At 29.3% G+C, this 72,089-nt stretch overlaps 5 protein-coding genes across 5 annotated transcripts; 2 read left to right on the top strand and 3 right to left on the bottom strand.

The window, feature by feature from the left end:
- Positions 1-714: 714 nt before the first annotated feature.
- LOC119667162 lies at positions 715-1,098 on the top strand. Its single transcript, XM_038076451.1, has one exon. The coding sequence runs from the start codon at positions 715-717 to the stop codon at positions 1,096-1,098; it is 384 nt and encodes a 127-aa protein (XP_037932379.1).
- A 30,096-nt stretch (positions 1,099-31,194) lies between these two features.
- LOC119667161 (integumentary mucin C.1-like) lies at positions 31,195-31,692 on the bottom strand. The gene has a single exon (XM_038076450.1). The coding sequence runs from the start codon at positions 31,690-31,692 to the stop codon at positions 31,195-31,197; it is 498 nt and encodes a 165-aa protein (XP_037932378.1).
- A 1,363-nt stretch (positions 31,693-33,055) lies between these two features.
- Positions 33,056-33,571, bottom strand: LOC119667160 (circumsporozoite protein-like). The gene has a single exon (XM_038076449.1). It carries the CDS (start codon positions 33,569-33,571, stop codon positions 33,056-33,058), a length of 516 nt encoding a protein of 171 aa, XP_037932377.1.
- A 3,746-nt stretch (positions 33,572-37,317) lies between these two features.
- LOC119667159 (salivary glue protein Sgs-3-like) lies at positions 37,318-37,776 on the bottom strand. Its single transcript, XM_038076448.1, has one exon. It carries the CDS (start codon positions 37,774-37,776, stop codon positions 37,318-37,320), a length of 459 nt encoding a protein of 152 aa, XP_037932376.1.
- Positions 37,777-38,691: 915 nt separating this feature from the next.
- On the top strand, positions 38,692-40,462 carry LOC119667158 (cAMP-specific 3',5'-cyclic phosphodiesterase-like). The gene is made up of 3 exons (XM_038076446.1): positions 38,692-38,832; positions 39,014-40,407; positions 40,459-40,462. The coding sequence occupies exons 1-3, from the start codon at positions 38,692-38,694 to the stop codon at positions 40,460-40,462; spliced, it is 1,539 nt and encodes a 512-aa protein (XP_037932374.1).
- The last annotated feature ends 31,627 nt before the right edge of the window (positions 40,463-72,089 follow it).

Raw genomic sequence — 72,089 nt, 5'->3', positions numbered from 1 at the left:
TTTTAGGCTTAATGTATCAGTAAACAAGTGGCATATCATATCATATCATATCATATTTGTTTCCCACATTACGTGAAATGCAAAGTGTCTTCACAGTCTATATAATATTACTATTTCTATTCTTTGCTCACAATTTTGTTAGCTATTAGCTGAGACCTTTTCGGGCTAATCTTTTGGCATGATTGCTCTTAGCTGCTCTGTAATTTATTGATTAGTAAGTTTTGAAGTAAATAAAAAAATTGTTATCATACTTTAATTTTTATTTATTCATTTTGAAAATTTATTTGAGTCAACAGATAATTATTTAAAAAATATTTGAACAATTGTTTTCAGCTTTACTGCGTCTATTATATTGTATTAAAGTCTTTTTTTTTTGTATACTTGTTTTTGGGAAGATATTAGAAGTCATATAAGTAAAAAGACTTAAAATTAAATGCCAGCATATATAAAATGTGTTATATATAAAAGTAAAGAAGACAATGTGTTCTGTATTTTATTTCTACTTAAAAATCTGTGGATCTGCTATTTACTTTTTCAGTATGTTCAAAAATATGTGCAAAAAATATTAGAAATATAAGTAAACAATTTAAGAAAATATTTATTAACTTCATTAATTTAGTTTTTATATAAATATCAGTTTAATTAGAAAACCTTTCAGTAGGTGACAAAGAATACAAAAATTCTTGCAAACGGATGGAGCAGTTGTTGTAAATCATGGCTTTCAGACTTTTGAAAATATATCTAATTATAACTCTTATTGTGGCATATGTTGCAGCACAAAGTACTGTAGGCAATGATGGTAATGTCAGCAACGGCTCAGATGGCGGTGTTGTTAGTACAGGCGTAAGTGGAGTTAGTCCTGGAAATAGTGGCAGCGGTAGCTCTGATGGAAGTTCTGGTAATGTTGGTGATATTAGTGGAAGCGGTGCAGGTGATGGAGGGGAAATAATTCCGATTTCCGCAACAGTTAGAACTACTAGACGAACAACAAAAAGAACCACGCGTAAACCTTCAAGAAGAACAACTCGAAGATCTGGTAGGAAACCGAATAGAAGAAAACCAAATCGTAGGCCAAGAAGACCAAATGGAGGCAAATAAGTTTACTGCCATAAGAAGAGAAAAATTGTCACTCCTGGTTAAGGTACATGAACATTTGGTCACATCAATATGATTTTGTACATTGGTTTCAGATAAATGATATGAGATAAAATTAATAAATGATTAAATAAAACAGAAAAACAATATCGTTATATATTGTTACTTGTAACAGAAGTATTCGTAATAAATTAAAAATGTTAATTAAAAATGTTATTAAGGAAACTAAAAGTGCTCTTATTTACATATCCCCAACTAGTTAAGGTACTATCTGATATAATGAATTGATTATACATACATACTGATTGTATGTACAACTGAATCACTATACAATTCATATAGAGAGGAGTTAAGCACTAATAAAGCGAAAATGATTTTTTTTTTTATATTATTATACAGTGCATTATGACAATATTATAGCAAGTAATAGCTTAAAGCAGCATAAAAGTTATGTTATACTTAAATTTTGTACTATTCATATATGAAACCTATTTATTACATTTGTTGTTACTTATTTTGCACACTCATAATATGTACTTTTATTATGTACTTTGGCATAATATACCTTCATGACCACAATAAATACTACCCTCCCATGTATTTTAAAGCTTTAATATTTGACATCTTTACTTCGAAAACTGTCATTACATCATTAGTAGCACATAAAGCGTTATATAATAAAAATATATGTTTATATACTACACTTCCGAAAGTCCACTACAACAAGTATTTGAAGTTAATAGTATTATATACTGACATGTCCGTATTTTTATTAATATTTGTGTGCTCGTAACTTGCCTGCTTTATGTGGTTATCTTATCCCTTTATGATTATACGAGATTAGCTTTCCTTTATGCTGTCATGATTTGCTGGGCACATATCATATCCTGTAGTGGCATGCATACTGGATCTGTGTTATGTCAACATTTATTTATGAGTGCTATAATCCAATTTTTAGCTATTTCCTTTTGTTCTCTTATTTGCAGATAATCTGTATTTGTCTATATCATAAATAAGCAAAAACAACAAATGGATGCGAATTTGTATATTAGTTTGCTTCGTGTGCAGGATACCATGAAATTTTTGTTGTCAGTCATTTGTCTTGTGGTATTCTTTTGTATGGTGATCATTAAACATTATCGTTACACAAACAGACAACAGGACAATCGGACAACTTAACAAATGAGATTATGTTGACTTATAAGGAGCAACTTTGGAACAACATATGGCACAGTTATTCGCTGCGAACAATTGTATTTTGGGTCGATGTAGCTTTCTACATCCACACATAAATTCTATCATTTTTAGTTTTTATTTTTTTTTATTATTACAAAGTTTCCCACTTTATCTCTCCTACGGTCTTCTAAGATTAATTGTTTTCTGAACTGTCTGTTGGCATTCAATTTTACATAAAATAGCGATTTAATACCATGCAAAGGTTATTGAGTTTGCATCCCTAAATTGTTGCTAAGTGCATAGCAATTTGTATCTATTGTATAAAATTATTGTTAAACAAATTGAAATTGCACAAACTGAATTAGTGTTAGGGTTGAGATATGTGTAGTTTGTACATTATGTTGAGTGATTTGAAATCGTGTTCGGTATTGACTCTGCAAACACAATAACTTATTTATTTCCCTAACAACGAATTGTATACAAATAAATTGTAGAAATATACATATTTTCATTATAGAAAAATTATAAGTTTATTTATTTATAAGATTACAGAAACTTAAAATAATAAAACAATGTAACCAATACTTTGTACTATGCTTGTATCGTTTAATATAAGAATTATTCACAGGAATATCATGAGCTGAAATGCATTCTGTGCGCTGTAATATATTTCAGTTTATATTATAGCACCTCTGGTCATATCATCCGCTTAATCTATATCTAAAAGTTTCTTGAATGGATTCCGTCATTGTCTGTCATTGGTAGACTTCACGTTAGTTTGTTAAGCGAAGCGTAATCTATAAATAGGAGTGGTAAACTGACTCAAATGACACCCCTTAAAAGTAGTCATGTTTTCGAAACGTATTACGAATCTTTGTATATAGCTCTATATTTTATTATTTTTATAAAATTGAATTTTTTCATAGATCATTCCATATTGTTAAGTGCACACTTGAAATTCACTAGAAGGAAAAACAGTAGCTGTCATTCTGACATCTGCTTTACTATAATCATCATTAAAGTAGTCATATGGTCGTTAAAGGTCTACTGTGCAATTAAATCGTCTTGTTCACAACGTATTAATGACTTAATTGTTGATTTTTTAACAATGGTCTTCACAATTTTGTAATGAATACAAACACTAATAATTATCAATGGTCAAAACTTTATTCAACTTTGATACAAGCCAAAATCGGAAACGTTTCCAACACTGTGGCGATCCAGTAGGCTATGGATTTATTGAAATTGAAAAGCAAAATTCAAAATCAAATATATTGTTTCTTTCAAAGTTTGTTTTTTGTAATGTTTGTCAACAATATTTACCTTTATTAATATCTTGTTAAATTTATTTGTGTTTTGTCAAATTCTCAAAATACATTTTAACACATTTATTCCAGGTTATGATTTGCATGATTTTTAATTTAATTTCATTAAATTATTTGGTGTATATATAAAAAGTCGCCCAACTTTATTACATTATACTCCAAATAATTTTAATTAGAGTACATTATGCAGTGCCAATAATTAACAATTTTGTACTGTTAACTTGTAATTTTGACTTTTGAAAAATGTCCGAAAAAAGGTCGACATTTTTTCTGTGTTGAAGATACTTACTCTTCAACAAATTATTCTTTTATAATTTAACTTTTTTAAATCACGTCGGGGGTCCCTTTTGGCTCCCTTTTGGAAATCTGTATTGAGCTCACTAGTAGGTTACTTGATACAAAAGCATATCCAGCGCGCTACATTTCTTCTCTGCCTAGAAGAATAAGTAACTTTTTGACAGATTCCTTCTGACTACTCAGCTTTGACATGGACTGGAGAGTAAACACTTGAACAGCAGCTTCTTGTTTAATCTATAGACTATATATAATTTAAAATACATATTTTTACCATGAAACATCAACCATAGTTTTAACGCTTTACTTTATTTTTTATATTATATAATGTGGGACGTTGTAAATAGTACCCAGCAAGTGGCCCCACTGAAATGAAAGATTAGCAGAAGTAGACTACGAAACGACTTGGGTTCTTTTTCGTCCTTCGATTTTCAGATGTAGTTATTGAGTTGAAGCTAGAGAGGCTTCCATTCAAATAACTTCATATCTAGTTATTGCAAGCAGCTCATTTAGCTTGACGTTGCCTTTCAAGTCCTTATCAACATAATGGTGTCCCAAGACAGTCATTCTCCTGATTGCCAGTGCTGGACCATATATTCACGATGTATCTTTTTTTCCTAGGATTAGTCTGCAAGTATCTTCTTCAACAAGAGTTATCTTTTTGAGGTAATACTTTAAGTTTCTATGTCCAATAATCAATGAGCTCAGCCAGCTTAAGATGTTTCGCAAATAGCTAAGTACTTTTATAGCTTCTCAGGTCAACATTACGGCATCATGAGTTTAGTCTGTCCACTTATCGAAATAAGCTGCAATTATGTTGTAGCTCAAAGTTATTCTGAACTCTGGGCCGCAAAGGTTATGGCTTGATCCCTGCTTTGCTAGTTCATCTGCCTTTTCGTTTTGCTCAATACTTATATGTCCTTTAACCCACATTTCCATTAGCACAATCCATGAGCTTCGTGACACATTCTTGTACAAAGCTATTATTTTTTATAAAATAATATTTAATCGTCCCTATTATAGTCCCTACTATTTTAATCAATTGTGCTGTTCCTAAGGCCCGATTTCTAAACACTCTTAATCAAAAAACATAGATTGATTGAAAAATTATTCGCAACACTTCAAATACATTGTTGACAGAAAAGTAACGAGTGCAATCAAAACTCTTGTTTTGAATTAACTGGAAAGGCTTCATTTGTTGACAGCACGACTTGCCTGCCGCACAATTGCAATGGCGTCACAATTGCCAACGAAATTGCATGACTTTTCAATGAGTCACACAGGATAAAAAGTTTCCGTTGCGTTTTTCCGCAATACCAATTTCAGATTTCATGTGAGATTTCGCTTTCAAAACTATAAGTTTATTTAGTGCCTCCGACGACGACGATGACGACGTCGTTTATTTCGAATTTATTTATTTTTTGAGATATTTTTAGTTTTGTATATTGTGTTGCAGCTTTTGTGCAAAATTTTTATTTGTTGATTTTTCACTTCAGAGAACAAAAAGTTCGCACTTGGAAAGTATGAAGATAAATATAAAGTTTTCTTCAATGTTATTATAAGGAAATGAAATTAAATATTTTTTCATAATTGTGTTAACTTAATTTGTTTGTGGAAGATTTTGTGTCTTTCTTAATTATTTGCAACTCATAATTTTGTTAAATATTTCATCCTAAATGTATTGATGCAAATGTTTTTAATTGCATTATTTGAACACAAAATTCTGAAATAACTTTATTAGCTCAGTGATTTATAAGTTAATTGAACAAAGTAAAATTATTCTATATAAAGAAGATATAACACATTTCATGCTAGATAATATTTAGTTATTTTATGTGTGAAAAAAAAAAAACATTTTCCAAAAGTTTAGATACAAAAGCAAACGATTCTTCAAATAAAATGAATGCTTATGTACATAGGAAATCATCACCTGGCTATACTTTATACAATTGCATTTACTAAATAGGAATACTGATTGGCTGCATATAATTAGCATTTGATTTTCAATTCACTCATGTACAATGGAATTTAATTAAAATGCACAATAATGCGAAACTGGCGCGGTAATAACCAATTTTCTGATTACAAAAGTGAGTGCATGATTGATTTGCTCAGTTCTGTATTGAATTTTTCAAGCATTTTTATTCATGAATACCGACATCAATCAATAAAATATAATGCATATTTATATGTCTTTGAACTGAAATGTGAATTTAAATAAAAATCTCACCCACCAAACTTTAAACTTTATAAGAACTTTATAAGTGCTTTTTAAACCCGTAACCATTTTTAATAAAAATCAAAAAAATTATATACGACAACCAGAGAGAACCACAAGTTAATAACTCATACGAAATAACTTAATGACTGCAAAAAATTAAATGAAATTTTCTTAAACGAGTAAAGTCCCACATTCCAATTTAATTAAAAATATGTGTTGAATTCACTTTTTCCTTGCCACTCACCAAAGTTTATGTCAAGTTAATAAAATGACAATGTTATGCTGTAAGGCGCGTATCCTTGAAAGGATAACAGTGACATGTGCAAAACTCTATTAAATGTAGACAAGCACTTTAATATCGCTGTCCCCACAAACTCCAAACTGTCTTAAAGAACTGTTGTTGGCACCGCTGTTGAGCTTGCTTCTCCCTAAATAAGCACCATACAAGATCCCATAACTGTGAAATTTTGCTTGCCATATTTCCAGCTTTAAATTCGAAGTTTCCATTATGTAGATGTTTGTGCATCTCTATGGTTTGCATGGATATTTATTCTATTTTCTGATGTTATTGTTGTTGTGTGAAAATTTTCTGCGTGTTGACAGTTTAGTATTTTCATTTGTTCTACCCTTTGTCTTCTGTGTGCATATGTCAACTTGTTTGTATATACCCTCACATATCGCGACTCTGCTGTATATATAGAGAAATTTATGTTCCAGTCTGCGAGTCATAACTAAGAGCACAGATTAAATCCATTTTTAAATTAAGGCTTATGTATGCAACTGTGATTGTACATATTCGTATATAGTGTAAAGGGAAGACAGTATAATTGTCACATGAGTTCTGGCATTAGAATTCTACTCGTACTACAAATTTCTACTCTGGGTACTATTTACTATGCGATTCCAGCTGCGCTTAAAACCAACAAATGTAGATATATCAAAAATGGAAGTACTGCATATATAGACATGTATGAGCATATACCATTTATATTTATTTATGTAATATTTGCTTCAATTTGTTAGCAGAATTGCATGTACTGATATCCTTGTTGTTGCTGTGAAATGAAACGAGATAAAGTACAAATGTGAAGATAATTTACGAAACATAATTATGTCATTGTGGTTCATATCAGATTAAATAGCATAAGGTTAAATTTTTGGCAACTTATATTTGTTGTATATTAGCAATTTCACCTAAAATTGTAGAACTTCAGATTCAATATAAATCCAAAGAAGTTCAATACAGGCTTTTAATACAAAATTGTTGAATTTTATTTATAATTTTCAAGATATTTGAAATGAGGAATTGTTTTCGCCATTTTTTTTTTAAAACTTGTTAGGTGTATCTAATTAGCAATATGATGAACAAAATCCCGGAATATATTGAGGAAAACCATTACAGGGAAAAACATATGCGTTTTCTCTGACGGTAAATTATTATTCACAGCACTAAGCTCATCACAAAAACTTGTGACTTCAAAATTTGTGTGGGAATGCTTTCTCCTTCTTAAAGATTCTGCTAAAAGGAACAGGGTTCCACAGCGGTTTTAAGGGAGACAAGAAAACCGATGAACTACCCCGAAAAGGAGTGGCCTCATACTTGGTGGAGCCAAGACCATTTAGTGGTCTTTCATGAAGCTTCATTAAACTTAAAAGTAACGACTGACTGGGAAGAATAGCTTAGACTTAGATTGAGATAATGTTGCTGCCTGCAGACAAGCTAAAGAGTTCATGCCAAATCGTTTAAAAGCCAGAACTAGCACTTTTATATCATTTTGAGTTTGTTTTTTTATTCCTGCAATGCTTTAGGTTTCAAATTAGTGAGTATTTTCTAATATTTTGTAGTTGATTTCATATTTTGTAGGCAAGATATTTATATTATTTAACGAATTTATGGTAAAATTTACTATTTGGAGTAATTTTTTCTACTACGCTCTACGCTGTGTGGCAATATACCTAGCTTTGTTCTTCAAATATCGGGCTTTAAGGTTGCAAATTTACCAACTTATATTTTTTTAGATAATTACAAAAAATAACTTTCCACTGTAATGTTTTGAAATAAAAAGTACAACGGAAATAATGAAATCACTTCATTTCTGTAGCAATTCATTGCATATTTCCGTTTCGCACTAATTTTATTAGTTATTAATTTTACTGAAGGCAAAACTATGTTAAGTGAGTTCGCAAATTGCGATTACGTTTCGTAACTTCTAAGTAAATGAAATTTCTCCAAATTATTTTCAACTTGTATAGCAAAGAACATTGCACAACAACAACCATTTGAAATGGTTATGAAAGATTGATAAAGTGACGTCAAAATTTTACTGAGTTTTTGCTTCATTAAAATTTAACAAGCAATTTAATTGCATGTGAATGAACAATTTCCTCAGAGCACGGCTACGTCTACGTCTGTCGTAATAGAACTCAAGCATTTTATCGATTAATTAAATTCAAGTAAAATTGAATATTCTAATTAAAAACAATAAACCAATTTAACACAAAATTCATGCATAATTGAAATAACCGAGTGAATATATTTTAAGTTTCATTTTTAAGAAAATTTTATGAATTTTAGTAAAATCGGAAAGTTGATTTTTTGACTTGCCAAATATATTAAATGCCAAATATTTCTCATAAATGTAGTTACTATAGCAATTTATAAAATATAAATTGCAGTTTAGACGCTGCCAAATGGTCAAATTTAAAGCTCCAAACTTGAAAGATTAATTTTATTTATTGAAATCAATGATTTTGAAAATAATTATTTAGTATATAAGTATTACTGTCATATTGAAGTATACTTAAACATTAAGGATATAACAATTTCATCGATTATTCTATAATAGCTGTATATCTCTTAGCTCTTATTTGCGTCATCGAGTGAATAAATTTGAAACTGCTCTGAGCTGTTCCTCATACCACCGGTTGAATCACGCTCTCAAATTAATGTTGTTTTCCTCCTGTATCGCATTATTCAATTTAAAATAAAAATAGATATAAAATTGAAATCTAATTAAGATGGATTTGTACTAAGCTTAATCATTTCAAATTTAATTTAATCTTTGTACAATGTAGGAAAGATTTTTCAATTTTTATTAAATTAAACCATTGCTAAATTTGTTTACTTCCTTACTTAATGTACTTTTTCCTCGCATTATCCTCGCATCTTTCATTTCTGTTATCAGTAAAGTAATTGACTGTTGGGTTAATAATATGCCTGCATCTGTGTTAATTCCTGTCAGTTACTTTCCCATTTTATGTTTTTCTACCTGTCTTGTCGGTATGGTTTTTTGTGTATTCAGGTTTTTCAGGTGGTTTTTATTCAATAACTGAAGTTATTTTAAGATAACTCAACAGGGTTTCGTACCTGTGACGTGCAGAGATAATTTTTCCTTTTTCACTTAATTTTTTTCCAACAAATAAGGTCTCGTTTACTGAAAATCGATATGTGTTTGACTACCTGCTATAGCGTTAATGCGTAAAGGATAAATACTTTTCCCGCTCCTTCTCTTCTGCTTGTCAGGGTGTTAAATTGAGTCTGCAAAGTTTTCTAAATAGATTTTTTCTTTGAATTTCATTAAATTTGTTTACTAAAAAGGTTTTCTGTTTTTATAAAAGCTTTTTCTTTAGAAAGTTGTTATTTGAATTAATAAATATTTCTTTTTCTGAATTTGATAATAACAAATAAAAAATTTTCTAATTGGTAACATGTTATTATTTTGCTTCAAAACAAAGTTTAAATTAAATAAATGTAATTTTTTTGTGATAGATAAAGTTTTTATTTATGATAAATCGATAGACAGAAAGTTAGACACGCACTCAGACAGGCGTTTTTTTTAATATAGGTACTAACAAATATATTAATATACAAAATACATATTAGCAAAAAAATTGCAATTTATTGAAGTTTAATAGACTGGCTTTTTTTAGTTTAATCATCTGCGTATTTTTAATTCTAAAACTTAATTAAAATTAAGACAAAATTGTACAAGTTATTATTCTCTTCATCTTATGCTTCTTTATCTGTGTTCATTTTATGAGCTATATGTATTCATGTCTCTTCTGGCTTAGAATATATTAAAGGGTTATTGGTATTTTTAAGGATACTGTTCCATCAACTATAAAAGGATCTGTCTAATACCTGTAGAGTAGAAGATCATTTTAAATGCACTGTTTGTTAGGTTGTTAGGCTCATCAGTGTAGCTTTCGACTTAATTGGTCCACCATTAATCTGACATTCACAGTACGATGAGTTCTAAAAAAAAATACACGAATATAACATCAATATCCGCCATTTTGTCGATCACAAAGCCGCTCTCGATAACCCAGGATATTCAGGCTGGAGTTACCATTACCAACAGGCCAATAGACCTAGCGTCAGTCGATAAAACACACGTTCTATGGGTTGCTCATCCTACCTGTGCCTCTATTTGGTTTGAAACCTATCTTAAAATAAAAAAACAGCACTGGAAGTGGTCTTTTGGCTGTTAGCTATAACTATACAAAAGAAAGAAGAACTATACAACATTGTCATAACTTAGTGAATCAACATCCAGCGACTTTGCTGGCTTGGACATGACGTAAGAATGTATGTTCCAGCCAAAAAGGTATTTGAAAAGACAGTTTGAGAAATCTACCTTATGTCTGTGTTTTAGGTGGAGTAATCAAGTTAAAATATTACTAACACCGTTCGATATATGAGATTCTAGAAGTGGTGCAAGCAGCAGAGGCACCAGACGAGGAGTGCTGCTTTGAGACCGAAATCCGATACCGAATTGTATATTCTGTAAAACTCGTGGTTTTTCTATATCAGTAGTAGAAGTAGTAATTAATTGTTTTTTGCTGTGGTTTTGGGTTTTAATCGAATTTTCCATTTTATAAATAAATGACCTTCGGTATTATGTAAGCTTATCGTGAATGTTTTTAGAAATTTAATTAGATACTATGTGTAAATGGTGCCAAATGGTTTAACTTGGTTGCAATATTGTCTAAGATTTAAGTTTATTTTAAATTAATAACAACAAAATGTTTGAATTATTTTGAAATGTTCAAAAATAAAAAAAATCTTACCTAATCCAGATAAATCCACCTTAATTCTGAATTAAGTTGAAATGAAAGTTTAATGTAAAAGTCTTTACAATAATTTTATTTCATATACAAATTTTGAAGTTCTTTTTTGTATAAAATGTATACTTCCGATTCCCCCATCAATTGCTCGATTGTGTAAAAACAAAAGTTGCTGACATAGCAAAAAAGTGTAACATTGAAATTTAAATCCTTAAATCCAACTGTTAAATCTCAAAAGACTTTTTATGTACCGCAGTGCAAGGCAGACATGGATTTCATTTTATGTTGTTAGTTATGTAGATTTATTTACCTTAAAATTTGTTAATATTTACCTTTGCATGTATCCGTACCTGTACCTGTAGCTGTATCTGTATGTGTCTGTGCTTGTTATTTAAATTGAAATAAAAATATATTTCAAAAGATTTATTTACATAAGAAAACCTTTAAAACTTTTCATTTACTGTTAAAGGTTACAAAAATTTTTATTTACTTGCTGTGTAAACTAATAAAAAACATATATATATAAGACCAAAATTCATTATTAAAAAAAATATTTTTTTTTTACCAAAAAATAAACTTAAACACGAATGTGTAATTTTTGTGTAATTCCATCAACAATGCCACAAGACACAAGGCACAGCATACACTAGCATTAAAACTACTATTTCTGAGCTGAAGTTCTATGCGTTTACATTGCACAAACATACTTTTTGCTATACCTTTAGATGGTCGGGCATTCATGCGTGTGTGTTAACATGCCTGACATATGTCAAAGTGTTTATATGTTTGTGTGTGTGTTACATTTTGTTGTACCTTCAGTTGGCAATTATTAACGCTTTCCGTCACACTCACACTCAAACTCACAATCTGCTGTATTGTAGTAAAGATTAATTTTATTGTTTGTATTAATTTAAGCACAAATGTGTAAAATCGTAGGCGTGATTGGGTTAATGAACAAAATATTTACAATGTTTGAGATGTATTTTTTATTATTCTGTATTTTGATATAAAATTTGTAATATTCATAAAAGGTTTATTTATGTTCTTTATTTTGTAATAATGTGTAAAATTAGTAGTAACTTTTTATACGTAAATAATTTACGTTTACGTTTGTAGAGTATAAATGTTCAATTGTCAAAATGAATCTCAAGTAATTGCCAATCAAATGTCATGTGCTCACTCACATGCATATCAATTAAGAGTTTATTGGGAAATTATCATGTGAGATTCAATGATATTTACGATATGATAAAATATATATTGTTTTGTTTTAATAATTCATAGCTGGGCAGATAAGGGGAAATAAAGATTTTTCCAAATATGTATCTGCATTAGGCACATTATATTCGATAAATGAAACTTTCATAAAAAAATTATATTTATTATTTATGTTATGAAATTGTGCATAAAAATCGTATTTTAGTAATATTCATAAATATTTTAGACCAAATATGCTTATGCTCGTATTGGCGCCCACCGTGCATTATTATTAAAAAAATTATTATTTTTTTTAGATTAAAATTAAAAATAAAATTCCAATTTTTTAGTTATAGTACACATTCATAATTTTAAAATGATTGTGTTACTTGATAGTTTGGTTTACACCAATAAAAAAATATTTCATATTTTTAATCGATTTTTTTAAAGTTTGGTTTTAGTTATATATTCCACTTAAAGTTTAAATTTAAAACGTTTACACAATTTATGGAAATGAAATTTATCGCATACGATAAATCTCAAAAGTTATTGCTGGCATAAATATATACATATATACTCGTATGTATTGGCAGAGAAACTGAATTGACTTCGTTTTGCATGCATTTTGGTGTTAATATAAAAATCTCAATATTTGTTGGTTTAACATATTTATAATGTATATTTTATTTGCGTCGCTGAGTTCAGAAAAATTTAATCTCCATTTGTTTTAATCGAAAATACCGCAAAACAATTAATTTGCAAACTTCTCCACTTTTAGTTTACATGACTTTGGAGAGAATGAATGAACGAATGAATGATATTTTAACATGTCAAAATGTGCGTGTATTTATTACATTAATTTGAAATACTTTACTCAATTATTTACATAGGAACATGAATTATTTATGTATCTGCATCAATTACTTTGATAATAATTTAATGTATGTGCTGTCGATTTATTATAATGATACGTGTTCGTGGCGATTTAACATACATTCCCTATACACGTAAATACTTGCATATAATTATGTATGTGCAAGTATGCGTGTGCAAGTTGCGTGTGCATGTGTGCGTGTATGCGGCAGGCATACATTTTTATCTGCGGCCTATACGTGTATGTGTTTGCTTAGTCTGCACGCTCTTCTCTTTAATCAATAAAAATGTCAAATTGAATTTCGGTGGAATTGTGTTTACTGAACGCAATCAGATGGATGGCAATTCTTGTTGATATTGAGTTGCTGGTATCGGTTATCACCGTACGAAGCGATGCTTGCGGTTTGAATTATTGGTTGTTGTACTTGGTCAACTGGTCGAAATCTTCATAAATGATTTTATTTACATTTGCAAAGTAAATTATTTTTAAATAAAATGGATTAGAGATTGCTTAATGTGCTACAGTGCTCAGTAGAAGTGAATTCATCTAGATTCAGCGGGATAAAATAATAAAAAATGTTAAAATAATTATATTTCTTGAATTGAAACAATTTTATAAATTATCACATATAAAAAATTTGTTTTGATACTGATCCCTCAGTTTCCATAAACAATTAATTTGTATACCTCAATTAGCGATTTTTCGCCATTTGCTACCACATTCCTCGCAAGAACTCTAGTATAGAAGAGTAGAGACTAAATCCATCCCGTCGAATTTAGATAATTTAATAAGTAATTCGTCTTCACCGTTGACCATGCTGAAAAACTAAGAACTAAGAACCTATATCTTCTAGACGTCAAAACCGGGCATTCATAGAAAAAATGTCTTATGATTTATTTTTCCTGCGGGTTTCCACCACCAGTAAGGATTAGGACAAAAACGTATTTTCTCTGCGTGAGTTCCTATACAGCAATGACCAAAAAAAACTGCAGTAAACCTTGCAGTGTTCACGCGGTCACTTATGATGCATTTCGTGGATATAATTTTATTATAGGTGGGATATGTTAACCTGAAAGTTGCACATGACTCAAGTGCTTTCCATCTGTTATTGGCAAGTTGAAGAAAGTAAAGGAAGGTACTTCTCTTAATAGTCTCTAGGGTAATATAAACCGGTACCGCCAATGACACTCTCAGTGACACATCCAGAGAAGCACCAGAGTGGGCTAAACTTTCAGATTTCTCCTTCCCTTTGATGTTCCTATGTCCAGGAATTTAGATGGGGGTGATATTAGCCAGCCGATTAAGGTAGTCGATTGCTTCGATTTTCAGTTTGGCGTTACTGAAAATAAAATACGAAGTTAATATTTAGTTTACAATTTTAAACTACACAATAAAAATGGAGTGTTAGAGATGATTGTATTCTTGCATGAATTAAGTAATCATTTGTAACAGGTTTTCTATATACATGGCATTTTATAATATATAGTTCTGAACTGTATGTTTAGTGTTGTATTTTCTTTTGTTTAAATTTCGTAAAATAGCTTTTTCGTTTTATCGACAGCGGATTAAACTGAAATACATCTTATTGCAAGTATTGTTTTTATCATAATGTGTGATATATATATAATAAAACCTAAACTAAAATATAGCTTATAATTTACGTGACATATTTAAATACAAAAAAATAAAATCAGCAAATGATAATTGTGCTAATTTATTAGAATCACACTTCAAATAAATTTTCATTGATATTCTGGTACAAATATAGTTTCTATCTGTAGGAAATAATTTTAAAATTATTCTAGTATAACAATATATATCAGCATCGAAGAATATTTAGAACGTCTTATAAAGGACTTTAAAGTTTAAAATATAAAATATGTGAATAATTCAAATTTTCTTTCAAGGAAATTCATATTCCGATCTAACTTTCTGCCGCATTTTATCAGTTGCAGTGTAAAGTAAAAGTTACAGAAAACAGCTTCAAAGAAATTTCAAAAGAAAATTTAAACATTTAATAGCCACATTTTCCTTCCTTGTTCTCATGTTCTCTTAACGTTTTCTATATTTTTTCTGTATCTTGTTTTATTTAAACCAGAGACATTTTTATCGTCGCATTTCTCGACCAAAAAAAAAAAACTTAAGAAAGTAAAATATTTTAACACTTGAAAATACTTGAGCAGGACAAGACATTCTGACTAAAGACCAAAGTCGTTACACTGCAAAAAAAAATGTTTGCTTTAGTTGAAGAATTTTATTTCCCTCCTTAATGTGCTAAAAAATGTTAAGTATTTAAAATGGTAGTCAAATTAATATATGCTAAGTATTTACTCTAACGCTTTTTCACAAGTGTTAAGGAATTTTTTCATTGTTCTTCGAACGTTTCGGGCACACAGTAGTTTGGGTTTTGGGACAAATTACAATGATTTTTGATTTACATAAAGAAAAAGTTTAAGATACTAACATTTAGGGCTCTTGTAGTTTCACAAGATGGACACTTTGTTTGTGTGTGTAATTTAAATAGAAACTCTGTTGTACCCAACTCTATAATAGGGATTATTTTATAATCGCTTCTACTATAAGCTGGAACAAAATTTCTGGATTATGGTAATGTTGGATAGAAAAGCCAAAATGTGGCAATGTGTAGTAATTGTTTTAGAATTTTAATGTTTATTTTTATATAGTGTTTATTTTTTCAAATGAGTTATTTTTGTATAATAAATACAATTAAAAGTTATTTATTTTCTAGAGTTTTGTAATATACAGAAAAGAGTTTTGTGAAGTATACAGAATACTAAACGTGATTATTTTTGACTTTATTATTGGTTATCAGTAATAAATTTTAATCTCTTCTTCTTTCATAGTGCGAAAATATCTGATAGGTCAAACTTCATTCATAATGTGTGTAAATTTATATGGACTAGCTATTTTCTTAGATATATGCAAATGGAAGTACCAAGAATCCACACCACTCATTCACAGTGCTTAAGCAAAATTTGTAAACTATATTTGTAAATGACATCCTATAGAAGCTCTTCTTTCTTCTCTTACTTCAGATATCCATTGATCAGATATCCTTAGGTATGAAGGTGCAGAATTGCTATTTAATTTATGGTAAAATTTAACAGAAATTCTGTGACTTTTTGATCTCAATCGTCAAGCTATTCTTATTAATTTGCAGTATATATTGTGTAGCCTTGTACAGTAATCCCACCTATAACGCGGTAGATTGGTTATAGGAAAACGCGTTATAGGGGTATTCTCGTATACACCATATACACACGTGCAAAGGTACGTGAAGCTAATTATAAAGTGTACAAATATGGGGGCATGCCCGTGTTATTCGGGGGATTCAAATCGCGTAAAATGAATACGCGTTATAAGGGTACCGTGTTATTGACGGGATTACTGTACTTAGTTTCGTAGTTGCATAGTGTTCTATGGATGACACTCATGAGTTTATGTTTACATTTCTGTAATAGAAATAATATAAAGAGATGAAATAAATAAATTCGTTCAAAAACAATTGTTATGTTTAGGAATATAGTAATATACACATGCAGTTATATAGATATGTAATGTATTTATGTATTAAAATATATAAATATATTAAATTATTAAAATAATATTAAGTTCAAAACATGTTAAAATTGATCATCTCCATATTAAGACTCTAGTTTTTATAAAAAACCTAGTTAAGACTAATATTTGTTAAATTATTTTAATACAAATTTTATATATTAAATTTATATATTCCATCTTAACTATGCAGTTGTCCTTTTCATAATTCTATATTTAGCGAAAAAATATAGTTATAGGACTGTAGCTATATGAATATAAAAAAAGTTGATTATTGTTCTTACTTTTCCCTTCCGTTGGGCATCGGAAGTGAAGCATTACAACGCTTAAGTAAATGAGAAAATTTTTACGATATTATTAAAATGGTCTGCGTAATATAATTTTCTTCCAAAAAAGAAAAGAAAATAATTACGTCTTTAACGCTTTTCTTATTGCGAATTAACAAACTTATAAGGTTTGCCTGCTTGTTTTAAGGTTGCTTTTAGAATGTAAAATTGAAATAAAAATTAATTAAAATTTCTTTGTTGTCACTCCTAAGCTGAGTTCATTTTAAATTTGAAACATTACAATAAAAATAATAATACAAATTATTACTGTTTTAAAAAGAAAATTTGGGTTCAATTATAAATAACTTACCTCCCATATATTTATATTTTTTCGTGAAATATAAGAAGAACACAAATACAAGCAATTAAATTCATAAAATAGTTTTACATAAAAATTACTTAACTATTGCATGTCTTTAAAATTCATAAAAATATTCATAAAATATTGTTTATAGCCTGTTAAGGAATAGTGAAATTTGTTTCCCTTTCAACAATATTAAATAATTTTAACATAAGACACATTTGAAATGAAGGTCAAAGTTAATGGGTCAAGATATTTGCATAGGTCGGGATTTTAACATATCAGCATTACGAACACGCAAATGCTTTCTTATAGAAACTATTATATTTATATATTGTAGAAAATATATTTTCTGAGGCACATGAAGATATTTTTCGTTTGCATTTTTAATGCTCATTTTATTATTGTTTTAATGTGACTTTTATGTGTTTTTGTATTTAGTATGTCTAGCATTTTTAAACAAAACCATAAATTTTATTTACATCAAAGAAAATATATACAAATCTAAATTTTTTTTAAACATTTAAAGTGACATTTATTTTAGTTTTAATATCTTAGACGTATGAACTAAGATCTATACTTGTAGTATAGATCGTAGTTTTTTTTTTTTAGGTGAAGTCTTAGTCATCTGTTAATATTGTTTTTATGTAAATAATAATTTTTTTTGTTGCTTTACTTCAGTAATTTTTTCCATTGAATAGATTAACCGCTTATTGACTTATTTATGTCATCATACACACTCATTCCTTAAGCTTTATTAAATTTTTGAGATGGTTTGAGTCTTTCGAATTTCGTGAAGAAACACAATAGCCCAATAGGTTAACGTGGATTCTTCGGATTATAACAATTATTATAATTATATAATAATAGTTAACACCATATAATAGTGAAGTGAAGGATTAGCCGAAGTAAACCACGAAATGATTTGGGTTATTTTTCGTGATTCGATTCTCGGATATCGTTTTTGAGTTAAAGCTAGACTGCCTTTTGATCGCAGAACTACATCGCTTGTTAACGCAAGTAACTCATTTAGCTTAAGGTTGCCTGCCAAGTCCTCGCCAACACAATAGTGTCCCAACACAGTCTTCTCCTGCTTGCCAGTGCAGAACACTGGCACAATATATGCACCACTGTCTCTTTTTCTTCTAAGCATAGTCTGCAAGTGTCTTCCTCAGCCAGAGTTATCTTTTTGAGGTGATACTTGAAGTTTTCATGTCCCATAATCAATGAGTGATTAGTTAGTATTCTTTTAAAATATAGCAATAAAAAAAATGGAATGCAAAGATGTGTATAAAATTTGCCTATAGCATTAATTTATGTTTGAGAACAAACGCTCGAATACAAGTTCAAAAAGTAATTCTGAAAAAAATTCAACTTTTCAAATATAAATATAAGTAAACAAATATGTATATAGAAACCTAATGTTTAAAAAAAACTAGTAAGCTTTAAACATTTCTTTTACATAAAATTTCCGTGAAGAAAAAGTTTTGCAGTGCGATGTCTACGGACGCACAATTGTAACGACGTTACTCATACGCAACGTGGTACATAATTTTTGGAGCCTAAAACCATGAATTTATGCAAATTAAAAATCAAACACACAAAAAGTATCAAATTTTTGCTTCTTTCATTCTATTCTTAATCAAATTAGTCTTATCCTTTGCAGGAACAACACAAAAAAATGTAAAATTAATAAGCGAAATGAAAACTCTTACAAATTTACCCCCCATTCAGTTTCCTTCACATACCGAGATAAAATCTCTTTAATTTTCTTACATAAAAAAGGAATTTGCTTATCGCATACCGACAGGCTTTGTTGATTTTGCTTAATTTTCTACTTTTTCTGTATTTATTCTGCTTATTGCTTTATTACCATATCAGTAACTACAACACAAGAGCTAAACAATGGAAAGAATAATAATAAAAAGTATGGATAACTGAAAAAATGTCTGTATGGGAATGTGAGCAGGCTTAGGAAGCGGAAAATATTTTTATTTTTATTTTCGTTTTTATTTTTATTTTCTATTGAATGTTGTAAATACTTAAGTGCCTACATTTTGCCACAAGTGAATTGGCCAAGATTCGAGTGTCTATGGCGTAAGTGTTTGCTTCATTTTTTTGTTGAGTAAAGTGCTTTTAAAGAGATTAATAAAATATATAAGCAGATATATGGAGTGTTTTTTATTGTTCACTTTTTGTTAGAATCTGCAAAAATATTTACTAAATATTATTTGTTAGGGAATATTGGAATTGTGACCGTTGCAAAAACAAAAAAAAAATATGTGTCGAAAATATGTATTATAAAAATTCGTCGATTGATGTTTGTAAGGATTTTAAAGAAATTGAGTATTAGTTAAAATTCCATTAAATATTTTTAAATATTTTCAGAGTGAGCTTTTAGTGTACATGGAATACATCTTTATAGTAAAAACTTTTGATTATTAAGTTATAACACAATATTACATATTCTTAAAGGTACTATAGAATTGTCTTTAATATAAATTCTGGGCTTGGTGCTATTTTGAATGATGTACGACGTATTATGGGAATAAAACAATATATCTAAATTCTATATAGAAACACTATCATTCTTAGATGTCATATATTCGCTATATTCAATGCAAAAAAATAATCATAGTCTTCTTGTTAACTTCGTTCTAAGCAGAAAGAAAATACAAATAGAAAAATATTAGAATATTTCTAAATGATTTTAATACCTAATATCAAGTATTTGATTTTTGACACCAGACAGGAATGGTGTGCTTCAGAATATTCGAGTTCGAATATATAGTTTGTTGTAGATTGTTATTGCCTTTTTCGTGATATTTCTTGATTTTTTAGCATTTTGATAATATTTTCTTCTTAAGTAAATTATATATAAAGTTTTTCTATTATAGTCGTGCTATAAAAATGCAAGTGGTCAATTAGTAAGTCAGTTAATATGATCATTATTTAATAAATTTATTATCTTCCAACAATCTAACTGCTTCTGCAACATCAAAAAATTTTTGATATGCTTATAGTATACTTATTGACTATATTTCGAAAAATTTTTAAAGCTGCGAGTCTTAGAAATTAAAGAATTATTTTTCTAGCAGCTGTATGGTTGCTTGTTTTCTAACTTAATCTTTCCCATTTAGGCGTCCGTCAGTGGATTAAGATTCTGCGAACCATTAATTAATTTTAAAAATTTTACTGTTACTACCATTTTCTCTATAAAATAGCGAGAGACATAGTCATATATATAAAACATATAATCAATGAATAGTTCGTTAATAGTAGTACTTCAAAAGTTCTAATCAAAAATGTGCTTTCCTCGTTAATGAGGAATAAATACTTCAGCAAGCTCTTTTTAAATATTTTATTGCAATTGTTAACTACTTACTTGCAAAAACTCATTTCTCAATATATTTTTTGTAAAAGAACACAAAAATTGAAATAAAATTTTATCAGAATTTGAAAAAGCAAATTTTTCTATATGATTTCAACACCTAATATTAAGTAGCTGATTGTAATTTAATATAGATATTATGCGCTTCAGGATATGTGAGTTCGAATAACCTATAGTCTGCTATAGATTGCTGTTGCCTATTGATTGAGGCAGGTGTATGTTAACCTTGGGCACATCATGTGCACATACATAATTCAAGCTCGTATTTGTTGAAGTGTAACATGGAATTCCTCGAAGCTAAGTGGTGTTCTACAATTGTTATCCTGAGCATATATTTCACACATATTCAACACATAATTTCATTTATAATGTTCAGTGAAGTATATATTTCAATAAAATTTTATATATTTTCTCACTCACTAAGGTAATATACTGGCCTTAGGAAAACACTTTCCAATCAGAAGCAGGAGAGCGGTTAAAAAATCGTTTTTTGCTATACTCATACTTCGATATTTTAATGCTATTTAAGTTGATCCATTATGCAGCATATGCTTGAATAAAATATTAAGTATATAATGATTGGTGTCGCCCTGAGTTTGGGTGTTTGAAATACTTTTACTTTTTATCAGTTCTTGGAATAGCTGAGCTAATAAAAATGCGAATAATTTAAGTATGCATGAAATTTTAAAGAAATTCATATAAAATTTACAAGAGCTTTGAATTGCTTCATTGAAAGGTAACTTAAGCATGCATAACATTATTTTATGATGGATTGCTGTTATGTGCAGCTACTCGTACTTTGGCGCTGCTAATATAATATAAAAATAAAAATAAAAACGATAAGAACGGAAACAATATTAGAAAGAAAAATTCTTTGCTTTAGGTGAATTTCTGAAAAAAATTGCTGTTTAAAAAAAGAGAGAAATTCTGAATAAAATTATATGCCCACTTAAGCTATGTAAAATTCGAAGCAGAAAATTTCAATCTTGAACTGAATTTATATTTAAATTAATATCCTCGTCTTGTGATATAAATTCAAAGATTTGTATTTTAATTTTGTGGTTTGTTAATTGTGCCATAGAATAAACTTCATCTAACGTATGCATACTGTATTATTGAATTTTGGTTATAGTTTGTACACTTGATGATGTTTTAGTAGATAAATTTAAGTTTGATTAATTGTACAAATTCTACTCTGCAATCAGAAGTCTCTTAAGTACAGAACTATACTGTAGACTGGCACTATTATCATCGCCATCAGTTTTCCGAATTGACAGTGACATTTATTGCAAGAGTCCATTGTCCTGCATTGTAGAGTCGGCTTGTTATTGTACTTGTTTTCCTATCGATTGATTTCAATGTTCCATTGATTTCAATTAAATTAGCTGCGGTCACTTGAGCAGAACAATGTTCTATGTTGAAGACGAGCATAATAGAATGCCCACAGGGCTCTGTAGTTAAACCAGTGCATTGTTAAGCCACTTAACTGTATCATTAAGGCCAATAGTAGCATCAACACATTTTGACAATGCTATTCTCTTATAGAGTTTATCTCAGCGGCCAACTTGAGTCGTTAATGTGGATTTCGGATTTCTTTTTTTTTATGTGTTAATAATATTTGCACAGATTGCTTATTTTTGGTTTGTAATTAATTTATGGCAAAACTCATAAAAGAAAAAGCAATATTATACTATATGTTTGACTATGAAAATATAATTTTTATGAAATTATTATTTGAACATTCAACTTCAAATATAAGTATTTGTGTGCTTAATCAGAAATAAACTTTTCATACCGAAAACTCATTAAACATGCTCTGCTACTGAAATTGCTCGTCTGTCAAAATCGTTAAATGAAGGCTGCTCAATTAAGTATTTACGCCGCGTTCAGTATAATTTTATATACATTGCTATTTTATTCGATGTCATTAAAGTGCTTTCGACGCTACAACTGCGAAATCCTTGATTCGCCGACGCGTTATTTCTTCATCGAATCCACATTTTCGTATACTTACGACGTCAATCCATCAGCTTAACGCCTGTGTTGTGTGTTGGTAAAAAGTCAAGCAAATTTTCATATATATTAAACTTATTAATGTAGGAAGAGCAGTCAACGATGACGTGTTTAAGGAAGGTAAAGAAGCCTAAACGGGTGAACTTAGCAAAGACGTGTGTGTGAAAGGAGCAATCGTTTTTACGCTCTAATAAATACTCAATGAGTTTGCAGATTTGAATTAAGTGCAAGTAAATAATTTTATTAGAAAAAAAAGCTTAATTCTTCTGGTTTCTTAAATAAAAAAACTTTTTGAAAAGAAAATACTTTAAGATTTAACAGATTAAAAGATGCGCACTGGTGTGTGGTACGCACTAAGACTATTTTGGAAGCTTCATGTGCTTCCAAAAAGAGAAGACACTTTCTAAGAAAAGTTTTTTTCATTTTCACTCCTTCCTATCCTGGGACTAATCAATGAGTACAAATAAACTTCTTTTTTGTTTGCCTGCTAAGGAAAAGTTTTCAATGCTCTTTCGCTGGCGTATCCAGCATATGTGCGCTGGTGCTACCAAACTGTTGCCGTACAAACTTTACCAAAAAATATTAAGATTAAAAATAATAAAATAAATACATGAGAAAAAATTATTAAAAAACATAATAATGACATAAAAGAACTTTACTGCGTTGTCCTTAACAGAATAGTCAAGTTTCTGTATTATTTTATTACTTTTTATGGCCAAGATAAAGTTTTATGTGCAATTTTCTACATCAAATAGACAAACACTGCAGCACAAGGGATGTGGGATGTGTCAAGTGTGTGTTTTTTAATCTTTCACAAAATGAGTTTACTATTCGATAAATTCGATAACACACTTATATAGTATAAACTCATTTATGTGGATTTAGTAATGGCGAAGTTTTACTTTATAACTTTGTTTTGTGCATTTGTGAATGGTAAATGTCGGCCGGATATTTGATTTTTGTAGTTTTTGTGAACGAAATTATAAGGCAGAAGGGTTGAAAAGGATTCAAAGGATAAAGGTCAAACTATTACAAAGCTACTTTAACTTCACACCAAAAAAAAAACATTATATACAATAATTTTATTTGTATTATAAAAAGCATTTAATATAAGTAATTTTCTTTTTTTTTTCTATTTCAGGTGAGTTCAAAAGAAACGAATAGAAAAGATGGGATGATTGGAAAGCAACCAAAGTTATGTCAAATTTTCAATTGAAGTTTTAAATTAATTTATTTAAAATGAAAGAAATTATTTTGAAAGAGGTAAGATTTTATTTCAAAAATGAACTGATATAAAATATACTTCTGACGTTTTAATTTCAAACAGTTTACACATTAACCATTTAATTTATTTCATTGAGCGTTCTAGGCAGGAGTTCTAGTCGTACTGATGTTTAAAAGTTCATTTTTAAAACTTCGATTATATATGGAACTGTCAATGAAATATATCACATAAAATGGTTTTGTTAATTTTTCTTCCACGACTTGAACCCATTGAAATATGTTTCTCAAGACAATCTTTTCTTTCAGTTCAAGAACTATTCACAAATATTATATCTTACTTTTCAATTTAATATCTTATAATAGTAAATCATCATTAGAGCGAACACTCATTGCACTTCGTTCGAGGTTTCCCGTCCAAAAAAGGTTAGGTTGTATGAAATAATTGTGAAAAATTTGATTTTAAAAAAAGCGCTTCCAATATACACTTTTAACAGGATTCAAAAGTTTTTACATATGTATTTCAGTTAATTTTATTACTGGTTATTAATCTCAACAACTTACTTATTTCGTTATGCATCTTGGTTCTACATGATGTCTTTTGGGCGTCTATATACACTTGATTGATTTTATGTTAATAATGCTCTCATTTTCTCTCTCTCTCGTGGGATGTCTTCTTTATGCGTTAATATAGTATGTGTTGTATTCAGCCACATTTGTGCCCACTGATATTTGGGCTTACACTCGTTTTGGGGCTTTGGCTTTATTTACCGAATACACTTCTTCGCAAGAATTGTTTTATAAAAGTCTTCTTTGTATATTAGATGAAACGATATATGTGGTTATTGTTTTTGTTGCCTTTCTTTCACAACAATTGAGTTGTTGTTAATTGAAAGTATGGGAAAAATGTTTCTTATTTTCTCATTGAACAGCTTTCAGGACATTTCTTTGTTTAGTTAATAAAACTATATAGTATATTAATTCAAATGTAGTACCTTCTGCTCAATAAGTACTCGGATTTTATAATAAAACACACAAATTTAAATTTTATTCCAAATTTATTTTATGTCCTTCAAAATATGCTCCTTTTGAAGCGATACACATATGCCAATGCTTAACCCTATCTTCCATATACTTTTCGTAGGCCCTTAAAGGTATGGCCTTTAGTTCCTTCGGCGAATTCTCTTTTACCGATTCAATCGACTCTTATCACGAAGGGGCAATTTGAGTTTTGGGAATAGGAAAAAGTCACATGGCGCCAGATTTGGCGAATATGGTGCCTGAGCGATGACAGTGGTGCCGTGTTTGGTCAAAAAATCGCGTACAACAAGAATTTTCCATAGTAAAAATCGCTAAATGCACTTGAGGTAGTCTCACATTAACAGCTGCTGTGAACAAACTAATTGACAGATGGCACATAAATTTGTACCATATGTCCAGAAAGGGTGTACCAACATAACAAAAGAAAATTTTTGAAAAAGATCTATTACTTAAGAAGTAGTTAACAAACAACAAAATCCTATTACTTTTTGAGCAGAAGGTACATTAAATAAACAACAATGTATATATAATATGTATATCATAAGTAATCGTTTTAGAGTTTCACAAAACTTAGCTATCACAAGACTTTAAGTTACTTGTTCTGAACTTAGTTGGAAAGTAATCAATTTTTTGATTTTGTTAAAAATTGAGAAAAACAGATAAAATAATTGATATGGATTTCAACTTTTAAGTTTATGCATATAAAATGATGCCACTTACATATTGTTTACTTCTGAAATTAGTAAATTTTTTCGCAATAAAAGTTTTGGAAAATTTATATACGCAAAGTCAATAAAATAGTTAGAGAAAGTTGAAAAGAACAAATTCATTTCATGGCACAGAAGTTTTGAAACTCATACGAAAAGGATTACGAAATATTTGCATAAAAAGTTATTTGCATTCTGTGCATCTGAGCACCAATGCAAGATACATTTGCTCTAAAAATATATAAAACATTTCCATATTGGAAACAAGTGTTCAGGAAAATTTGTTCAGTTATTTTGTGTAGAGGTTCACCTCTTTATTTAGTTATTAAAACTAAATAATAAGTCAATGTTAATGTTAATGGCAATGTCATGTAATCTACATTATACACACAACTTATTTATTGAGCTAATATTAAGACAAGAATTTTCCAAAATATCTACTAACTACTACGTATCTACTATCAATACTTTATATGAGTATTTTTAATGAATAAATAAAAATTCATATTAGAAGTAAATGTAAATGAGATAGCTTGAGTTACTTTCGAAGTACGAAATCATAATTCTTTGCCAACAATACTAAGTCTTTTTTATGGAAGTCAATTGAAGTAGAAGAAGAAATTTGTTGGTTTACCAAATTAGTTCTTTCTAACCAAAAACCAAAAACCAATTCAAATATTTAAAATACTTTAATCCTCAACTTTTTTAAAATGTAGCAAAAGTCGAATAATAGGAATTCGTATTGCTTTAATTAACCTAAAAAGTGAAGGGAAAAAATTTTGGAGCAAAACCTTGGCAAGGTTTTAACTTTAAATTGTTGTTATGTTAATGAACAAGCCTTAATTTGAAAATGCCTTTAAGGCACACGTTCTTCGCATTTGTTGCTGGTATTTGGAGCAGCAAACGGCAGTCCTGGCTGACGCCACTAGGTGGGCTTTGGAAGGACATTTTGGTTATGCTTCGTTCTTCGGAATATTGTTTTATATTTTCAACAAAATTTTCAACCAAATTTGCAGCTAATTAACTTCACAGCGAGTGGCACGTTATCGGAGCGCATTTTAATGTTGTTATTTAAATTTTTGACACTTTGCGCTCAGAATCCTGGCAAAATTAATGTCCTCATAAATCAACTACCGGTAATTTTTTGTAATATATAATAGCAGCATTTTAATAAGAATTTAATGAGTTGACAGAATTAAGAATATTATATTGTACTTTCGCATTCTTAGCAAAGTATTCAAGTGATGTGGTATTAAAAATATTTTAATTGCAGACCAGTCCACTACACTCAATAAATATGTAATATTGATTTTTCATATTAAATGCAATACAAATATATAAGGGTTATATCTGACCGGGCACAATTTTTGGAATATAAATGAGCCTAGCTTTCTGGAAGATGGACTGCCACGTACACCCACGTGTAAATCTCCAGTGTTAAAAAAAGACGATTAAGTATAATGAAATCAACGACATATACGTTGTCGACATATAATTGAGACTTTCAATTTCGAGGTCTACAAACAATATAACATATAATTAAGTTTCGTTATATATAATACGCACTTTACTATAGAATTGGTAACCTTTAATAAAGATATATTGATATTTATATTGATACAAAAAGGATAAGATATCAGAGTTTGAATGCATTGATACTGTCGAAAAGGCACATATTTGCCTATGCCCAACAACTTTTCAGAGTAGCTACGAAACTACTAGACACTCTTTTTCCGAGAAATGCAGAGTTTAATGGAGAAACCCACAGTGCTAGATTTTAATGCATTAAGACTATCTAAGGTAGGAGAAATGAAGATTCCGACCATGGACCGTGCCTTAGAGTGTGTGGGTTAGAGTGGTAATAACCCCAATATAATAATCGAGAGCAAAAATAAAAACTTATTTCAATATTAACAAAATTTATGTGAAGTAAAACGCGCGGATGTGTAGAAAATTTATATAATAACTGAGGACCACGCTAGGGATTTTGGCCCTTGAAGAGAAAGGGTAAAATAAATAGATTGTGTCTTGATGAAGTCTTATGAATATATATTAAACAATCCAACCGTTAAGTTGTGTAGGACGGAGTGTTAAAAAGCTAAATTTAGTGATTAAAAGGAAAACTCAAATGAATTGAAGGCAACCAACGAAGACGGTATTGTAAAGCGTAACGTAATTGAAATTCACATGTTAGAGTTTAGAGGGAAATTCTGAAAGATATAGACTGCAAGTTATCAAAGTAGTGTGAAATAAAACTCAGGGAGCAATGGCTAAGATCAAACAATCAATAAGGATACCAGTTCTTGGACGGTTTAGCTTAAAATGCTAACAACCTCAGTTCACTAATAAAAAGTAAAAGAAGAAGTTAATAAGAGTAATATTTTTCAATTGAAATTTATATAAGATTAAACACGAATACGATGGTGAAAAAAGATCCATTGAATATCATATGGAGCAATGAGAATGGATTGCAACTTCTATTCCATAAAATATTTCAAATCAGAAAATATTCAAATCTTGAAGGATTAGTATTAGTGTAATGAAAGTTAGAAAAAAATCATGTAGCCCTTGTTAAGAACGTAAGCACAAGGCTTATATATATACAATACTTTGATTTAGCTTAGAAATATTTCGGGGTGTATTTTTCTTTAAACATAAAGCTTGGTAGCGTCCGAAGATATTCAATCGTAAATTTATAGCTAATATTATAGGTTATTTTGATCACAAATTCATGAAAGCGAAGTTGAAAATAGACTCTTTTGGAATATTAAATATATAATTAGAAATTATATATATTTATATTATATATATAATTTAAAAATTATACGATGATATAATAAAAATTTTATAAAATAATATGAATTAACACACTCAATACTTTAATTGGTTTTAAATTTTATTCCAAGAATTCTGATGTTATGTGAAGCGTTTATTTAACCGCGTGTATTACTTACTCTTGTGTTAGAATTTTTTACGGGTCTTCTATTAGCCGATCCATTGTTTGGACGTCTATTTGGTTTACGGCCACGTCGGCCACCTCTACCTGGTCTGCCTTTACGTCCGCGTGGTTTATCATTTGGTTTCTTTGGTTTTTTTGTTTTCTTGGTAGGAGTTTTTTTAGTTGTCGTAGTGGCAGCAGCTGTTGTAGTGTCCTCGGCTGGACTTGCTGTTGTATCACTTGCTGCGCTAGTGTCTTCTGCTGGACTTGCAGTTGTATCGGTTGCTGCTGTTGTGTCAGCAGCTGCGGTTGTTGTATCTGTAGATGCTGCAGTTGTGGTATCCGCGGATGCAGTTGTTGTATCCGTTGACGCTGTAGTAGTATCTTGACCATGCACAGTTGCAGCTATTAGAGCTACAGTAGCCAATAATGTAAAGAATTTCATTTTTATTTCAGTGTAAGTTAATTCCAGGCAATTTTAATTCTGATAACAATGCTTGGATTCTGATGTATTTATAGGTGGAAATTCTATGTATTTTAATTAAAATAAATAATTGTATTATGTTAAAATAATTGACAGTACATAAATAAATAAGTAGTTTATGTATAACAAAATATTTTTTTTTGTACTTAATCAACTAAAGGCAATTACTTTTTATTGTAAATGAAATATTTGAATAGGTGTTTTTTGAAGTCTGGGAAAAACATACTTTACAAGCAGAATCTAGAAGCAAAGAAGTGATATAACCTTTCATAACCAAATATGCTTTGTAAATAGAATACGTGTGAGTTGGTATAATAGTGACAAATGAAGGATTACATAACTTTTATAATGAGGTGAATTACCTATGCATTTAAATTGTTGGTTTATTTTAGACAATAACGAAAGAAATATATTGGATCCACAGAAGAGTTCATGGTTTTTTTATATAGCACAAATGTTAATTTGTATAGCGGAAGTTCCCTAGATTAATATTTTGCTAATATATATATATTATATATATATATATATATATATATATATATATATATATATTATATATATATATATATATATATATTTTATAATGTATATATATATATAAAATTGTGCTGCTTTACTGTAATTTAACTAAACAGATCATATTACACATACTAGTATATATAAATCCATATATTAGTATACAGTAATAATATATAAAAATTTATATACTAATATATACTAGTAAATGATAATCCCATATACTAGTATATACTAGCATTTATACCTAGCATTCAATTTAGTACATCATACTGCCGATCCTTGAATTTGAATGAGTAAGAATGAATGAGTAAGAGTTACGACATATATAGATGTTCTCGACAGACGAATGCTGTTATTGATTATCTCCCGTAGCTTCAGCTATTAGCTTGATCAGCACCTTACTTCTGTCACTTATGGTATTAGATAAATAAGAAAAAAGTGCCAACTAACAGCAACAAAAATATTTCTTACATTTAAATTAAAATGTGTTTAATCTAAATGTAAAACGATCTATTTGTTAATATTATATGTTCTATCAATGCGTAGCGTCTTAATATTTGCAGTTATAAACAAATTTTTATTTAGCTTTATATCTAATATAAAAAATATATTTGTCTAAGCCAAAAAGTAAAGAAGCAATAATAATAATATAAGATTTCTTGGAGCCGCAAAGTATGCATATGTAATTAAAAATACTTACGAAGATAGTATTTGAGAGTTATTATATTAAAAATTCTTCTCACGTTTTTAAATTGAAAAAAAGTTATAGTACTTTAAGTGAATGTTTAATATACTTATATACAATTTTAAAGCCAATTAAATCCTAAATTTTAGAAGGCCGTTTCGCACATTACATTTAAGCTAAGCTTAAAAGTATACAAAAACGTACTATAAATAAATTTAGTACGATTAGCAAAATTTTGATATTTCATCTATTTCTTGTATTTTTAAAAGTCAATTTTTATAATATTATATTTATAATATTGATTATCTTTGCATAACGGAAAATGCAAAGAAGAGGCGTTTTAGCATAAAATATGACAATGACACTAAATTAATTTCTTGAAAATTTGAATAATAAAAATCTTCTTCACGTCCCTATATATAATATATAATCAGCACATATATATTATAACTCGGCATTTCATCATAGTACTTTCCCATTATATTGTCCTGAATTAGTCAGGATTCAAGAATAATTAACAAAAAAAAGTCATAAATATATTTTAGTCTGCACATAAGGTTCTAACAACATTGAGAATATATTGAGAAATTCATATAATTTTTATTTCAGTAATTTATTCCACTTCAAAAGATGATATTTGCAAAAATATTTACCTAATTTCCGTATTTCACATAAAATATATTTATGAAAAATGTACATTTCAATGAAATATTGTGCTCAAAAACCGTTTTAATTAACATTTATCCATTGAGTGGCCTAATGTTTGATGGCCTGAGAATTGGTCGGCGAATAGGTCTTCTAATGGGTCGTCTTAGTGGTCGACGTATTGGTCTTCGTATAGGTCTGCGAATGGGTCTCCTTGTTGGTCTTCGTACTCTTCTCGTTGTCCTTCTAGTTGTACTTTTACGTGTTGTTTTTCTAGTTGTAGGACTTACCGTTGTACTGGGAGCTGTTGTTGAATTTGGATCAGCAGTAGTAGCATTGGGATCGGAAGTTGTTGCATTTGGATCAGCGGTAGTAGTATTGGGTCCTGTAGTAGTGGTACCTGGATCTGCGGTAGTGGCATTTGGATCAGCAGTCGTTGCATTTGGATCAACAGTTGTTGCATTTGGATCAGCAGTCGTATCATTGGGATCAGCAGTTGTTGCATTTGAGTCAACTGTAGTGACCTGTCCGTTAACTGCAATAGATGCTAATACAACGAAGAAGAGGAAAGTCCTTAACAAATTTATATTCATATTAAATAAAAGTTTTATGTCGGTATTATTTCAAAATTGTTATTTGAAAACTGAATATCGCAAAAACTTTGGACGCAGTATTTATATCAAAATTATAAGCAATCATAAGCATTCAGAATGTGGAAATCTATAATATAAACAGGTGCTTCTTTTGTTATGTTTTAGCGGACTGAAACTTTCCAATGTTTTTAAAATAAATGTTGAATTCTCCACAACTGTTTTTGACGTAAACTAAAAGCAATTAAAAATAAACATTAAATTTTAGTTCTTAAAATATGACTTCTCTTAACAATGTTAGAAGCTTACCGCGATCAATTATGGGAAAAGTTTGAAACTAATATACATTGTTCTGATATTCTTTATATAATAGTTTTTACATCAGGATCTACATAAAGTCCTTACTCCAGTTGGTATCGTTCGAGACCAGTACATCTATGTGTTTCTTACTATCAATCAGATTTGCCAAACTTTGTCCATATGAGGACCTTTTGTATAATCGGGTTGCTCTTTGAACTGTCTATCCTCACTTACATTCTAGCATTTGAGATCATATGCTTTAGTGTTATGTATGATCAGATGAATTGAATACTTGATATTTATCCCGACTATGTTGATTTTTTTCTTGGAATAAAAATAATGCTCTTATATGTTGTAATGCATGATATTGGACACGATATATAAGTTTATAGGGTGAATAGAGCTTTGGATAATAGTTTGTATGTCAGTGAAACAGTACCTCAAAAGCAGAGTCACGATTTGGATAACTACTTACACCTCAAAAGTGGTTTCTTCAGTTTTTGAGTGTAATTTGTATTTAAAGATTTTTAATTTACAGGCGGAGATGAATTAGTGATTTTTATTTCGAGGATCTAGCATTACCATTGCTATTGTTGATCACTAGAATTAAATTTTTCATTTTGTTGTCTAATTTTATCGAGTTAAATATATATTTGGGTTGATTAAAAAATCATAAGCATTATTTTGTTTTTAGCATCAAAATGCAAAAATTGTGTACTCAACAATGCACGGAAAATCTGTAATTATAACGTTGCTATCTTCTGAACTTTGCAAGATTTGTAGCCATAAAGTTCTTAAACTGAATAGACCATCATATACTAAACTGCCAATAGTAAATAAATTATTGTAAACTAAACCTTTGTATCCTTACTATAGATTTCCAATATAACCACAGATAAGAGTAATGAGTTCTTCACTAAGAAAAATATTACATACGGTAATTTTAGTAAACGATGTTGACGATTTTTTTAGTCGAAACCAAATATAATCACAATTTTTTATTCATATTATTTTTTTTTATTTTTAACCTTTATGAAGCTTTCAAATCAGATATTATAGAAAATGTTTAACCATTACGATTTGGTCTTCTGTTCGATCCGCGGTTAGGTCTGCGACCTGGTCTACGATTGGGACGACGATTTGGCCTCCTATTAGGTCTACGATTTGGACGACGGTTTGGACGACGATTTGGTCTTCTGCGAGTTGTTCTTCTGACAGGTCGACGTTTAGTTGTTCTGCGAGTTTTTTTTGTGGTATTTGCTGCTTTTGTAGTAGTTTGTGTTGCTCCAGAAACTGTTGTTGTAACAGTAGGGGCAGCTGTAGGGGCAGCTGTTGATGGACTCGGTGCAGACGTTGGATTTACATTAGGAACTGCTGTCGTTGTCACACCTGGCGCTACAGTTGTTGTACCTGTTGCAGGAGCTGCTGTTGTTCCAGCAGGATTTGCAGTTGTTCCAGCAGGATCTGCTGTAGTCCCAGCAGGATCTGCTGTAGTCCCTGCAGGATCCGCTGTAGTTTGTGAATGAACTCCACAAACGAAAAGCAATGCCATAAAGGCCACAAATATTTCCTTGCCGTTCATTTCTATTACTTTTGAGCTGAACTATCACGAGTAATGTCAGTTAACTTTGGAAAACTGCTATTTATATGAACGATTTGATAATCAAATGATATCCATGGTATTAGAATATATTCATTTTCTATTTGGAAAGTCAATAAGCTTCAAAGAAAATTGATGTGCTTTTGAAATTCTAACAATGCAAGAATGTGAACAAGTGTTCTGATTGTTAATGATTGTTAAAATTCGTACGTAGTTTCCTTTGTCTAATATATGAATAGAAGTCGTATGGTTGTATATTTATTAACTTCACTTATTTCATAAGACAATCAGTAGTTTTATTATTATCGCTTTATATCTGTAGAGAATGTTTTTGTGCCGATTCCTAATAGTTCCAAGTAACATTTTTAGATTTAGATACCTTACCTTAAATATTAATAATAATAGTAGTTTTTGTGGTTTCTTGTGACGCATTAAATAACTTTTATGTAACTATTTGTTATAAGTTCAACGTAGTAGTCTCTGAGTACCAACACAATCTTATGTTTATGATTTTAATGGCGTTTGAAGCAGTAGAATGCAGTAGAGAGTGCCGCGGCTAGAAATATGAAAAATATGAAATATGTAATATGACGTCAGATTGCAAGTACTAACAGAAAGCAGGTAAAGGAAAGTGCATGAGTTAATTATATAGAATATCTTTATAAAACAGTGCATACAAACATATATTTTTTTGTAATTAAACTTAAATCCGTTTCGCACGGAGTTTTCTATTGAGTTTATCGAAGCAGATGAATCAATCTCATTATTGATCCAGAATACTGATTATTCAATAATTTTGATATTTTAATTAACTTCGAGAATGCTTTCACATGCTGAAGCAACTGACATGGAAAACAAGGTCGCTGGTAGGCTATATGCCTGGTTACATAGGAATTGTAATCGATTATGTAAAACACCGGCCTATTATTTCATTGACAATTTATTTACTATGTATATATATTATTTTACAATCAATTTGTTAATGTTTATATTAAAATCGACGCGCAACGTGTTCCATATTTGTGTACTTTCGATCCGTTTCTACTTTGTACTGTTATTCATATCAACTGTCATGCTGCCTCGCAGGGCTACATCCAGCTCCGTGTTGCTAAGTGTTGCTTTTTCTGTTACAGGAATCAATGGCAATAAATCAGCAAATAATGTAACAATATATTGCTATATAACTATATAGTCCAGAATCTTATTGTAAAATTAGTTGGTTCACAATGAGGTTTTAAACATATAAATATTTTGTTTCCGAAGAAAGTTATAAATAACGTATTACTGTAGGTAACCGCTAGACTTAAAAGCTGGTTCATTTGTTTAACAACAAAAAGAGTAGAATAGAATAGTAGAGGTTGTTTTTAGGATTTCTGATGGAGACTCATTTCTGAGAAAACATTATTATTGATTGCACTTTTAGGGCTCCAGTCCAAATCTCTGGGGCTGTCCTCATTGATCTGAGTCCAACAGAGTATCAATTGACTGAAAGTTCCATTTTACTATTCATTAGAAGGATGGACACTCTTCTATTTAGTTAGGATCAGATAGTAGTTCAAAAAATTAGTGAAAGTTACAGTGCTCCGCGTTACTGAAAGCCATCACTTCGTATAAATAAATGTCAGAATCATGTTTATATCCACTTCAGACACAAGATTTTTGAATAAATATAAAGCTTTTGTTTTTGTTGTAAACTAAATCATTTGTTTAAATAATTAAATTTTATATGGCACGTGGAATGATTTTTGTAGTTATCACTATAAAAAATTTTTTATTTATTTTTACAAGTCGTCATTTGTCGAAAGTGTACATTAATTTTTATTTTTACAGTCAGAAAAATATTACAACAGTTTTGTTGTTTGTACAAATTGAGTACTTAATAATAATTATCTTAAGCAATTGCTAAGATTTAAAGATTAGAAAAAAAATTTATTCAACATGTAATGAATTGTAGAAGAAAATATATTTAACAAGATTGAAACTTAATTTGGGTACAGAAAACATTAAAAAAAGCTGAATATTTCTATGTCCAAATATAACTAATCTTTGGTAGTATCAGTTTTAATCCAATTTTTATAAAATTACATAGAGCATGACTCCTTACATACATACAGCAAAGAGATTATGTAAAGTTTTTTAAAATAGTTGCAAAGATACAGCTTTATGGATCGCAAATTTTATAAAAAAAACAATAACCTAATTAATGTTTATCAGGCTAGAGTTTATTCCTAAAAAGATACCAACGCCAATTTATTGATAATTATTCATAGATGCTTACTATTTGAAGGGATGATTCCTCGAACCTCATGAAAGTAGTAGTATGCACCTTGAATAAAAGTGAAGATGATTCCTTCTCCTGACTATGATGAAGGAAAATTTTCGATAAGCTAACTCATACGAAACAAGGTTGCAGGTGTCGGTGATTTATCAGCTGAGCTGTTCACAATGTCTTAAGTAGTTAGGAAGACCAATGATAAATTGATACAAACCAACTTTCTGTCGACTGAAACGCTGGTATACCAGCAAAACTTATACGGCTATATAAAATGGCATTGCAAACCACTAACAGATCTGTTTAAACTCGGAAGGATTTAAGATATGACAGGTTAACTGCATGCCTTATTACTTCTCTAATGTGATGTTTAAAACAATATCAACAATTTCAATACAATATAAACAGCATAGATATAATATTCTTAAAATGTAGTATGCTTGCAAATGCTGATGATATTGATGTTGTCAATAGCGGGTTTAAAGATCCTTGATGTTTGTGAGGCTTTTTACAACTTAAAAAAAAGAGAAACTTATGGGAACTGTAACAATTGATAGCAAAATATTTTGAACATTTGATAACTTTTGATATCTTCCTTCATAGTTGTAAAAGATTTTGTTTGTTTGACAAATTCAAAGTAAGAATATCATTAGCCTAGAGATTTCACGATGAATTAGTCTTGCCAATAGATGCTACGTTGGGGTTAGTAGGCATTAAAAAATTGAAATCCTCTCTTAAATAACAAAATCAGGCGCAACAAATCTCTAATCACAAAATCACAATATTTCTAGCTGGACGATCCAGCTTAGGCAACTATCAACAGTAATGAGAAGGTATAATACTGAGAATGCATGGAAAAAATGCAAAGAAAAATTTTTTTGTGAGATCTGAGGTTTTGAATGCGTTGGTGATAAATAATATAATATTAGATAAAAAGTGAAACGTTGTATGAGATATATCACGATGTTAACATACTTATACAATTGGTATTTACAGTAGTATTTAGTTCCTGCTTCAAAACCTTGTTCAAAAGCCAGTTGATGCTACCAAGTCTCTTCAAATCATTACTTAATTGGTTCTTCCACCGAAGTTGCGGTTGTCTTCTATTGCAAAGTAAGAAATTAGTGTAGATGTGGATTGTAGCATATTGTATATAGCATTTTTTTTTTGATTATCTGCCAACAGTTAGTAATTTCTCTATTTCATTCGGTAATCAGTTTATATCATTTTATATAGTTGTTACGATAACACTTAATGAAATCATTTCCTGTAGGAGATTAAAAAATTTCGAGGCTATTAAAATGATTCAAATTTTTATTAAAAGTTTCAAATTCACAAAGTTTGTACTTAAGAATTTTTTTAAATTTTACACTTTTCATTAATCATTTAAAACTATTTATTTTTTCCTGCGGTTTATTGGGGACCTTAGATTCCTTCTTTAATGGTGACACATTTTTTAACCTCTATTGTTGGGTCTTCTATTGTTGGGTCTTCTATTGGGTCTTCTATTAGGTCTTCTGTTAGGTCTTCTGTTGGGTCTTCTATTGGGTCTACGTCTTCTAGTAGTTCTCCTCCTTCTAGTAGTTCTTCTGGTTGGTCGTCTTCTAGTAGTCCTTCTCCTTGTTGTTCTGGCAGTTGAAGCGGCTACTGTCGTAGTGTCAGCACTTGCAGCGGTAGTTGAAGCCGATGCAACTGTGGTAGTAGCGGACGATGCAACAGTAGTTGTGGCAGAAGATGCAACAGTAGTAGTGGCAGTAGATGCGACAGTTGTAGTATCAGTGGAAGCGACAGTTGTAGTATCGGTGGAAGCAACAGTTGTAGTATCCGTGGATGCTACAGTTGTTGTATCCTGCGCAGATGCAAGCGCAAATACAGCAATAAAGCCAAGAACTGCATATAAAATCCTGAACTTCATAGTCAATCCAAATATGATATTATTGTTTAAGACGATTGAACAATAGATGATGTCTGTTATATTGATTAACTGCGAGCCGTATTTATACCAATTTCTTGCCAAAAACTTTTGCTACTTTTAGTATAACGAAAAAAGAATTATATTAATATAAAGTACAAACAAAGCAAAACAATTACTTTTATTTTGGAATGTTTTATTTCTACCATTATTTTATTTCTAGCAAATAACCACTTGATTAAATAAAAACGTAAAGATTCTCGAACACATATCTTTGTTTTAAACCAATAGAATGAATTGTTTTTTATACTTTCATTTTTGTTATTATTATAAAAATATTCTGAATATAGTCTTTCTAAATTTGCGTTAGAAGAAAGAAAATATAATAAATTTATTAACAGAATATTTGGCTTTAGTTTTCCGCATATTGGATATACCCACTCAAACGAAAAATGCACCAACAAATATAATGTCATAACATATATGCAGATGAAGACATGAGATATATGTCTAATATTATTAGATATAACTTCTATAATTTGGTCCTTCGCTATATTTATAATTAATTCTGTTCTATTAGAGCATGGGGTTATGGAAATATTTTGTCGAAATATATTAAAATTTTTTTTATTTTAAATTTCAAAGATAATTACTATGTACATGAGCATTAATGGGGCACATTATTCGATTTTATATATTATATTATTTTTGTTTAAAATTAAGAAGAAAATTACTTATATATTTTCTTTTTCTGTTTTCAGATTTGTTCATTCTGGAATGCCAAGAAGAAATTTATAAGACTGACAAGTACCAAACCGCGCAGATAAAAAACTTTTCTTTAAAATTAGTTTTTAAGCTGCACTCAGTAGTTTTGCCTCGATTCCTTTAAAAGAATTACCAGAGCACTTGTTGCATACAATGCGCTTGTCGAAACTTTCATATCATAAAAACATTAAAAATGGTACACAAAAGTTCGACTCTCAACAACAGCAACATCAGCAACTACAACAGCAGCAACAACATGAAACTGCAACAAAATATCAATTTATTATGGGAAAGGTTGTAAAGGCACAAAGTGTATCATTGAGCTATAAAATTTGTGCAAACTATATTGATTATTAATGCATTATTTATATAATATGTATCATTCTCTGACGTTCCTATTGTATTTCTTAACAATTATCGAATTATATGATTAAATTGTGAATAATATTTTATATTTGTTAATTTTTTCATGCAGCGCTTTAGCGTTACTCACAGCAATTACAGCAATAATAGTGGAAGCGCACGTGGCAGTGGTAGCGAGTTTGGCAGCGGTGGCGCTCCTACAAATCGTAACAGTATTGGCAACGGCAGCTGTGTGTCGTCTACAACGACCTCAACATCAGCCAAGCGACGAAAATCCAAACAAACAAAGTGCTTCAGTAGCACAGTGTTTCGTTGTTGTTTACCTTGTCGCGGGGGCGGCTCAGCAGCCCCCGCTACAAGTCCGCCACAATCACCCGTACCAACACCGGACGAAGTGAATAACCAAGTGCACGGACTAACGCAACAATATCAAAACCAACAGCAAAACGATAAAGATAATAAGCATTTAAAGGAAGCAACTTCATTTGAAGAAGTGAATATTATAACTGTGAAAAAGCATTCAATCGCTGATACTATCGCAACCTCGGCCACAACGCCAATTTCATTGAAAACTCTTATAAACGACGTGGACGAGGATTACGAGCAACAATTGAGTGCAGCCGACATAGCAGCAGCGACATTAGCGACTGGCATTTTGGCACGTAAAGCAGAACCGGAAACTCTAAGTGACGCAAGCGTTTCACCAACGGCAGCTGTACTACAAGCCGCAGCAATTGGTTCAGTATCAACAACTTCATTGCTATCCACTACGACATCCCTTTTGTCTACCGTGGCAACAACACAAGTTTCACCTACAACACCAACAACAGCAACAACTGCATTAAGTTTCGCAACAGCACCCACATCCGCAACTGTTGCGGCCACCACACAAACTCCGGTCGCCAGCACAGTGCAGCGTTGCTGCTGTCAACAACAAACCTCTCCTTTGCCACACATCAAAGAGGAAGAAGAATCCGAACAACATCAACAATTTCTCAATAATCAACAAAAACTTTTACGTGCCGATTCCGATCAGCAATTGTTGTTAGTAACTACTACTACAAGCTACAGTGATAGTAGCGATAGTGCGTTACACTCAACGTGCAACACTTGCTCAGCAGCTGCTGGTCCAACATCAGCTACAAGCTGTGTACAAGACTGCACAACCTCAACACCCTCACCTCGTATAAAGCACAAATTTCGAAAACAGCACAAGTCCGGCTGGTCACGTATTGTAATCACTCCAGGTGCTGGTGTTGGTCTCGGAGCTACAACTTCGAACGAAACTCTTGCCTCTAGTGGCAGCAATACTAATACCAATACCAATAGTAGCAGTGCTACTGCTGCCCACCGACTTGCTTCGTCTTCTGCATCAGCTCTAGCGCCCTACGGCAGTACTCAACTATTACCAGCTAAGATGCAAGCTGAACAGGGATCCATCGGTGATCTGCAGAAGTATCACAGCCGATACTTGAAAAATCGCAGGCATACTTTAGCAAATGTTCGGTAAGTTTTATAAATCTTTTATAAATTTAATTGCATAAAAATGTTTACTAGATAAGTAATCAGAATTGAATAGAACATAATAGGATTCTGGATTTATAAAAAGACGCTCTGACTAACGTAGATATCGTGTGGTACCAATCGAATCTAATAAAACAGAAAATATTCATGACTTTCTAAAAAGGTCACAATATTCTTCTTCCTACTGCAATAGATGAAGATTTTTAGTTGTAAACAGAGATAGGAGCTTTTAACCCTACCTTACAAACCCTATACACTAAGGTTGATTATCTAGTATCTAATAATTTTGCCTGGGTAAACGAGAGAAACAGTATCATAAGACTTAATATTTAAATACATTCTTACTTGGTATATACGCATATATAATCAGGAAATAGTTTCCATAGATGATCTCGAAAAAACAATTTAAAGTCAATTGAAAGGCATTGATTGGTTTCTATATGGAATATGTATGTCATTATCTTTTTACTTCATGTTAAAGTTCAGTTAATTTGTTTTCTAATTGCTTACGTTAATTTTTTTATTAGGTAAAAGCTTAATTTAGAATTTCTTAGAAACTAATTTTATAAATTACAAATATTAAATTAGTAGATATTAAAAGTCGTTCAAATAGTAGTTTAAAATTTGACGTCAAAAATTTCAAGTTCTTAACCGAAGAACGTCATTCTCTAGTAGTAATATGAATATTTGTACAAATGTGTCGCAAAAAGTATGGACTACGTAGATAGACATTTCTAAACAAAATTTTACAGTTTCTTTTGTTTAATATTCTAAATAATTAAAACATAACAATTGTCATAATAAAAATGCTAGTAATTATTTAAAATAAAGTATTAAAAATAGATCGAAACTCATTAATGAAGTGCTCTGCCTTAAATTAACTTTTCTAACTTTTCTTAAGTCTTACTTACTTAAATTCAATTTCAAACTTAAATATTTACAAAAAAAGTGGCAACTCCTTTTATAGGCAATAAAGATAATTAAAAGAAAGCAAAGCTTAAGATTGTATTAGATTATAATATATCCATCATCAGCGGACTTTGGAAAGATTTGTTAATTTCGATATTTTGTATGTGCATATAAATAGAGTCTGTCTTTAAGAGTCTGGTTTCTGATTTCACTAAGGTCAGACCAAAAAATCCTCTCCAAAAAATTCTTAAGAAAAAAAATGAAAAATTCGTATTAGCTGTGTTTCAAGAATAGCCGATCAAGCAGTCCTTAAATACGAAAAAATTTCTGCTATTAAATCTATATAAAGGTTTAACTCTATCTGGTGAACAACAGTTTCATTGGCTTACAGTCAATCAGTTTAACGTTGCCTATCATATTTGTTTGTATGTAGTTTCATATTAGAAAGGATGGATAAGAAACTCTGTTAAATATATAAAGCAAGTGAGTAGAAATCCTATCTTGATCAGTACTTGGCGTTATTAGAAACAATCATACAAATAATTGATTTGATTAAAAATTAATTTTTGTTTGTTAAATTTCCTTATTCCATACGTACCTTATTTCTTATTTAAAACAAATACGCCTACAAATTTACTATATATAAAAAAGTTCAATGTTTATAATTAGTATCAGTTTCAGAAAAAATAGTAGAAGTATCAGAAAAATAAACTAAAGAATGGAAAATATTAGAAAAGTATCTTTTAATTATATAGTTATGTAGAAATAAACTATATAAAATAAATCAAAAATAAAAACTTTATATATTGGCTTTTATTTAAGTTCAAACTGCTTTGAAAAACTTACCATATACGCACAGTGAAACCGATGCACAACGTAATGAACGTTCAGAAATGTTAGCTGGTAACTTACAAAATTAACAACCCAATGAAGGAGTTGGATGTGAAAGATGAACTCGCATCGATCAAGACAATATGCTATTATTTATCGTAAGAGAATATCACTTGATATTGATGATCTTGAGTTCAGTTTCAAAAAAAGTATCTAAAGATGTACAAATATATCCAGTGATATGTAATTTGAGTATCTAACTATATTAACATATAAAGTTAATAGAGTTTTCTTTCCATTGTTTTGTGCGATAAAGAAAATAGTATTTGTATAATTTACATCTCATTTATTTATTTATTTATTGTTTTTATTTTGTTTTTGTTTTTTCATTACTGAAAAACTCGTTGCCCTATTCAAATTTACATATGTCTTGACAATTAAGTGTGCCTTCAAATTAATCCATTCATTCATTAAACCTTCAAATTAGTGATTGTGTACTCAGAATGAACCTTTTATTTTTATAATTGTTTTTATTTCATATCATTTTATTTATATTATTTGTTTTTGTTTTTTTTTTTCTTTTGGAAAAAGAAGAAGGTTGTTGCTCTGTGGCAGTTATTTTTGTGCAATTTTTGAATTTAGCACAACATAAAATGCTAAATTAAAGCACATAAAGGCTTTACTTTAGCTACTTTCAAACATTTTCAAACTAATTTTCTGCATGCGTGACTTTTTATTTGGTTGTTGGTGTTGTTGTTGTTTGTTTATGCCAACAACGTTGTTGCCAAGGATACATACGTGTGCCTCTAGGTACAGGACATGCAGTTAAGTGTATGTGTGTGTGTGTAAATATTTAATTTGTTTATTGTTTTTTTCTGTTTTCGTGTTTTGTTTACAGAAATGTCTCACAGGACCACTTTAGTTGATGGGTTGGTACGTCTTATTACTTAATTCAGACACGCAATGAAATTCTCCTCTTCATACTGCAATAGACAAATAAAAACAAATTATTTCACTTTATGACTGCAGGCGCTGATAAAAAGTCGGGTGGTTTGAGATAGATAATTGCTTGCTATTAAGCGTTTTATTATACTTTCAGTTTATTTAATTAATTCGAAAAATTAATTTAGGTTATATCCCTTGTATTCTTATCATAAGTTTGAGTTCGAGTAGTAATTTAAAAAAGAAAATTTGCGTAATTATACACTCTGGAAGGCAAATCAAAACTTTCACAAAACATTTAATCAAAATATTTCATAAAATGGATTTACATATAATTAAATATGTACATTAATGCGAACACATATAGAGAGAGATGTTATTTTTACAAGTCATTTTGTAGGTTAATTTTCTTAAAATTTCATTAAAATACACAAAAAATTATAATTTATAAGTTATTGAATAATTTATATATATTTCAATGCAGTAAAGAAATTACCAAATTTCCTTTCATATTTTACAATAGAAAATATTGTTTTATTGGTAGAAACCTGAGCGAAAGGTGACAAACAATTTCGAAAACTAAATTTTTAATATATTAATAGTGCACTTTTACTCTTTGTTAGCTGGGGGGTTTCCGCAGAGTCCCAACCATTTCACTGACTAATTTATGTATTCCTCATAAGCTTCATGATTATTCAATAACTGATCTAAGATCTGCGTACCGCCCCATGCGGTTAGTGTTTACTCTGAGATTAGATAGTGCTAAGTAGGGCAGCCTGTCGGTTTTCGCATATAGCTTCAGGGTTCTGTTCCTTATGTATTTTTTGACCGGATCTAATCTAAGGTCTCTTAGCTTATTTATTTTAGTTAAATTAAAAAATTTTATGTCAAATAATCTGTACGTTCTTAACGTTTTTAAAATGTTTTTAAAAAAGTTATTTAGTAAAAAAATGTATGGTACTAAAAACTATAGTGGGTTGTTATTCTGATTCCTCTGTATACAACTATATCTAAAAATATATAAATGATTAGGTATGTTTAAATCACCATCGTCATTCTAACTGCACACAGTTATTTCAATAAGATTTATTCCTTTTATGTTATATTAAATTTCACTCCACACTTCACTCCTTAACGTGTTTTGAAATAACTCAGATTTCCTTCGCTGGAATTGTTTGCTATATTAATATAGACACTTTTTTATTAAATTACCTTCTAACTATTGAATATTTTATAAAAATAAAAGTAATGCTATTTCCATACTTGTAAGCATAAAAAGGGTTGGCTGATATATGAAATACAATTACCAAAGTTTAAAGGGTACAAACAAGAAACCCACATCAGTTTTCTTGACAGTGAAGTTGTTGAAAAATTTACAAAATTTATTTGGAAGTGTAATATGAATGCAATCAGGACATGCAAAGGATTTACATTCCAGTAATTTTGTGTAAAAAAATAAAATGGCAATTACTTGTCAAAATATAAACTGAAGAAGGGTGTAACAATCACATTAAACATTTACCGGGATACCAAAAAATGATAAACACAACTAAAAGGGTTAGACATTTTGAAGTTGATATGTAATAATAGTAAATATAAATGACAAAATAGATATTTTCTATATATATCTATTCAGTATTTAATATCCATAATTAGTTTTTGATATAGTTTATTGTAAATAACAGACTAAAATAGAAAAAATTTGATAAGAAATGGGAAAAATTAAAATAATAGAAAAGAAAAAAACAAATTCAGTTTAAGTTATATATATATAACATTATGACGATAGTGGTTATAAAAATCTAAGTCACCTCAAGAAGTCTTCGTCATATTTATCTGTATTTTTCTACTGCCTATCAGTTATTGGTAGGTTTTCGTTCATCTTCTCTTACTTCTCTTCTCTCTCGGCTTCTTATATGACAGGATTACGCTTTTAATATTCTTGTAAGGGTATTGTTAGATTGGTTTTGAGTGTACGTCCTGCTCATTTAAGTTGACATATTTTATTTATTTATTTTAGTTTTTTTATACATAACAACGAATATGCCATTCATGGTTTGTATATATTGGACCAAAAGTCTTCTTGAGAAATTGTTTTTCAAAGATGTTTTATTCACTTCAGTGTATTGCAGACAACATGCAACTTTCAGCTATATCAGAAAGAAGTGGTCTTATAGGGCGATTGCATAGCTGACTGTAAGTTGCTGGATAGCAGTTTGCTTTTAAACTGTATGTCTCAGTCGTAACATATAAGATGAGTAGATAAGATACTTTTACTATTATATCTTAATATATGATATTACTGTCGTTAGTGTTTCATTTTAAGTATATAAAGTACTTAACTATCTTTAATTTTTCTTACACTTTAGTAGTACAAGCCGAGCCTCAAAGTTGCGGCAACACCAACATAGTCCAAAGTTGGTAGCACTATAGTTTCTTATAAAACAAAATATATGCCGCTGCTTCTTCGGTTGTGTAAATTTTTCTCATAGTTTTATTGGCATGTGGATCTTATTAGCTATATAGTTAACGAAGAATTCGGGTATTTAAAATATTTTTTATTTTGGTTTTTAGAAAATTAAAATATATGAATACATATAAGTTAGTATCTGTGTTGTTCTGTATTATTCAATAAACAGAAGAGCACGATGGAGCTTGATGTTCATGTTTTCATATGAGGAAGCGTAGTAGATTTCCATAAGCTTTTAAAAGTGTGCTTTGCTAGATATAGCGCAGGTGTTTTTTATATTTATTTACACTTACGGAGTGCGCCAAGCAACTTAATTTTATAATGTTTACTTTACAAATTCAGAAGATTAATAGCAATACTTTAAAAAAGATATCAGTTAGCACCTCAAATTGAAATTATGACCCACATATAATGTCTTTCTGCAGTGACTATCAATTTAATTTAAATTATTATTCTACTTTAAAAATTTCGTATGTTTCTAAGACTTCAACAAAACATTGAGATGGTTTCTATGTAATAAATATTGTTGGAAATATTATTTTAAAATAATTTTAATAATATATCTCAATGCAGTGAATATAAATTTCACTATATCCCCCATTAAAAGCACCCACGCATATTAATTAAACAAAAAAAATTATGACAAATCGTTGTATTTTAATTACGCGTACCTAAGTGTTTGCCTTAGTCACCTTCACATGAAAAACCTGTGTTGCAATTAATTACAAAATAAATTTTAATGTCCATGTACAGATACTGTATGCAATTTCGTAAGTATCTACTAATTACTATACACGTTGGCTGCAGAAATTCATTTCATATGCAGATACAGACACAAGAGTGTACATTTATAAAACTGTTAACATACATGTCAAGTGATAATAAATGCACAAATTATATTGTAAAATTTAAAGCCAGAAAGGATTGTTGAAACAGTAGTTTTGCCAAAAAGCTAAATGGTTTATTGCAATGGAAATATTCTGTTTACAATATATCAAATTCAAAGATTTTGAAAATAATTTAGATGGAAATTAGAATTGGCAATTTAAATTTATGTTCTAATTTTTGATTTTAAGCGAAGAAAATAAGTAACTTTATGTTAAAGACTATATAATGATTATCAAAATTTTACTTTTTATAAGCATTATTTTATATTATTAATAGAGAATGTGTGTAAATGATTTGTATTGCGAGATATATGTCTTTTAGATAAATATAAATGAAACTTTTATTTTTTTAGTGTTGTTAACCAGCACTTCTCTTTTTTTTTGGTGCGCTGTCAAATCAATCTTGAGTTTAACTGTTGGTGTCTCTCCTATTTTCTCACTTATCTTACTTTAAATTTGGTTGTTTAACTATAAATACATGTTTTAAGAAATAAGTACATACATCTATTTGCTCGAAGAATGCGAAAAAATAAAATTAATTTTGTTATAAAAATGTCTATTTGTCAGTCTCTCGCAATATAAATATTTTAGTTTTAACAATCCTCTAATTTAATGTTCCAATTAAGTATTCGTTTTTCGAAAAGTTTAATTATTATTATGTTGAGGGAAGTTGAGTCAGTGCACCTGAGCACTTTTACTCTATATTAACTGCGAGGTTTCTTCAAAACCCCTCTTTGCGCCTTGACTGGATTATTATTTATCACATCATCAGACTAAGTAATAATTGACCTCAGATCTGCATACCTCCCCGAGGAGCCTGTAACCATTCTGAGATTTGATAATGCGGTGTTAGTAAGTCTGTCAGATTTCGCAAATAATTTCAAGGCTCTATCCTTTATGTATTTTTTGATGGGATCAATCTTGAGGTCCCTAAGGATGTCATTCGTCCGAATATACCAAGGAACTTTGAAAAGTCTTCTCAGAGCCTGGCTTTGTGCAATTTCTAATTGGTGAATAGTAGTGTTTGAAGCTTTGCTAAACGCTACACAACCATATAGAAATGACGGACAAATTATTTGGTTATATATCAGTTTTCTGTTCTTAGCATTGAGGTTTTCTTTTCTAAATAGCGGTTGGAGGTAATGAAGAATTCTGGCACAGCTAATTCTTTTCAGTTGAACATGTTTAAGCCATGTGAATCGTTTGTCCAACGTGATGCCGAGATATTTAACGCTATCCTCCCAGTTTATCACCATATCACCCACTCTCACTCTGTTATAAACAGAGCCTTAGTTTTTTTATTATTGATTTTTATTTTCCATTTCTGAAAATACTCCAGAATGAGGTTTATATGCTCTTGAAGTGTGTTCGTTATGTTGAGTTTAATATTGCCTCCTTATATATACATCGGTTATATATATTCCATTCTAAAATGCTACAAAAATTGTCGATAAATTCTATGGTAGTGCTTTTGTTGCATTGTGAACGAAAATGACAGTTTAGTTTTTTGAAATATCTAACATAAATTTAACATAAAACATTGTTCACTGTGCTTTATGAAACGCCTAGAGCTTCTATTAATATGATCTTCCACAAGATCATATCAGCTTCTATTTATATGATCTTCCACAATCATATCCTAAAAATTTTGATGCTGTTTGATATTTTTGTAACGATTTCTGGAGTTGACGGTGTTTTTGAATCTTTTTTTCTTCAATTTTCTTTAAAGCTTAACAAATCAGTCAACTTACAAACCATTTACTCTTATGTTATTTTTGTAGCGCTATTAACTAGCACTATTGCGCCAAAAAATTATAATATATTAAAGCAAATACATTTTGATTTGTTGAAAATAAAAATTGTTCTTAACCTTTTAATATTAATTTCAATTATTTAATACTTTTATTCAATAACAAAATCGAAACGAACGTGTTTAAATAAATGTGCCATGATCTTGTGTATGTCCTCATTCGGTTACCCACCTTTTTTCAAATTTGAGTACGAATTAAGTGTTTACACACGCGAATCAATTCAGTTTTCAGTTCTGTTGTTTTTTTAAATGTTTTTTTTTTATTGCAAAAAAACAAAATATATAAAATATTTCAACTAAATATTGTTCTAATTTTATTACTAACGTCTCCCAAATTTAATTGTTGAAATATAAACAGTTATTGTATTTTATATTGGAATTTACTCAACTGATTAAATAGCAGAGTAAAGATTAAATAATTTTAGACAGATACGTCTTTAAATTATTATTTTTTTTTAAATTAAATACCCTTTTCTAATAATTTTTTATTTTTCCATTATTTGTAAATAAAATTTAATATTAATTAATAAATTATTTTTTTGAAAAAGAAAAAAAGTTACTCCACATGAATATATTTTTCTTAATTATATATATTAACTTACCATTAAAGAGATTATATATTAAAGTTATATATCGAATATATAAAATTGTATTTATTTAAATGACGATGTTAGTAAAAGTTAGTATCAATTATCAAGTAAATCCCTTTATTTCAATCACAGAAGTAGTCTGTTGTCAGTGAGAAAAACGAATGTTAAGGAAGAGCGTAAGACTTCACACACTTAAACCAGTTTTAAGGAATGACTTGGTAAAAAATTTCAGTCAGCGGTCAATAAGAGATAATTTACGAAATCGTATCCCATTTATAAGGCACAGACGATAGAAGTCTCTGAAGCTTAAAATTATGGTTAATTTATAGTGAATGTTGGGGATTCTGTAAGGTTAATGGAAAAGTTAAGGGAGAATTATTTGGAAGCAAAGTGGTAACTTGTCACTAAGGTATCGATAGTCTTTGGTAAGAACAACCTTGAACTTATTGCTGGAAAGTAATCGTATTTGCAATTATATATTTAATAAAATAGCCAAATCTTAATTATTGAAGACAAAGCATTATCAATTTTTCATCTGTTGTGTAGATTCAGAGCTTTGGCAAAGAGTAGAGCTACAATTTTTAAAAGTTCTTATTTCGAGAACCCCAAACAACTATTAGAAACTGATATCGGAACCCTTTAATTTTCTTTGAAATATTTGTGATCACAGATAGTCTATTTAAAATGGCATAACGAAATAACTATGAGTGGCAACACACCATTCTGGGAGTCTTAGGATAACACAATGAAGTCATAGGTGACCTTGGTGTACGTGACCTAGAGATCTACACTTAAACCGACGCAACAACGATGATTCGAATTATGTTTGCCACCTACATATTACAATGCATGTGTGTAATATAAATATATATATATATATATGTAGATTTTTGCTTCCTTTGATATTTAAATAAAATTCTTGATTTCTTGCAATTTTTTCTATACAAATGAAAGGAAAAGAAAATACCATTTGAATTGCATGTTCAACTTTATTGGCCCGTAATAAAAATTTATTCATCCAAGTCTTTTAATATTTATTTGTTTTTGCATTACCTGACGTCATATGCATAGGCACTTTTAATACGGTTAATAAGTCTATGGGTTTTGTGGTTACACCCAAATGCCTGACCACAATTACACTTGTAAATACACAAATAAACATGGAACGTCACGATCTCGTACATTTATTCGAACATTTAAGGCAAATAAAAATTTACAAGTTTCAGCAAAAAACCAGAAAAAACTTCAACTTGTAGGTTTTTATGGCCAGAGTTAAGTACTCTCGGTATTGCCGGCAAAGTTATGGGTGCAAAAATCTTTTTTCAACCCTTTTTTCCATTTGATTACTCAGCAATTCCAAAGGCGGTAGTTCAAATGTATGTATGGTGTGAAAAAATGCTTGTGAAATGAAAATTAATGAAAAACGGAAAACAAAGAAAATTTGTTTTTTATTGTATTAAATTCTCATTTTTTTTCAAAATTTTTTCCTTTACTCAATTTGTAAAAGTGCAAAGTTTTAATGCAAATGAATTCCAAAGATTTCGTTCGAACAAAGGGCAACCCTGATATCTTTTAGAGGATTTGTAAGTACTTGTGTATAATTTTAGCTTAAAAAAAAATCAAATCTTTTATAAACAAATTAAAAAGTCAATGTTAATAATATAATATTATATGTTATATATAATAGATGATCATAAATAGAGTTTGAATATATAATAGATGATCATAAATAGAGTTTAAATTATTAAAAACAGAGGACAACTGCTGGTTTCGAAGTAATTTGTCAATAGAAAAATTGAGGCATTTGATAAGAAATCTTTAGTCCAGATCAAGGTTTATCTTTGATGTAGTCTTAGATTTTTCTTTTAAAAATTAGTAATTATCTGGTATAGTAAGACTGTGCAAATCAATTTGAATGTGTAAATTAAAATGATTGACTGTCAAAGCGTCAGGTAACACCACTTAAAAAATATTACAAAAAAGTGTTCTTTAATGGAATAAAATAAAAAATCAATTTCATAAAAAATTTCTGTAGCAAACTTCTATATAAATATATTTATTGTTACCAGAACAAAAAGGAACGGATATTCATAAATAAAAAACTAATCGAAATGTGATACTTTTAGTACTAACCTACGTAAAATAGTTGACGGTGAATAAGGTAGAATTGAATATATGTTATTAAAGGAAACAGAAATATAGACACGATTTATAATAGATCCATAAGTCCGTATTTCCTTTATATTAGCAAATGTTTATTAATATAAAACATCATCATTAAATTACTTTACAAGCAAATTCCTTACTGTCATTCATATCTCACAATTTTCTATTTTTTCCATCCTGATTTAAAATTATTTCAATTGAATACGAAATTTTTGCGAATATTAAAATAGCCTTCAGTAAAAATAATATAAATAATTTGCTAACTAAATATTTTCTTTTTTTCTAATATATTTTTAAATATATAAATAAGCACTTGACTAAACATTTTTATAAAAATAAATATGCAATACAATTCGTTATTTTATTCGGGTATAAAGACTTCTTAAGAATTGTGAAGTTATTTTGCACAAGTGTAAAAAAAACTCACATTTTTGTTATAAATAATATTCTAAGCTTTTTAAAAATTAATTTTACCAATTAAAAAACTTTTAATAATTCAATATGTAGTAAAATAAAATAAAAAACCAAAACCAATTTATATAAATATAAACATTCTTTATAGATTATTTCATTTAACTGAGAAGTTATTATAAAGGAAATAAAAGTCTTTGAAATAGCTAGGAATATTTTGAGATAAAAATAAAGCAAACTTTTGCAAAGCAAAGTCACATATTTCAATAAATAATAATTCTTATATGCTTTCATATTTATTTGCATAGTTCCTTTATTCATATATATCAAATTAAGAAGTTCTCGTGAACTTCTTTTGATTTATTCATTATTCTTGATGCTGTTAGCTGGCACATTTGCTATTTAGCTGATGTACTGCAACACTTTTGCTAGGCTCTGTAATACTGTTTTGCTTGCATAGTGCTACGGATTGCTTGTGAATTTTGTCTTATGTGTTCGTACGAACAAATCAAATGTATATAATCTTATATTACTGGTTACAATTGCTGAAAACTACTCGCACGACGCCTTGTCTTGATAACGAATTTTCCGCTAAATATATTTCATCTTCACTACACATTTTGTTTTCAAAACAAACAAAATAGAACTGTCTATTCGCAAGCAATGTAACCGCAACATGCGAAGTGTTCGCATGCGAAAACATACGTACGAACACGCAAGACAAAATTCGTATTCAAAGTAACCGCAGCCTAAGATGCTTGTATCCGTCATATCGTTTTGTTATTTTTGGCGCTGTTACTTAGCACTTCTATTATATATGGTGGTCACTTTGTAAATGTTTTTATAAGCAATTATAGTATTTCACTTCCCTTTAATATTGTTGTTAGCTACTTTGACTTTTGCTTATATACAAATATTTAATGCCTATGTTTAATAGTGTGAAGGACTTTGATTCGTAATTGTTGTAAATGCAATTTAGTAGAGCAATTCCGTAAAAAATATTGATATTGAAAAGTATTTTATCACAGAACATTCAAAGTTTTGGTACATGTATGCAACTATAAACGGTTAAAGTAGAAATGAGTGATATTAAATACTATCAATAATAATGATGTATACTTTTATTTCTAGATATAAGTATCCGTCTATGCTCATATCACGTAAAAATTAATGACATGTTAATGGTTTTTTAATTAAAAGTTTCTTTCATGATCCACAACACATAGTTGAAAATGGCAATCCATTTTTTAAGGTTACCTACTTTTAGTCTAGACATTAAATATAAAATTTTATATTTTATAATGATTACTTTAAAGTTATAAAAATTTCATTTTATGTATAAAATATTAAATGCAAACTGAGCTGTATTCAATAGTAAAACTCAATGCTCGAACCAACTTTTCTATTAAAAAAATGCTTCCTCAATGAAATATGCAGGATGAAGTTATATAAATGCTTTGTGCTCATATAAAAGGAAATACACTTGAGAATTCGTTTTAAATAATTTGAGCCTTTTTAGAGCAAAAATAAATATATTTTACTAGTGGCGAACTTTATACTACGAGTAGTTGCAATGTTAACGAGCACAGATACTTTCAAAGGGTTGATAAATCTCTTGTGTTCAACTAAACCAGAAAGTAAAGAAAAAAATTTGCATTTTATTGAAATTCTTTATCTTTTATGCCAATATTATTACTAGTTGCAGAGCAAAAAGTGATAAGTGAAACGCATACGCGAAACCTTAAGGATATAGATATAGCTGAACCAAAGTAGCTAATAGATATGTGTGAGTAATGCAGATGAATTTATTTCACACAAATTCTCACTTTATCAAATGTTTTAGTTAAAGTTTAAGTTGTTAAATATTTGTAAAATATTATTTATGCATCAATGTGCATGTATCTTTGAATATATAATTTTCATAAATTATATATGAAAAATATGTATAGTTTGTCACTGGGGTTATTGAATTTTTAAAATAAATACTTAAGGATGTCGTTTTAGTCATGCTTCGTTGCATGCAAGTTTAATGTTGCTTTAAATTTTCCCCTGTTCAGGTGCAAATGCGTTCGTCGTAGCTTCTCGTAGCAACCTCAAGTGAGTCTCAATAGGTTAAACGTGACGTAAGGAAGATAACTTTCATTGAGATAACAGAAAATGAATTTCTAAATTAATTTTTAATTAAAGACAAATGTAGAATAGTGAGAGTGAATACAATTCAGTTGATGAAAGGTGTAGCCGAACTGAAAGGATTTACGCTTAACATTTCCAGCACATTACTCATACGCACACAATGTTTTTCGCTTCAGATGTACTTTTCCTTCATCCATTGTGCTGTATTCTCTATTCTTAGCACATATTCCTTTACACTGAACTGATTTATATGCTGCTCTGATTTCACATTATTCGTTGTTTTTCATGATTTCTTCTCTGCTAAATGCAACTCATTCGTCTTTTTGTTGAAATGCAGTTTTAATACTTGACCGCAGAAATGTGTGTAGTTTTCTCAAGATAGTTTTACTTCAAACTGCATAAGAAGAATAGTTTATATATATAGTTATTTAAAGTTTATAGCTCATGGATTGCGCATTTCTTTTATACGTGCTTTAATAAAAGTTATTTAGAGGATAGTAAATCTTTCTCCGTCAGATATGTTTTCATCGAAGCGAAACCAAAACTTGATATCCTTTAAGATATTAAGCGGTTTATGGTGTGTATAACTTAATTTTAAAATATTAACGATATATAACGATATTAAAATGATATTAAATTTAGTTAAAAAGGAAACCATATTTACTTTGTTTGCTTAAAATTTTGTCTTTAAGAAGTAGAGTGGAATAATATTTAATGACGAAAGATAATAAAAGATGAATGTAAATTATATATTTCGTGCGTTTGACGAAAAATGAAAAGTTTAAAATAATTAGATTAATATGCGACTATTCACAAAATAATAAATTAAAAACACTCCACCATTTTTGCAATGGTTGTAGGTATTAAGTTTACTTATGCGGTTAAGTAAAGATGTTCTTGTTTTTAAACTACCCGATATGCAAATTAAGAAAAACAGTTATTTAATATACTAAAAGCATATTTAAGCATAATTTAATTAAGCGGAAATGTAGTATACCTTTTAAAATCATATAAATTATTAGAAAATTCAGTAATCATTCTTAACAACATCATCATCATCATTACAGCTATACAGAACTCATTTAGAGCTCAAGCTTGCTTTAAATTTATTTTATTCCTCTTTTTTTTCATCTTTTCTATTCAGTTGGTAATACTTCTCTCCTTGAGATCTTGCCGCACACTGTCACTCAATGATTTCCCTCGTTTTTTTATTATTATAAATTGCTCTTTTAATATTCTAAAGCTGTCTTGTTTTAGGTGAACGTATAAGGTATCCTATCCATTCAAGGCGTTGATTGTTTTCATGGTTATAGTTGATATAATTTATTTTGCTGTACTCGCACAAATATTTTCCACATTATCTTCAAAATACGGATATATTGTTACTTTTGTATATATTAATCTCCAAGCTTTACACCCATAAAACACTAGCGGTAATATTATTATTTTATTTAACACTATTTTAGTTTTTCCTGATTTTTTATACGACACAGGCTATTTCACGGTGCAGTAGAATATTTTTTTAGAACAGTTTTAGATCATTTGTATTGTGTCTTGAATATTCAATGTCATTGTGCCTTCTTTATAAAAGCCACTCCTGAATATGTGTAATTATTTGTGCCTGCGAGTTCTTATGTTTCAATTTTTATCATAGCAGGTATTATCTTTTTTGACGATATGAATATTTATTTTACTTTACTGTAATTTATACTTATGTCCGTTTTACGGATTTCGACTTAAATTTTTAAGAATACTTCAATTAATACTTAATGGTAATTAAGTATTAAGGCTTAAGGATATAAGCCTTCATATGACTTATATGATCTTTTCTTTAAGTTAAAATATAAAACTCTAAGGACCGATATCTTGGAAATGATAGTACATTGACATACAGCGTGGTAAAAAAGAAATACCAGAGATATCAGAATCTAGCCATATACATTATTATATATATTATATCAAATGTAGCAAGTGAAAAATGTAAATATGCATATTAAGTAAGAAAAATGAACACCAAAAATGAAATTAATAATATATGAATTATTTAAAACTGTTCTAATTTAGTGTTTTCATTACGTGATTATAAATATCTGCAATGGGTGATGCCAATATTTACTACTGGGTGCAAATTTTGCTTTTCTGTACCAAAAAGATTTCATATAGAAGTTTTTAGCAACATCTAAAGTGAAATATATTAACCAAAGCTTTTGGTTTTAGGAAAAAAAGCTGTCGTTGTGACAAGAACCAATGTCAACAAAAGCTTTTACAGCGAAAGCTTTTCGCAAAAAACTTTTCAAATTTTCTTATATGAAAAGCTTTATTTTTTAGCTTTGGCTGGATTTTACAGAAAAATTTATAAATAAGTATTCGTGCTCATAAAAATTTAGTCATAAGTTTTTATTTCAATCTCTTCTTGCTTTGATACTGAATATCTTTTAGATAGAGCACTTTTACAGAATGGCTTAAATTAAGCTAACCTCTTGTAGTGGTTATCAATTCTATTATTGTGGGTTACCTTCATATATCACAGCGTAATGTCTATATTCAAGTTTGGCTGGGAATTGTTTTAGTTGAAGTGAGTGGGGAAGCAAGAAACAACTGTGTGAAATTTTTTTTCTTTACCAAAAAGTGACATTTACATTTTCTTGAACAATTTTCGGAAAAGAACTGACTAGGGAAAGTAAAGTTTGAGTTAAATTTATCTCCATAGCCTTACGTGTGATTTCGGAATCTATTAAGTAGAGGTCAGTTTTATCCATACTGATAGAACAACTTTCAAAATCCATTTTATTCCTAAAGAAATGTTCCAGATATTAATGACAGAGTCATATTCGAACATGTTTCTGTTGCAGTGTTTTTAAATACTGCATTCATTATGCCCACAGCCTCTTGAAACTTGATAGTATATGTTTAAGATTGTGTTTAATAAAATGCAAAAACCTTCTAGTTTAGTCGACATTTTCTACGCTCATATATTATATTTTTCGTAAAATTTTTGTGTAAAATAAGTTTTTGGACGTTCTTTATGGCAATTATTTTGAACTAGGTCAATCCAGTTTCAATTCATTACTTTTGACGTAGCGGATTAACTTTTTTTGTCCATAATTGGAAAGCACCAAAAGTCATTCTGCAAGACTTTAACTCAGTAAGACCACGTCTCAAGATTCCAGCCCTTTGACCATGAACGTCATAGTGCAAGTAATTTAATCCTTTTATCTAGGGAATTGGAAAAATACTTTTCGGTAGGCTTGAGCTTGTTATTAATGCAGTATCCAAGGCCTTCGCGTTCGAAAAGGTGGAATTATTGCAGATGAGCGCAACTAGTTATTAGACAAAATGGATAGAGGTACATGAGAAGGGTTCTGAAAAGCTCTCAGGATAAAGAAGTTTTAGCTTATAGTTAAACAACTTATGCCTGTAAAGAGTATTTTTGCGTTTGGCATGCTTAAGGTGACGTTTTGGATGGAATATCTAAAGAGAGGTTCGAAGTAGTGCTTGGGTTGGATTTTTAGAGGCACAATGGACGAAGGGACTTGAAAATATTTAACGAGAGGTGTGAAGTAGTGCTTGGGTTATAGTACAAGATACACAAGGGACAAGGGGATTAAGGTTTGTTTACAAGTTATATTACATATCCATCACTTTGATATGAATTTTCATTGCTTTAAACCTTCTTTTACAAAAAATTTAGTTATTCCCTTGGAAAAATTGAAGAATTTAGCTTTCTTAAGAAAGCTAAGATGAAGCTAACAAATCAATACTATAAATAATGAAATGTAAGACATATTTAAATACGAACTATATACCATATAAAGTATACAGAAATACTAATAAATAATATAATTATAAAAATGTAATTTTAAATATGTTTTGCATATTCCATTGTCTGACCCTCATTCCAACTAAACACTTTTCAATTCTAATCCTCTTTGATGTTTTTAGAATGTAAAAATTTAATATCAACGATATTGAAAAATATGAAAAAGCTGATTATAAATTTATCATGTATTTATGTTAAAACATTTATGAAACAATTTTAAATATTTTGCCCTTATGATGGTGCATAAGCCATAGCAGCAGCACCAGCACCGGCATGAGTATCAGCAGCAAGAACACCAACAGTTACTTCGTCATATTGAACCTTGCCATGAACCTGAGATTTATTTCTGCATGACTGCACCCTGCCTCGTTAATACCTTAAAAATGCAGATACTTTATTTCTATATTGAAACTCATGCAGGTACCCCGGGTGACTTCTTCATATGTGTGAGTCGGCAAATCGTGTTGCCTTAAGTTGACCATTAAAACGACATTTATGTTGACTCTGCTGACAGCCACTCCACTCTAGTATTTTTAGACTTAGAATCGATTTATTTTTTATCTATCGAAGTTATTTTTAATACACAAAGTTTTTACTGTAAATAAGGAAAAATTGATTCGAAATTTTTATGCTTATCAATCTTGCAGGTGTCGTTGTCTGTCAGTTGCTGTAAAAATGTAGTGACTTTTCGCAGATTGTATATATTATTTATTTATTTATAAGCACATGCTGTTCATTTTTGAGTTTTTAAGATATTGACATTACAAATATATTTTCTTTAAGTGCAAAATTAAATTAGTGGATTTCTATTTTGGCTAATGGCCAAATTCTGACCCTTTAACTGCACTTTTGCCTTGAACCCGAAGAGATGCAATAAAAGTTGATAGGTGAAAGTAACTGGAAGAAAGATAAAATTTATATTACAACTAAAATTATAAATGAATTTAGAAAACATATAAATGCAATAATAATACTAATATCCTTTTCTCTTTTCAGGTAAGTTTTGTTATTACACATATTTGTATGAATGTAAGTATAACTATATATTTATGATTATATTATAAAAAATCCATTAAAATTACTGAATAATATTTATCTAATATATATATATTTGTAAAGAAATTTCTTAATAGAAATATTATGAATTTATTTAAGAGATAAATTACCCTAAATGTTATGTTAACTCAACTAAATCATGTCAACAATTTAGTAAAACAATCACATACATCGCACAGCATTCTTATTGCCAAAAAACCATAAAACCTTCAACTTATACCCATGTTTACCCAATAAGTAACTTTTTAAAGAAATATTACTAACGTGTGTTGCCTTTCTGGTCTACTTGTTACTTAATTCAATTCCTACTCCGTCCTCATTTTGTGCCGGAGACGTCTGCAAGTATCGACTACAAAGGTCAGCAGCAGCAGCAAAGTAAAATCGAAGAAAAGCCAACATGGCAATTTTTGTTAATTTTTCAACTTCAGTCCGCAGGAGTGTAGGTGGAGCAAAAGGAAGCCACTGGTATTTAGTATTCAAATAATGTAATTCAGGATGTTATTTACAAATCCCATTATATGAAGGTAGAATTGCAAGGTTAGGCAAATTACTTATTCGCACAGGGAAGTCAACAGGCCAATGAATCGGTCTAAGTAAGCAAAATGGTGATTTGCTGACACGCACTCAGAAGCACTGAACTCTTGAGGAGAGTAGTAAATTTGATCAAAGTTAATAAATACTTTAAGCAAAAAAAAAGAAAAAAGTAAAAATGTTAACATGCAAAATATACATCGATAGCCAATTCAAGTACCAATGTATTTATTTAGTTAAGTAGATATTTCATCAGTTCCTGCTACTCTACTCGGAATCCTAATGAGGCATGTGTATTACATACATAATGTGCAACAAATCTTACTTTTGGTTATTTCTTATTCTAAAAATGAACAAAAAAATCATGTCTAAGTAATCATCAGTCCATGATATCATGATATCACAAGTATTTTTGTATGTTTGGTTTTTAAGCTAGATTTTAGTCGTAGTCCAAAGACGATTTGCTAAATGTCTTATGCTTCAACTAACTGTGATCAAACAAGAAATTTTTGACCTTCCCAATGAAAACTAAATTATCACTTGTTGAGGACTTTTCTATATTTATATTCTATATATTTTTTGTATATGTAGTGCAGAGTTTTACGGTTGGTACTCTTCTCTTGATCCATACTTAAGCAGATCCTAACCCAACGTAATATACGTAGAATGTTTATTATTGTAAAATTCTATGTGTAAGAAGCGATAGAAAAAAGTTTAATATCTCTCTATAAATCATAGTTCTTGAGGACCTATGCTCCACAAGTGGAAAAGGACACAGTAAGTAAGTACTTATGGTTCTTATCCATTCAATTTTGTTTGAATCACTGTCAGTTTCCAGTTGAAGAAAAATTACTGATGCTTAAATACAAAGTAACTAACCACCGAAAATTAGTCAATATTAATTATATTAACATAGATTTGGAGGGAAGTGGATGTTGAGACATTTACTGTTTATTCTCATGTCCCTAAGTTAGATTAAAACGAAATTACTAACCTTGTTCTCAGCAACACACCATGTGCTCTCCTTGTTACATAAACTATGTGGTTTTTTTTATTAAATGATATAGATCCGATAAGTCTACTTTACTATATTTATTCGACCGCCTAAGAAAGGATCTTCTTAACAGTAAAATCATATTAACTGTAGTTCCAGATAAAGACAAGTAAAATGGTTTTTTTGTTTTAACAGAATCATTTCTTTTAAGGTTTGTCACAAAAATGTCATGTTTTCCTGATCATGATAACTGTCGCATAGTGCGTTTGTAGAAATGCAGCACTACTGTAGCATCAGCCACTAACAGAAAATCACTTTCGTAGGATTTTTCATTCAATTCTTGTTCAATTTAATTCTTAAGGCTCTTTCGACCTCACACTCTTCATAGTTAGCCCAAAAATCTTTTGTCTCCGCTACCAAAGTCATTATTTCCGCTAAATTATTTACGCATCAGGATTTATATTGACATATCAGCCTCATATAGATATCCCTTCCATTTTATATGTTCTCAATTTTCACATCTTTAAATACTTTAAGTCTTTTAGAGTAATATAAGCTTTAGTAAACAGATTGAAGGATATTTCAATTATAATTAACCCAAGAGTATCCATATTCATATTCACAACTATCCACAACTATTCAGAAAATAGTTGGAAAGAACTCAGAAATTTATAAATATGTTATTTGAGTATTTTGCAAAAAATCTCATTTATTTTGCAGTTACATTATTTTATTTCTTATAATTTAATTTAATATCCAACTTACATCTTACTTCTGTAAATGTATGTAAAGAATTTTCCTCGTCGTCCTCGAACACATCCCACAAGCACTTAAGTTTTAATCGAAATGTGCAGATCACTCATACGTCAAGTGTGACTATTCAGTTTATGTTCATTCGAACGTATAAATTTATAAGCTTAAACAATTTCCAGTCAGAATCCCTCGAAATGACATGTATTCCTGCTTACGTGGCATAAACATGGAAGCAGAAATGTTGACACTAAATTTCATGCCCCGGGAATATATCGTATATTCCATATGAATATTTTGGCATCCAAAAAGGCTTAACCTGAAGTGTTGACATTGACGAGGCAGTCGTAAAAGTCAATACAAATAACGATAAGCCTAAGGTATGAAATGGAAAATTGAACTGAAACTATTTGCTTTAAAATGTTTTAAAATTAAATTAAGTAAAATTATAACTAAATTTGTCAGAACAAGAAGTGCCTCATTTCTTTGCTGCTTTTACAATCAATTAAAAATCATATCGAATTTGGCATTTGAAAAACGTGGCTAATGTCAAATCAGAATTCTGTCATTCTTCTAAAAATATTTACAAACAAATCGAATAAATTGAGTTAAATTAGAATTTCTCATGCTAAGAGTTTTGTTATTTTTATCCTCTTAAATAAAATACGAAATCATCGCAAAAGATTTTTAAGTGCTGCCAAAAATGATTTCGCTCCATTGCAAGATGTCAACTTTTAAATTCGTACTGTCAGATACTTTTGTGGATGATTTCCGAATGGCTTAACTGTGAAAATTGGCGCAATTGAAATGGACGAAACGCAACCGAATGGGCAAATATTTGAATGTATTTATGAAATCTCTGAGGCATGATTTTGGTATGCCAAATATTTATTGAATCGAATGACAGATACTCATACAATGTGGCCATTGTATGAGACGATTTACATTTCTTAAACATTTTCTTGAACCCAAAATTTATTTGCAGTATAAATGAGTCAATAATCGTGTTAAGAGATTTATTTCTTGATTTCAGAATTCATGGATGAGGTTGAAGTTATTTATAAATTTATAATGTAAATTTTGAAAATGATTGATATTGTTTTATCCAGCAATTATGATCTAAATTATGTTCTAAACAATTTTAAAACATTGTGTCAGTAGTTTATAGAGACTTTTTTCAATAAGATGTTGTTGGTTTTATCGAACTTTATTAAACGTAATTAGGTTATACATTAGAAATATAGTAAAAATAAAATATCTGGCTTTCTAATAGCATTGGAGGCACACAGGAATGCGTTCAGAATTACTTAAAGCCCACTTTTATCGAAAAATTTTAGTTAAAGAACTAAATTTTTATTGTTAAGTCATTGTCTTATATACGGTCTGTTCCACAAAAGCTTACTGATTGTTTGATATTGTTCATCGATCAATATCTATAATCATTTACTTAAGTAAGATTTTGCATTTAACTATACACCACTCTACGCATTCACCTCATTGGATAAAGTGCGACTTTCAATTTTTCAGAGAAATGCTTACAGAATAAACATAGAATCCATTCAAATAGCTTGTACTGATATTATAAATCAAAATCACTTCAGTGTTAACAACTCTGCTTCTATTTCCTCATATCTCATGATATTTTTAAAATATATCAATCAAAGTTTGTTATGATGAGTAGACAACCTACTACAAATACTTCTGGTCACTGGTGTATCAGAGAACAAGTGGAGAAATGCGCATTCCCTTTAATACTCATTGTCGAAATTGTGGAAACTTACAGCAAAAAGAAAAGAAAAAAATATTTTCTCTGTGAATGCCTGACTGTGGGAAGGATGCTTGATAATTATAAGCACCACCAGACAGTTTCTTTAGGAGATGTCCTTTGTAATTTTTAATATGAGCGACTGCAAACGATACTATAACGATGAAAAGAAGAAAAAAGGGATACTGGACTGAACTAAGAACGATTGGCGAACTTGAGTCATATGAATGGCACTAGATATAGTGGCTTACTCAAGTTTTATTGCCAACATAAACTATTTGTTTTTCTTTCTTTTTTTTGTCTCTTAGATGTCATATATTTTATTTTTATGTGTCTTATATGAATTTTTCTATTTCTGCGAAAAAAAATTAATATATTTAATAAATTTGACTGCCAACATTCAGCAATGGATTGGCAGCTTAAAAAGACTTTACTTCAAGATCAATTATTTAATAAGTAAATAAATCAAATAAAATTAAACTTTTTATAGAATTTCATAAAATTCTATACAACTTGTAGAATCAATCGTATATATTAAGAGTGTTAAACCTTTTAAAAGTTAAAAAAATTTAAAAGAGAATAAATTATTTGACCTCATTTTTTTAAAAATATGTTTATAAAAAATATATTTTTTCGTTGAAAAAGACGACAACTCAATTCAATATATAATAATTTTTTTTGGAGGATTTATTAATATTCCCCATCCTTAAGCTCTCTTTCGTAGGCATTCCACGTTTCGCAGAATATGCTTTTAAAAAACCATTTTTATTGAATACTGTTTTTTTGTGAGCGAATTGCTAAGAAGGCATAAGCTGCATTGAGTGCAGGATTTTCGTATTTCCTGTCCGTGCAATGTCAAATGGGAATTAAAATACGGAAGTCGTAGGTAAAAAACAAAAATAGTCCTAGAAAAAAAAAACTGACATAAGCGCATTAGACCAAAAACGTTGCGTTTAAATTAACTCGAACGAACTCTCCAATGAAATATCTGTTAAATAAATTTCGATTTTCGAAAATTGCTGTCTTCGTTTGGCTTAAAGACAGGATTTAATTATATTTTTTTTCTCCTTTAATTTTTTTTTTTTTTTTGATTTTTGAATTTTCTAACTCAACAGGGAATATTTTGTGCGGAAAAAAGACTTCCTGTTGTTATTCATGCCGGATGACTTAGTTATTGTTTCCTTTTGGCATGCTCAAGTCTACGTAAGTGAAACACACCGCATTACGACATGTACACCCTCACCCAGACAAGAAAAGCTCTCGTTTTACTTCGCTTTCAAACTTAATATGCTTCTGCGCTTTCTGTACAATAAAGACAATGCAATTCGGCCTGTTAACCTTAACTACGCTGTATAACACATTGTTGTTATTGTTTTTGCTTTCAATGTTCGTGGTTAACAGTCACTGTTCACTGTTCACTGTTGCTGTCTGGTTTGCATGGTTATGTTAACTTCAAAAGTGCATAGCAAATATAACAAGAAAGTGTGTCAAAGCAAAAAATTATTATGCAAGAGCGTAAGCAGTAGGAAACCATAGAAATTTGTAGTTGCAATTGTTGCATATTCTTTCACTTTATTTTATTATTCTTTTTGATTTTTCATTGTTTTTTTTTCCATTTCAAGTATTTATTTTGCTTATATTTCAAGTGGTTAGAGCAATTTCTTAACAACAATAGTACACAAACATAAACAAACTTAATATGGAGCTATAAAAAAAAACAACAACTTCAAGCGTATTTATACACTTCGACCGCTCACACACACACACACACACACACACACACACACAGCAATGCAGAACAAAGTAGAAGTACTGAGTTTATTCTGCAGTGTCACGCGTCTGGTTTTGTTATTTTTATTGCTGTTGTCTGGGAAGAGCAAACTGTGGGTGTGCATGGCCCCCTCCCCTCACTCTATGCTTATTTTTGTTATTTGTGTGTTTTGTCTTATTTAGTTCTTAAACAGCAATACAAATAAATTAAAATTTTGTTTTTGCTTTTGTTTTTGTTTTCGTTTTCGTTTTGTATTATTTCCAAAATTTTTTTTTGTTGGCAGCATCTATGAAGCTTTTCTTTGCCATTTGCTTATGGTGCTGTTGTGTTAGGCTTTTTGTTATTGTAAAAATTCTTTTAAACGCTTTGGATTTTTTTTTCTATTGCTTTGTTTAGTTTTATTCCCCGGTACTACTCCGACTGTTTGCAGTGCACATGTTTGATTCGAACTTATTTCTGCTAAAAAAGCTTTCTTTGTTTTGGTTATCAGCTGTTATTGTTGGTAAAGAATTCAAATAATGTCTTTGGTGTGATATGAGATTTTGCTGCATTTTCTATGTTCCAGAAACGAGTATGTGAGCGATTGTAGTGCATTTATCTGCAATTATTTAAATTGTTTGCCAATAAAAAAATTTTCTTTTAACGTAATTATATTTAATATAAAATTAGCAAATAATAGTAATTGGAACGCTTGTTTTATTCTCTTTTTGAATTATTCATAATACATTGAAATTATTTAAATATGTTAATAATTTTTATATTTCTTGTTAGAGCTTTTTTAAACGTTGTTATAAGTTCTTGAGATATGCATTTTTTGTATAAATTGATTTTAAAGAATTTATATGTTTAAGTGATAAATAAAATATCGTTTAGTTAGGTTAATTTTAAATGTGTTGAAGGCACCTGACTGTTAAACAAATTACAATAAACTCAGTCACTCATGGAGGAAATATTAATAAACCCATAAGGAAACAAAAAAATATTGCTCAAATGTACTATTAAAAGTAAGAAGTTGTGCAGTTTTTATAATATGATAAACATTAAGCCAAGTGTCCTTACAAGAGCTAAGTGCTCTTCTCTTCCCCGAAAATTTGAACCCAATCTATGAGAGACTTTATTGATTCCAACTCAAAACGATCAAAATTAAAGTTAGATACGTAAGGCAATAGCCAGAAATTTATTTCAGGTAGTACTTTCAGACAACTTCAATAAATTTAAAAATTATTACCTTTTCTTTATAATTTAAGAAATTATTAAATAATAAGTAACTAAATAAATAATCATGATTAATTATTATAATTAATATATATAAATATACTTCATTGAAAATGAAGTAAGTAAAGTTCATAATTTAATTTTATCAATATATTCATTATATGTTGTATATTATAAATAAGTTGGTGTCATACATACTTCTGGTCGACAATTTTTTTGGGAGACCAATATTAAGCCAATAAAGATTTTGTATTAAGCTTGGTAGTAAAAGTAATTCTAACTTGTTTGAAATTTTCCTCTTAGAAAATTTTTTTCACTTAAAAACTGCATTCTAAACACTTATTGTTATTAATTTATATATATAAATATATATTTATATATACCTATAAAAAAAAATATGTATATATGTATATATATATATTGTATATTATAAATCTTCTTTTTCTTATTTGGCACTATAATGCAGTATAAACTTTCGCCACCTCATATAAATATATATTATATATATGATATATGATTATAAATTATATTTATTTTATTATTAACTTTTTGAAAATTATTATTAAACAATTTTTTAAATAAAAGTTTTGTAATATTTTTCTTGAGTGATTTTAATTCAATTAAAGTATGCAATTACAATTTTCAATTTGAATTTATTAAATCTTAATTTTATCAATTCATATCTCTCTTTTTTTTTTTGTTCATTTAAATTTGTATCTGTAATTGTTAGAGACTATTGTAACGAATTAAATAAGATACTTTCATAAGTTTTGTTTTTGTTATTGTTTCTAAATTTCATTTTCTTCCGCTCATATGCGTACTTCTACTCAAAAAGCACTAATTTAATTAAATCCAAGCACTGCAATTGTTAGCTGCGAACCCGTTCCATAAACTTTTCATATAAACATAACAAAATGAAGCACATGTTTAGGTGCAACATGTTCGACATTGTTCGACGAAACATCAAACAAGTTGGGACATATCTAAATGCAGCCCAGTACACACATACCACAGAAAGACAAAACTCAAACAAATTCAGTTGTAAAGTTATTGTTCAATGAGTAACAACAGAGTTACGCGAAGTGTTTTGTTTAATAAATGAAAAAAAAGTAGAAACAAAAAAAAGTTCGCAGAAAAAATTGTCACAAAAAAATAATTAAATATTGCAATTACTGGTAAAAAAATTAAAAAAAAATAGAAAAATTTAAACAAAATCCAGGATAATAAAATAATCTTATACGTATTCCCTGCCGACATCCTTTAGCACGCAAGTGCTGCGCGCGCGTTCCAAAAAAAGTGAAGTTAGAATTAAAAGTGAAAGTGTTTACTATCTCAGCGATACTTATCATTTAATAATCAATCAACTGAGATAGTGGAAACGCGCCACTAGTTAAGCAATTAATTACAAGCCATCAGTGCTCGACTTCTTCACTCGCTTCAGGTGCCTCCAGTCGTAACTCTTTGATCGGTTAATCGATTTGGCAATTAAGCTGAAACATTGTGACGTAAAAACCTATTTGTGCCCTGAAGACGTTCTTGAACGATTTGTGCAAATAATACAAAAAAAGTTATTGTTTTATTACTTCGTGTTAAATTTTTAATTTATAACGATTTTCTATGGTAGACCAATGCATTAGAAATGCTAATTGCAAAGATACACTATGAATGCGGAATAGCTATTAACTCGTTTTTACCTATTATTATTGTTAACGTGATAGTTCTTTTTGCCTAGCTTTTATTAATAGTTTTTTACCTAATTTGGTATGTCGTAGGTGTACGTTGTATCTTAGAATTTACAATTTAAATTTTTCTATTTTTTATGTTTTTTCTATTATTTTTTTTTTTTGTTTTTTTGCACAGTTTAGTTCTTTTTGTCATATTTGTTTTCTAATTTAATTTCCTACAAAAAAATTATATTTGTTTAAATCTTATCATATCAGGCCGTATTTGGCATTAGCTATTTATATAAGAAATAAATTTATAAGGTTTACATATTTAATCTCTAGAAAATTATACACTTTAAAGTATAATAAATATTTACTTTTAAATAACAAAAGATTAGTAAGAGAAATTGGTTGAGCAGTTCGCCCAGAGTGAAAATATACTCTGCATTAAATAAGCGTTAAAAATTATTAAAATTCCAACGAAAATAATTCTTTCACTTTAGAAGTTTGTTGTTAAATTTAGAAGGGTTTATTTTTTTAATAAAATTCTAAAAAATTACAATAGTTATTTTTATATAAAAATAAATTTCTATTTATATGTTCTTTATGATTGATCTATTTATAGAGTCAGCATTATTAGAACCTAAACCTCTTTTAGTGTACAGAATTTTCTTAGTAACAAGATTAAAAGCTATTCTGATACTTTGATATTCCTTTTGTCGGCTCAGTATACTTAAATATTTATAAAAGGTATTTTATTAGATTATTTGTTTAACATAATCGAACTAAAATTGCTAGATATATGCTTACCAACATCATCTAATCACAAAAAACGTGGGATACTTTTTATATTAACCAATATATATCAATTTAATTCTTTTTACAGAGTTTTTCAAATTTATCGAAGTATTGCAATGTTTTACCCAACTGCAGGATGTTGAGACTTTCAAGGTTGTATTATATGTCAACATTGAGGCCTGTAAGTGTCCATCAAAGCTGGACCTCTATTTTTTTCTTTTACATTAAAAGACAGCGACTAGAAACGCTATACATTCAATTTCATTTATGATTCACTTAATATAGCATATGCAATGGAAAAATACTTATAAATAGCAATTTTATGCTACCCGTAAGTACTAAAATTATGCAAATTAGTTTACTGATATTTCAGTAGTACCAATTGCTCTATGCTCTATTCTTTTCTATGTCGTAATGGGGTCACTTACTAAGCCTAACTAAGGCACGCTTTTTTAATTGTTAACTTTTTTCTGAGATTTTTATCTGATATATTTTTCTGCAAGTTGGGCGTAAATATTGTACTCTGAAGTGTTAAAGTATCTATTCGTTATGTGGCCTAAAATTACAAAGTGCAGTAAAAATATACGGAACATTAAAATATAATCTTATTATTATTAATATTATATTATTAATTACTTTCAATTATTATCATTAGCATGAAATTTGATGTTTTAATCAAAGCATTATCTTAAATTAATCTTAGAGGTTTCATCAGCAAGTTATGGCTTTGGTGCTTTGGTCTTTTTTTTAACTTTTCATAAATTAAATAGTTTCTAAATTAAGTCATAATTGAAGTTAAAATTTTTTCGTAAAAAAAATAGTAAAAATAATTCCACTGAAAAAGTACTTGACGTTACCTTAGCATCTGAGATCGTTTATCACGACTGCATTTATCACCATTACGTTTGTGCGGCTTTTGATGTCCACAATTTGCTTCACCGCATAATTCGCTGGCGATTTCATTAGATGATTTTAAATTCTCTGATTTTTATACTGCATCATAATAGTCAGGCAAAAATTTATACCTAGGGTCTTTATAATCTAATTGGTTGTCTTTTCTTTCATGACTTCACATTGCATGTTAGTTTTAATATAATTTTTACAGCCTTTCACCTAGAAAATTTGCCTCATTGTATGCTCCTTTGGTCTTCTCATTAAATTTCATTAAATGTTTGATATGATTTTGATGTAATATAATTGTTTACAAGACAAATCTGCATCCTTAAAATCTTCCTGATAACCCAATCTAACTAGGTATACACCTGAGCTTGTTATTTAAGCTAAAAAAATAACCTATTTCTGATTAGATTAATCACTGGTTTTTTTATTAGATATGCTTCTATTAATTACTACCTGAATTGGTTGTAAACTAAGATGAATCACTAGTCCCTTAACTGAACATACTTTTGTTAACTAGGAACTTTGTCAAGAGGTGACTAAAGGACAATGATATCTGCAGATTGTGTTAAATGTAATGAAACTTTCGCATATCTTTCACATTAGTGCCCAGCGATTGATAGGAATTAAGTGTAGTGCCTTTATTCGAGAGTTTGCATTGAATAATGTCTGAGATTAGAAATCAAAAGACAATATTGGGTTTAACAGTAGCCTACATTAGTGTAGATTAATTAAGGATATTCTTTTCAGAGTTAGTACAGTAGATCATATAGGTCACAGTGTAGCATTGTCTCTTCTTACTATAATAAAAACATCAGAACAATTAATATTCATTTTAGTACTCAGAGCATTATAACTTAGCGTTGGTAATATTTCAATGAAGCTCATACATTTATACCCATAAGCTATGATCACATATTAAAGATAAATTGTTACGAAATATTTGGCGTTATGTGCACATCTCCATTAATCAGCAACCACTTTTGTTTTCCTTTCGCTTACGTGGTGCCCTACTTCACAATGCAAACGCATTAATGCAAAGAAAGCACTTCCATAACAAATAATTTTTAAAGCAAATATTAGCTCAATTTGCATGCAAATTGTGTAATCTTAAGTCAATGTGAGTGCAACCCAGTACTGACCCACTTGTGATATATTTCTACACACACAGTGGAGTACCCAAGAATATATTTGTTTGAAATAAAAAAAATTTTTAAAAAATCACTAGCCTATGTAAATATGACAACAAAACAACAAATTAAAATTTCAATTGAAAATTAAATTTAAATTGTTGTTAACCAAAATTAATTTTTGTGAATCATATATAAATATTCTAACTGACAACTATAAATGCCTCGAAACTAGAATATATAATATAATATTATATTATAGATTCCGTAAAAAATAAAAATATATTTTTTACACCTTAATCTACATTTTGGCACAAAGACTACAAATATTTTTTGCATTTAACATAAAATTATATATACAACATAAAAAAAAAAAATTTATACATATATAAATGAATGTATAAAGTACATATAAAACGTTTATAACATTTAACGAAATTGTTTACATAAAAATAAAACTTTTTGTTAGAGTAAATTTTGTTTTGATGAATTTGAGTGACAACAAGGTAAACCTGTGGAAAAAAATTCGTACATAAAAATAAATATATAAATAATTTAATGAGAGCCACAGACCACACTTAGTACGAAAATTGTGCACTAAACAGTATCTCATACCAGAGACCAGATAATTTGGGCTATCAAACAAAACCAATGACACAAGAGACACTATAAAAAAAAAACCTATAAACAAAACCAAAAATAAAAACACAAGGCAATAAACAAAAATTCATTAAAATATTTATGAGCCAAAAAAAAAACAAAAAAAAAAGAATAAAAATCCTACAAGTAGAGGAAAACAGCTGAACAATTTAAAGCAAGACAAATATTTTGAATATATCTTGTTGCCCAGACATCATCGCTTTTTCATCTACTGTGCCTATCCACACTAGCTGAGATAATTTTTTGTAGTAAATGAAAAAATATAATTTTTTTTGTTTGTAGGAAAATCCATTATTCTGGCATTGCAATTTTGCCAAAATAATAAAAGCATCCATTTTGTAAAAATTTAGTTAAGTTTAATTAAAATTTCTGCAGATATTTTTCTTGTATTAAAAATTTGAAAAATTTCACTTTAAGCTAAAATCATTTCATGTTAAAAAGTTAACAAATTTAAGGCATTAATTTAGAAAGTTTAAAAAGGTCAATACGTAAAAAGGGTTGCTATATCTGTGTATCTGTATCTGTGTATCTGCATCTGTGTAACTGTATCTTAGGCTTGTGCTGCCCAACAGAAGAAAAGCAGACAGAAATGGCAGAGGCAGAGAAATTACAAAATAAAAGATACAACAAAAGCAACGACACTTGAGCACACTTATGGCCAAATGATGAGTTAAATGCTCGAGCAGTTGCGGTGCACGATGTTTGGGGCACGGTACCCGGTACATGGTATATGGTACACGGTGTTCAGTGTTCAGTGTTCGGAGTTCGAAGTTGGCTTTGTTGTATATTTTTATTTGCATATTTCATTCTTGTTTTTAATTTTTGCCCATTTTTTTTTGTATTTTTTACTTTTGTTTAATCATTCATCAAAATTTATTTATTACCCAAACACAAAAAGGCATTCGAGTGTATGAATACAAAGGAAGCCAAAATGAAAATATAAAAAATCTAAAAAAAAATTGAAAATTTCAAAAAAAAGTATTAAATAAAAATAAAAAAATTATGTAAAAATACAACAAAAGAAAATATCTTGTGAAAAAGTGAAATTTTTCTCATTTAATAAAAAGTTGTAAAATACTCAGAAAAGATACAAAGTGTAACTAAATATTAAAGCAAATAAAATTACGAAATAAAAAGTCTGTGCTTAAATATCGTGAAAATTATTAATGTGCAAGTTTGTAAATATTTCAAAATATTTATTATATTACAAAATATAAAAATAATATTTAAAAGTAGCCAGGAGTAAAATTTGTTTCCATGGAATCATTAAGAAAAGTATCTACAGTTAACTGAAGCAAAATAAAATTTTTAATTTGCTAATTGAAAGGAAAAAACTCTTCTGAAACTACAAGCCACAAAGCCTGCAAGGTAAGCAGTTTCTTATACTTTAACTTAAAAACTTTTATTTAGCAAAAATATTAAAAACCTTGCCTCTTCTCAATTTCGAATGAAAAAAAAATCAAT

Source organism: Teleopsis dalmanni, chromosome 1, assembly GCF_002237135.1.
Source record: "Teleopsis dalmanni isolate 2A chromosome 1, ASM223713v2, whole genome shotgun sequence".
Lineage (NCBI taxonomy): Eukaryota > Metazoa > Arthropoda > Insecta > Diptera > Diopsidae > Teleopsis > Teleopsis dalmanni.
This window is presented reverse-complemented; position numbering and strand designations above follow the sequence as displayed.

Excerpts from the sequence above, each read along its gene's own strand:
- LOC119667162 (XM_038076451.1), top strand. The coding sequence starts at position 715 with ATGGCTTTCAGACTTTTGAAAATATATCTAATTATAACTCTTATTGTG.
- LOC119667161 (XM_038076450.1), bottom strand. The coding sequence starts at position 31,692 with ATGAATATAAATTTGTTAAGGACTTTCCTCTTCTTCGTTGTATTAGCA.
- LOC119667160 (XM_038076449.1), bottom strand. The coding sequence starts at position 33,571 with ATGAACGGCAAGGAAATATTTGTGGCCTTTATGGCATTGCTTTTCGTT.
- LOC119667159 (XM_038076448.1), bottom strand. The coding sequence starts at position 37,776 with ATGAAGTTCAGGATTTTATATGCAGTTCTTGGCTTTATTGCTGTATTT.
- LOC119667158 (XM_038076446.1), top strand. The coding sequence starts at position 38,692 with ATGCGCTTGTCGAAACTTTCATATCATAAAAACATTAAAAATGGTACA. Across the intron at positions 38,833-39,013 it reads ATCAATTTATTATGGGAAAG|CGCTTTAGCGTTACTCACAG; the intron begins GTTGTAAAGGCA and ends TTTTTCATGCAG.